This window comes from Vipera ursinii, assembly GCF_947247035.1.
Source record: "Vipera ursinii genome assembly, chromosome: 7".
NCBI lineage: Eukaryota > Metazoa > Chordata > Lepidosauria > Squamata > Viperidae > Vipera > Vipera ursinii.
Window position 1 is genome coordinate 67,810,400 of NC_139521.1, and position 71,630 is coordinate 67,882,029.

The following is a 71,630-nucleotide window of genomic DNA, read 5'->3' on the forward strand; positions in this document are numbered from 1 at the left end:
TCTAGTTCTCTCACTTCTGTATTTTCATTTCAGCAGCCAACTTTAGAAGGAAGAAAAAAGTAAGTTGATAAACAACTGAGTTTATTAAATTTACACCAACTTGTGGTGTTGAAGTCCTCAAGTCTTAAAGTGGCCATGTTTGAGGAGCCCTGGGCTAGAGTCACAAGCCAGTTCCTTTGCCAATATTTCATCACTGCTCTAAATTCAGGAAGCCCCTCAACTTACATTGAGAAAGGAAGTAAATGCGAGTTATCTGAAAAACACATTGTTAATCCATCATATAACCACAGGATGTTGCAAACAGCCACAAATGCAAACTGGTTGTTGCCGAGTGCCCAAAATGAAATCACATGACCGCAGGAGGGTGGGGGTGCGATGGCTGTTTAATCCAAGCCGTAAACTGAGCACTGTCTAAATAATAAGCCTATGGAGATTGTCAGTCATCCACGTCGTGGTTTTTTCAAAAGGCAATTGAACTTTTTCCTCAAAAAAAGGTTTCACTGCTCATCCAAGAAGCTTCTTCAGTTCTAACTGAATGGTGGTGGATGGAAGGATTTATATTTCTTGTAGTGCTGTGGTTGTTAGCACTCTCTCTGAGTCATTGAGGCCACTTGGAGTTTTAGCTGTACCCTCAGGGTCACCTGAAAAGTGCAAATTGGTGTGGAGCCTTCTTGGAACTGCAGAAAGGACTGTGGTGTAAACAGGAGGTAGGTGATGTCATATCCCTCCCTTTGTTGAGGGCTGTTCAATCTTAATGTAGATGGCCTCTTTTACCCTCTTTCAAATCAACGGCCCTCTGTCCACATTCGTCCATATTCTGAACCACTGGTTCCACACCCATTTGCGCTATTCAGGTGACCCCGAGGGCACAAACAAACCTCCAATTTGCCTCAGTGACTCCCAGAGAGAGTACTAACAACTAGATGACTGCAAGGAATATAAATCCCTCCATCCTCCACCATTCAGTCAGTACTGAAGAAGTTTCTTGGATGAGAAGCGAAATGTCTTCAAGGAAAAACAAAGTCCAGTTGCCCTTTGAAAAAGCCCCTTTGGCACTACCTATGTAATATTTCAGCCTACTTGGATAATAGGCATTTGTTAGATAAATGCCAAGACTTACATTTTAATGCTTAACAGTTTTTGACCAGTAATTTAATTTTGGTAAAGACCAATATAAAATGCGGCAAATGAAGTACCCAGATACCGAGTAATGGCTCAATTTCCATCCCATCTTTATTGGAGCGAATGTTATCTAAAGAGAATGGAATTTCAATTTTCACAACACACAAACATTCTCAAAGTTACACGGCAACCAAAATTTTAATATAAAACTTAAAACATCTTCCTCTTTTTAAATTACAGCTTAAAAGAACGTTCAGTCTGTGCCACTATCAAGGCTCTTAACAGCAACAAGCAGAACCCAAAGCCAGAAGTTCAATTTCCTAGGTTTATTTCACATTTTTAGAAAAAAAACAAAAAACCAGAAACAAAGAACCATCCAAAGAGTGGGGGGAGGTGTGTGTGATGAAAGTCTATTGAGCCATTTGAGCTTCCATTGCCTGTGCTGTCCATTCTGGAGCCGTCTGACTGATCTTCTCCAAAAGGTTGTTAACCTGGAAGCAAAGCGATTGGATCTGTTTGTCCCACGTGGGTAAGGCTTCACGAGCTAAAAAACAAGGAAACAAACAACATAAAATCAGAAATTTTCGTTTTGGCTAGCTTTTGTTCTGATAAAACGTAGTTTATTACACATGACGAGCATTAGCAAACCTTCTGGATCTTTTGGAACATGAAATCTACGGCACTTCCAGTGTATATAGACTGCCACCTGAAGGTTAAAGGAAGAATCACCGACGGGTGCTATAGCACAGAAACCCCCAATATAAATATTCAGCCGCAAGTCCTGCTTCTAAGGCAGGGGTGTCAAACTGCCGGCCCGCAAGCCAGACGTGTCACGAGGAAACCGCAACCATCCCACTGCCAGCAATGGGGGGAAAGTTCCAATACGTCGCGCGACGTCGCGGGTTTGACATGTCTGTTCTAAGGGATGAAACAGCACAGCCTAACCAGATCAGCTGTTTATCGCAACAAGGGTGGTGGTATGGACTAGTCATAAAAAGCGGTGTTTTAAAATAATCATTTATGTAAGATTCTTTCATCGTATCCTGAATAACCATCCAGTAATTTGGGTGAATTATGCTTCCGTGGGGGCCACTGAAAATTATTACATTCACACTTCGCTGGAGACTCAAGAAGACAAAACTTCTAATGCTCTTTGAGTATTCCTACTACTTTATTCCCTCCTGAAGTTGTTGTAACTGACACTCTTCAGGGAAGCCTACTTCTATCTTCAGATTAATTCTTGATACGGTGTCATTAGTAGAACCACAATCATGTAGCTAGTTGACATGGCATCTCCAAAGTGGTCTGTCATTTGAATAGTATTACAGAAAGAAGTCTCTACAGCAGAGGTTCCCCCGACTTTTTGGGCACCATGGACCAGTTCCATGGAGAGACGTTTTTCCACGGACGGGAGGGGGCCTGGTTTTGTGTGCTGCCTGCATCCCATGGATGGGGCTTTGCTTGTTTGTGCAGACCAGTTGCTGGCATGCTGTGGCCCAGTGCCAGTCCACGGACCGGGGGTTGGGGACCCCTGCCCTATAGCACAGGAAACTTTATTTTCTACATTGTGGCTTTAAATTAGTGGTCCCTTTTCTCTGCCAGAGACAATGGCACTAGGATTCAGCAAAGAGTTAATGTTTCTTGTCACTAAGCAATAACTATGGGAACATAGAGCACAGTTCAGCAGATGTTAGCTAGGTGAATAGGATTGTGACCACAGTATCTGAAAAACACCTTTTGCCATACATTCCTACTTATGGCATGACATACTGTAATCAACGAGACACTCTGCCTTGGGTGTCCCAGCACATGGCAGAGGGTTGGTCGAGAAAAGATCTGTATTAAGGCAATTATTTAGGAAACAGGCTTTTTCAAGCTTTATTTCCAAAAGAACTTTCACCGGACAAGTTTGTCTCTGCGCCAAGTTATAGCCTTACATAAAATGATGTATAGATGCTTAATGACATAGTCCTCACTTAATAACTGGTTGCTTAGAGACTGTTTGGAGTTATGATGGATCCCCAAAAGGTACTTATGACCCAGATTCCAAGTTCTGACAGTGGCCCCCTCCCCCCCGAAAATCCTGCGGTCTTCTGACTACATTTTCACACTTGGTCCACATTTACACTCCGTTTGCAGTATCCCATGGTCATGTGAATGCAATTTATGACTTCTTTTGCTGGAAACAGGCATTTACTTTCGGTTTCCAACAAAAAAAAGTCCCGTTGCAAATAGTAGGCCTGCCTAACCATCGAGGAATTTGCTTAACAACTGCTGCAAACAAAAGGTCAGAAAATCGGATCAGTCACATGATGACCTGCTTAACAACCAGCATGACTTAGGACTGCAATTCTGGGTTCAGTTAGTCATATGTTGAGGACTACCTGTATCTTAATCACAAAAGTTTAGCAAGCTGGTAAACAATATTGACTCCTTTTGTTTGGTCTGGCACAGAGATTGTTATGTCCCCGCTGTTCCTCCACAAACAACACGGAAATGCACTGAATCATGCGCTTCCCATTTTGGCCACTTGCTCCACTGAAAGCAGAAAAGCTTCTAAGCACACAGGCTGATGGAGCAGAAATGGTTAGCCAATCCTGTCCGGTGGCTCATTTATTCAGCTGGAGGAAACTGTTCTGTACCAGCCTGCTACCGGCCCTGCAGAAAAGGCAGGGACAACCCCTTTTACAAGAAGGCAAGAGGCTGGAATTAAGCCTGCCAAATTTATTAACATAAAAACACAGAGCAAAGAGAGCAAACACGAACCATGAAAGAGGAGCTTTTCAAGCGGTTGCCTTCAGCAAACCAGCCCTCCCACGCATTCCCCTTTTATACAGTTCAGGGCATGGCTTCTCTCTGCCTCCTTCCGAGGTGCCCCTTTGCCTTCCTCTGTTTACTCCTGATTGACTGCCTCCTGCATTGGGCGTCCTTGAACAGGGCCAGCTGTGGGTCATCTTCATCCACGCTGTCAGGCTCACACAGCTGGGTCTCCGTCGTGACCAGGTGGGAGGGGCCTGGCTGAGGGCTTTGTGGAGCCTCAATATTATTCTCAGCAAGCTCTTCAACACCCCCCCTCCTCCTCTGAGTCGTCCGACCCAACTGCCGAACCCACAGGCTGACCCTGAATCACAACAGAAACTTAGCTGGTTGCATTAAACCAGGGGTCTTCAAACGTGGCCCTCTTACGACTTGTGGACTTCAACTCCTAGAATTCCTCAGCCAGGCACACTGGCTGAAGAATTCTGGGAGTTGAAGTCCACAAGTCGTAAAAGGGCCACGTTTGAAGACCCCGGCACTAAAAAGTCACCTGTAGCAAAACTTACTTTCAAAGTGAACTATTCCATCTATTTGATCGATAAAGCCATTCATACGTCCCTCGGTTATCATCTGGGAGGCTATCTTTTCTGCCTGAAAAACAAAACCAAGTGGCCTATCAGTTTCACTTGACCAAAACAAGGCAGTCCTGACATGGTTTTCAGGACACATATATGAAGGCATCCAATTTACTTTTTCATCCTTCCAAAGGATTGGCACTGCAGGGAAGGGGAAGTGGCAGGAGGCAGCTCTGTTTCTCAACCACAGCAACTTTAAGATCTGAGGACTTCAATTCCCAGAATTCCCTAGCCAGTACCTTTAAGCTGCTGAGGTTCTGAATGCTGGTCTTCACCACCTTGAGCTCCTGAATGAAAGGTGGAATAAAGACCCGAAGAAATCAGCAAACAATCCCAAGCACGTCCCGAGATTAATCTCAGGACTTCTGAGTGGGTCTGTGTGAGTCTTACATTACAATGCAGTTTACAGGTTAGAAGAATTACGCAAGCATTTGCTGACAAGTAACAGAGCCAATGGAGGGACGCGGTGGCTCAGTGGGTTAGGACACTGAGCTTGTCGATCAGAAGGTCGGCAGTTTGGCGGGTCGAATCCCGAGTGCCGCGTAACAGAGTGAGCGCCTGTTACTCGTCCCAGCTTCTGCCAACCTAGCAGTTCGAAAGCACGTAAAAATGCAAGTAGAAAAATAGGGACCACTACGGTGGGAAGGTAACAGCGTTCTGTGCGCCTTTGGCGTCTAGTCATGCCGGCCACATGACCACGGAGACGTCCTTGGACAAGCGCTGGCTCTTCAGCTTTGAAACGGAGATGAGCACCAGCCCCTAGAGTTGGAAACGACTAGCATGCATGTGCGGGGGAACCTTTACCTTTACCTAACAGAGCCAATGAATAGGATTGTTAAATTCTAACATTAAAAATGGGAACAAACTAGATTGAAATACCTTTTCCGAAAAATGCATGGAATATATGGGGGGAAAAAACCCATCTCACGCATCATCCCAAATTATAGTAATATAGCAACAAGAATACGACATCATGAATCTTTTTTGTCTTTGCATCTCTTGCAGTATGTCCAAAGATCAGTTCTCCCTCAGTTTGGACAGTTCTTAAAATCAGTTCAATTCAGTGTCCTGATCTTTGCAATTTCTTATATAAAATCAACAATAATGCTATTTCCATCATCTGACTCAAAGATTCGGCATTACAATTTACAGTTTAGCAAAAGAATGAATGAATGACTAAAATATGTAGACCTTGGCTGCAGGTATTTCTAATAAAGCTCCGAGTTCTTCAAAGGTAATATTGTTATATAGTTTGCTTGCAGATAACAAATTATGTTCAATGACAGCTCTGTCCAAAATACTAGAACCTGAGGAGAAAAATATATCACTATATGTTTGGCTACAAAACGGATAAACACAATGCATAATACATACGGCATTATATATGTGTAAGTATGTGTTAATGATGATCCATAAAAGAAATAAATAGAAAGAAACATGTATATATTAGCACAATGAAATTTTCAATTAACAGTTCATTTGGGAGAGGGGGTTCCATTAAATCCAAACGTCTGTTAAATCTGAATATAGAGAATCTGCAACAATTTATGTCATTGGCATAAACGGCATCATTTGCAATGAAACTCTAAGGCAGGGGTCTTCAAACATGGCCCTTTTATGACTTGTGGACTTCAACTCCCAGATTTCCTCAGCCAGCGTGCCTGGCTGAGGAATTCTGGGAGTTGAAGTGCACAAGTCATAAAAGGGCCAAATGTGAAGACCCCTGCTCTAAGGTAATGAACAAGCCATTATGATTACAAACAATGGACATTATTTTATGCTAGACAGCTGAGCTGAAATCCTCTGCTACAGCTAGTCCTCGACTTACAGCAGTTCGTTTAGTGACCATTTGAAGTTACAAAGGCACTAAAAAAGTGACTTATGACCGCTTTTCACACTTAGGACCAATACAGGATCCTCATGGTCATGGGATCAAAATTCCAACAGTTGGCAACTGACTCATCTTTATGAGGGTTGCAGTGTTCTGGGATCATGTGATCACCTTTTGCGACCTTCTGACAAGCAAAGTCAATTGGGAAGCCAGATTCACTTAACAACAATGTTACTAACTTAACGACTGACAAATTCACTTAGCAACCACGGCGAGAAAGGATTTTAGGAAGAATTGGGGAAAGCAGGCTAAGAACTGGTTAGAAGGAGGACGAATTGAAACCAGAGTCAGAAATCAGCCACAAACAGTTCCTCTTGGACCTATTTCAACTACAGCTCTAGCATTCAAGAGAAATAAATCCAGTGAAAGGCACGGAACATTCTGAGCCAGCATTACAGAAGACTCCGTAATCCTTCCAAAGCATGCCAACCAATCATTCCTGTCCCTAGAACTTTCTATTCTACATAACAGACCAGTCAGTCACATAGTTCCATCCTTTATTTATTTATTTAGATTTATATACCGCCCTTTCCCGAAGGACTCAGGGCGGTTTACAGGGCATTTGCCCCGTCTATTCCATTTTTCATATAAGTAAGCAGGTCTTCCCAGTTGCAATGTATGGCTGTGAAAGTTGGACCATAAGAAAGGCTGAGCGCCAAAGAATTGAGGCCTTTGAACTGTGGTGCTGGAGAAGACTCCTGCGAGTCCCTTGGACTGCAAGGCGATCAAACCGGTCAGTCCTAGAGGAGATCAACCCTGACTGCTCTTTAGAAGGCCAGATCCTGAAGCTGAAACTCAAATCCTTTGGCCACCTAATGAGAAGGAAGGAATCACTGGAGAAGAGCCTAATGCTGGGAAAGGTTGAGGGCAAGAGAAGAAGGGGACGACAGAGAATGAGGTGGCTGGATGGAGTCACTGAAGCAGTAGGCGTGAGCTTAAATGCACTCCAGAAGATAGTAGAGGACAGGAAGGCCTAGAGGAACATTGCCCATGGGGTTGTGATGGGTCGGACACAACTTTGCAACTAACAACAACAAAGCAGGAGAACAAAAATACAGATTTTTTTTCCTCTCCAGATACAGATCCTGCAGTTTGGTGGCCTTCATCACCCTGCGGCTTTGTGATATAGGACCGAATCCCGGTTTGTGTCGGAAAACCAGTTGGGGATTCATCTGAATCTAACACGTGTCCCCAATACATCAATGTATAGCATTGCCCAAGTACTGAAGTGAAGAAATGAAAAGAAAAATGTTTTGTGTGCATCCTATTCAATGTTTCAGATACGATGCACCACACTAGGCAAAGATAAAAGTACCATCAGCTGTTGTTGCTTTCTGATGAGGCATGAGCATGGCAGCAAACTCTTGCAACTGGTTTCCCCTTATAATCCGGTCAAGGTACATTTTCTCCAATATCCCGTAGGCTGCAAGCTGCTGGCATCTTTCGTCCTTGAAGAGGGTGGCTAACATTCGGGAGCGCTGCTGTCCTGAAACACAGCAAGAATACAGTGAACTACTCCAGCCCAGATCCAGCATGTAAAAATTTGCAACAGATTTTTTTTCCCCCCACTTGATTTGTTTGCCGATGCCGAATTTCAACCTGTTTGTCCAACTTGATTTCGTGGTTAAGAAAAGATGCCATCGGGTCGAGGTTGACTTCTGTTGATTAGCTGGGCACAATTACGGGTAGTCCTTGTTTAGTGACAGCCTCAAGACAGTAGCTGCTCACAGCTACAAAAGTGATGAACTTCGCGACCGATGCCTTCCTTTACCACCTTCGCAGTGTCTGTCATTCATGTATTCCCCATTGCAATCACTTTTTTATTTTTATCCCCCCCCTTTATTATTTTTATAAATAACTTGTGAAGACAACATAGTGGAAATATTTATTTATTTATTTTAATTCCATTTATATCCCGCCCTTCTCCGAATATGTGCTATTAATCATGGTTTTGCTGCTTCAATCGATTTATTACAGTCAAGACCCAAATAAAAAACAAAATACAAATATTACAAGTCCAATTACACTAAGTAAAACAGTCATAAAAACATCCAGCAGTGATTTACTAGCAGACCAATATTTTATACTTTCCTAATTAATCCACAACTTGTGTCCCTAATCTAACAGTCGCCACCAAAAGAAGTTGGCTGTAGCAACAGGCTGAAGAACAGCTTCTATCCATGGGTTGTCAAGCTCCTGAACGGGAAATAACTCTACGTATGATTGACTTGCAAGGCTGGTGTGTTGTGCAATTAGCTCACATGGTGTAAAGGTGGGTTTGTTGTCATTGTGAGTTGTGGGGGGGGGGCATGAAGGGAGGCTCAGCCAATCTCACTGTATACATGTTGTACTTTGATAATAAAGGTTCATTCATTCAAGAGTCACCGTGGAATTTCTGTCCGGCAACATACTTTTAACACATTCCAAATAAGATCAGCGTGGTAGTTTTTTTATATGGGTCAGGCCAAGTCCCAGAAAACCACAATATAGAAATGATCAATTAGAATATGCTACACCAATTTTGCTTCTTTGTCACAGCAATGGAAATTTTTTATAGAAGGATCCTCGAATCTTCCATTCAGCGAGTGTGAGGGGGAAACATTTAATTTGGTCTTGGTAAAAGAAACCTGGTGTTTGCTATAAATAAATTGCTTTTATTACAGACTTATGGGAAGCCTTCCGTATGGTGTAATTACATTGAACATACCCAGTGAATAATGAACAAACTAATTTAGCTTTAGCTATTAACTTCGGTAGAGAATTATCCCATACTCTCGTTTAGTGAAAAGTAAAATACAATACATCCTTTGAAACAGACTAGCAATAGACTGGATTAGTAATATAATTAAGCAACTGCTAAAACTGTAATTTGAGAGTTGAAGTAGTAACTTATTTGCTCCTTTAAAAATACAGATTTTAAATAATTTCATTGCAAACAGCAGGCTTTAGTTTCAAGAGGGCAGTTTCTGGTTTCAGGAAAGACTATGGCATCTGAACACAACTTGGGACATTCATAACAAGCTTTTAGAAATATTTTGTTTAAACAAATGCATCCATGAGTCACAAATTAAACCCCCGTAACAGAAACCTACCGAAATCAACAAGTTGTACTTTAAATTTCAAGACTCATTTCTGCCCTAGTGCTAGGAAAGCGGGTTTTTACATGCAAATCCCCTCAAAGTACCATTATATCCTGTTATGTTAATGTGATGTAATATGACAGGTAGTCCTTAACTTGCAACAGTACATTTAGTAACTGTCCAGTTACAATGACATGGAGAAAAGTGACTTACGACCATTTTTCACACTTACGACCTTTGCACCATCCCCACGATCATGTGATCAAAATTCAGATGCTTGCCAACTGGTTCATGTTTATGACCGGTTGCTGTGTCCCAAGGTCACGTGATCACCTTTTGCGACCTTCTGACCAGCAAAGTCGGGGGGGGGGGCACACACGACGAGATCCACTTAAACAACAGGGTTACTAACTTATCAACTGCAGCGACTCACTTAACAACTGAGGCAAGAAAGGCCGTGAGCTGGAGCAAAACTCACTTAACAACTGTGTCACTTAACAACAGAAATTTTGGGCTCAGCTTTGGCCGTAAGTTGAGGACTACCTATACATTCCAAAGATCGGCATAAAACAGAGTTAAATCTTCACCTATTGTTTTACCTGCTGAGGCTAAGATAGTGCAATGCAAGGCGTGCTTCAGGGCTTCGAGCCGTTCACTTTCGTGGACTATGCTTTTATAAGAAAGCTCGTTGTATCTTTGGGCGGCTTCAATGAATTTCCTTCTGTAGTCAAGAACACGAGCATAGCATACCTGGAACAAGGAACAATGTGTAACTAGAGATCGTTTTTGCTGCCAAAACAGTCTTTCTAATGTTGCGGAATAGCGTCTCACATGGCAGTCAAATCCACTGGTGCTATTTTCAAAACAAAAATTAAATCAAACAGCTATGATTGCTTGGACTTCATTTGTTCTGTTCGGTTTGGATATTACGAAATATGTCTCTCTGAGGAGGCCACAGCTACATCAGTTCAGAGCAGCATTAAAAAAAAAAGACTGTGGAAATAATATCTGTCAGCAGGGCATTTTGTGAAACCTTTGTCTCTGCATATCAGCTCTATCACCAATTATTATTATTATATTATTATTCTTACTGCTGCTGAGTGAAGGAACATGGATCACTGGACAATTTTAAACCTAGAGGATATTTGTCAATATCCTATTGATACAGCACATGCTCTTATTATATCTACCAGTTAAAAAGTATTTTGTTTAATACAACAGACCACCCTGAGGGCGTATTACACAAGAATAAGTCATAACTAAGCATGCAAGGAGCCTTAAAAGATTAATTAGTTGTGTTACAATCTAGCATTACGTTAGCTACAAAACAAAACCTATTGTAAATATTTACCTTATAATGAATTTGTAACTGCTCATTGGTTGATTCATTCTGAAGAAGAGATGCTCTGTTTATATAAGCCTCGGCCTGAACAGGATCATCATCTTCCAGATAAAGTCGGGCAATTTTCAGATACGTTTCCAATTTATAATCCACATTGTACTGCCTTGAATAGTGAGGGAGAAGACGCAGTTTCAGTCCCATATTTGAACAGTATCACACATTTTTGCAAGCACACTTGAACAGTCTGCAAGATTTCGCAATAAAGCCAGAACTGTACAAATAAAAAAATTGGAGATGGTTGTGTTCAACAATAGACGGCAATTTCACATTCTATCATCACTCAATAGCGGGAACTTTTCAGAGAAGAATGAATAGCGAGGGGTAAAAAAGAAGCTGTTCTTCCAGATCAATGCAATATGCTTAGTCAGAGCCGTTCACAGTCCGTGCTTTTTTCCCCCCCACCATCTGAGAAATATCTATTCAATTAAAAAAAAAGACTGGATTTAATATGCTAATGACAACTTTGTAAAGGAAATGTGAGCCTTGGTGGAGCAGTGGGCTAATGCCTCCTTAAGTAACACCAGCTGCCTGCAATTATTGCAGGTTCGCGTCCCACCAGGCTCAAGGTTGACTCAGCCTTCCATCCTTCCGAGGTAGGTAAAATGAGGACCCAGATAGTTGGGGGCAATAAGCTGACTTTGTAATAATGCCGCTTTGGGGTGGGGTGGGGTGAAAGCCCTAATAAGCAGGCATATACATAGAATGAAGGCTATTGCTAAGCACATTTGATTTGTGCTTAGATTGTAAGCTGCCCTGAGTCTTCGGAGAAGGGCGGGATATAAATGGGATTAAAATAAAATAAAATAAAATAAAAAATGATATTCAAATTATTTTCCATCCAGCCTATCTAAATCTCATTAACTCCCTTTTCAAGACCCTGTAATCCCTTAATTCAGGGTAGAGTTAGGGTGACTAGTTGGAGCTGAGCGTTTATTGGCTGGATCTAAATCACATTCAACCAACTAAATGGCCACAAAGCTTAAACAAAAATCAAGTGTACCAACTACAACAATAAAGCAAAGCACAAAGCCTTCAGAATGTTGTTTCTAACAAGAAGCAAGATGCAGGCTACAAGTTTCAAGAGACAGACCCATAGCTTCAATTAGAGTAGCTTAAGGAAGCAGGGTATTAAAATGCAGCTGGCACAACATTGCATCCTTTTATAATCAGGAATGCAACCCTATCCTATCGCTAAATGGCTCAGTCTGAAGTATTACCTAAAGTAAAAATATCCTCAAGTTAGCTCCTGGCTAGCTTTTTCAGGGAGGCATACACATGCAGTTTGCCTTTTGGGGGGATATTTTCGAGGTCTGGATCCATTTTACTGGGTAAGTATTCACTAGATGTCCTTCCAGATAAGTACTGCAGTAATTAGACCAAACTTACTTCAGCTTCCAAAGATCAGTCACGTGCTGCCACTTTCTGAGATAAGCATTTTAACATAAAAACTTGACGAGAACACAAAGGATCCCAACAAGGATAAGACTTTTAGAAGCTTGCTGAAGAGAGCTCTATGTTTCTGCTTCAAACATAATCGTTGAAAATGATTAGGTTTCTATACCAGGGGTAGACAACCTTGGCTCTTTTATGACTCGTGGACTTCAACTCCCAGAATTCCTGAGCCAGCCATGCTGAGGGGAAAGGGAGAGGTTTCCAAGGTGAGCCACGCTGGCTCAGGAATTCTGGGAGTTGAAGTCCACAAGTCATAAAAGAGCCAAGGTTGCCTACCCCTGTTCTATGCTATATTATGTGAGAGAGAGAGAGAGCAATAACTACACAAACACCTTAGGCTGAAAAAAGGGCAAAGAACATACCAATTTCTGTCTTAAAGAAAAAGGGATAACTGTTCTATTTACTTTTGTCCTGTTTCAAGAGGTATTCCCACCAGCACTTGTGCTGCATTCCGCCAGTCCTCTTCTTTCTCATAAATGGATGCCAGGTGTTGTCTTATAGAAGCAACCTGCATGGAGAAGGGAGGGAGAGTGAAGGCACAGAATAAACTATAACCCACTTACCTCATCTGAAAGATGGTCATTTTCCAGTGGCCTCTGTGCTTCTGTTTCTATTTTTCCCCAACCAACAGACTTTGATAGGATCCTCGTTGACAAAACAAATGTATGGAGGAAACATTTGCAGAACAGGCATTTTCTCCCAATCTCTGAAAATGAACCTGTTAACTAGAATTCAATGTATTTCAGGATGGATGGCCTTGGTAACAATATCTAGGTCAGGGGTAGGCAACCTTGGCCCTTTTATGACTCCTGGACTTCAACTGCCGGCATCCAAGCTCCCTTCGTCCAGTGCGCTCCCACAGGGAGGGTCTTCTCAGGGGGCCGCCGGTAAAAGATTGCCGGCGGATAACACCCAGGGGGAGGGCCTTCTCAGTGGGTGCGCCTGCCCAGTGGAGCTTAGGACTGCCCCCAACCTCCGTTCATTCCGCCAGGACCTGAAGACCTGGCTCTTCGAGCTCTCTGGCCCAGGCTGAGAATTTTAATTTTAATTTTAACCGGGGTTTTTATTTGTTCAGGGATTGATATAATTTTTTAAATTGTTTTTAACTTTTGTATTTTTCGTTTTAATCACCCTGTAAACTGCCCTGAGTCCTTCGGGAAAGGGCGGTATATAAATATAATAAAATAAATAAATAAATAAATAAACTCCCAGAATTCCTGAGCCAGCCATGCTGGGAGTTGAAGTCCGCGAGTCATAAAAGGCCAAGGTTGCCTACCCCTGACCTAGGTAATCAGATAAATGACAACTCTTATTTACACAGGAGTGATTTGTCACTGATCTACAAAATGAAATTCATCAACCAGGTGAATCCCAAGAGAGTTTTGCTATGGTTCTTTTTTTTAATGAATGAATGAGTGAATGAATGAAAATTTATTGCCATCAAAGAACCAAATAACAAGCATAATGACATAGAAAGAAAACAACATACATTTTGTCATTACGTGGGAAGCAAGTAATTCAATACGTATTTTCTTCCCTCAATTCTTTTAAAAACATTTATAAAGGTTTCTTCTTGCATCAAACCAAAGTGTGAACAATTTAAAAGAAAAAAAAATTGTAATACAAAAATGCCTAGCTAGCAGCAAAAGCATGTTGAGGTACATAGCCATGTTTCTCTGGTTATAGTCTAGTTTCAAAGCTGAAACAAACAAGTGGTTAATGAAGTGACTAGTGCAGGGGTAGGCAACTTTGGCTCTTTTATGACTCGTGGACTTCAACTCCCAGAATTCCTGAGCCAGCATGGCTCAGCTTGGAAACCTCTTCCTTTCCCCTCAGCATGGCTGGCTCTGGAATTCTGGGAGTTGAAGTCCACGAGTCATAAAAGAGCCAAGGTTGCCCACCCCTGGCCACTAGTGAAATGCTTCCAATGCAGATATATGCTGAATAATAGTCGAATGTAACAGAAACCCAAATGCTACTGGGGGGGAGGGGGGAAAGGGACTTTTAATTCTTCAGCTACAGTTCTCTCTGCACATAGCACATCCCTCCTTGTGACAACTGCTTCAAAAATCTGTTGAAGATTCAACAATAATCTAAAGCACATTTTAAGGCTGTGCCATAAGTTACAAACTGCTCCCTCCTGTTGGAAGATTGTCAGTAAGTATGGATCTGGGGGTGGGGTGGGGGTGTTGTCCCTGACGTCTTGTCTTACCTGCTCCTCAAATGAAATTACACGAGGTTGGATCTTTTCCAATGTGAAGTGGTAGATTTCTTTGGCTGTACTATCAGGAAGATTTGGAAGATGCGTGCAAAAATCGGTCAGCAACTGGCGTGAAATTACTAAACTGACATTTTCGTTTACCACTGATACAAAAGACACACAAGAGAAAGAATTTCATTTTTGTGTTTTCATTTTAAACAGTACTCTCTGTTAATCACTCATTTTCTTAGTAAGCACTGAACAATTAAATCAGCCGACAGTTTCCAGGGCAAAGTTTCCAGCCTCTGAACCATCTAATGATTGTACGGGACATAAAATTTCTGCACCAGCACACACCAGAGTTCCTATTCCATAGTTTGGCTTTGCTAATAGGCTACTACAATGTCAAATTACATAATCCAGAAGCAGGCAGATAAGAACTTGCTCAATCTGCGACCACAACACAAGCGATTCAGAGCAATAATGAGGTTCAGGTGTTCAAATATTTATGCTAGCAAAGCTATTTTGCAAAGTGATTCCCTTGGACTATGAGAAATATCCAGAAATTTCATTACAGTGTTTCCTACAGTATTTCTAACCTGCCTTGCTTTCTTAAAATTTATTTTTTAACAGTCTGCTCCTAAGTACTTTCCTTGAACAAGAACTTCCAATCTCGTGTCCACAAAAATAACTACTTTTCATAGTTACAAAATATGGCCCAATTACATAGAAATTCTTACCATAAAAAAAAACAATTAAAATATCATTTCTTTTAGCCACCAGAAAGTATTACATGCACAGGAACAAGAAAGTGAAATTACTTGTAAAGAATTCAGATTATTAAAATTTGACTCTTTATAAACCAATAAAAAGGTGCCAGAGCAACTCAGAAAATCAGTTTTTCCACTCATCACAGGTTGTGATCCCAAGCATTCTCAACAGGAATAATTCCTAGGGGGCTTTACTAAAAATATTCAACAAAGAACGTCAGGGTTTATTAAGAACAATGAAATCTCCAAAATTTAGTTATAAATATAAAGCCAGAGATTTTAGTTCAGCTCTCCACTTTGTGTACAGTAAAACTGTTCCCATTAAATGGTCAGTTCTTCTATTATGTCTGTTTTTGTAATATTCCAAAGGCTATGCAAACAAATAGGATGATAAAAAGATGCAAGTCAAGAAATAAATCGCTTCAATTCTATCAAAATGCCCCAGTGTGCATAATTCAATTAATTAATAAAGCAAAACTCTATAAACATCTGGTTAAATATATAACTGTGATACTACTCAATATGCTTTTCCTGATTGCAGTTCAGTATGTACAACATTGTCATGCAACACCAACTGCAGTTTAATAAACTCACTTGCTTCTACAAAAGCTTTTAAAGCTTCCAGTTGTTCCACGCCTGACAGCTGAATGGCTTTCTCCAGTATCTGTCGATACCTGCCAGAAAGTTGTAAAAATAAATGGCAGTTAACTCTACATCCTAAATAGGAACTTTCTATTTCATTTCTTCCATTTTTTAGATAATACTATATAAATAAGCTTGAATACTTTTTCTTAACCTATAAAAGTTATCCTATTCTCCTTTACTTCGGTTCCTTATTTCCTGGAACGTTGTTTATGATGGCAGCAAATCTAAAATTTGGATGACCGTTTTGTTTTCAGAGTAGAGAGGCTAACATTTTTGGTTTTTGAGGAAGGCTGTTGGATATAACCTTATACTTGCCATACTTCTGCAACTTCCACCCAAGTACAGATGCCCTCAACTGCTAACACATTCATGTCTTTTTTTAGCTGAAATATAGAAATGATTTCCTACTGCTGTCTTCCTACATTAGAATTCCCCAATGGGATTTCATGCCAGTCTTGTTGCTTAGTCACTAGGCTGTGTATGACTCTTTGTAACCCCATGGAACGCAGCACACCAGGCCTCCGCTGTCTCCTAGTTTGCCAAATTCATTGAATCGATAACGCTATCTAACCATCACATCCTCTGCCGTCCCCTTCTCCTTTTGCCTTCCATCTTTCCCAACATCAGGTCTTCTCCAATGAGTCCTCTCTTCTCACTTGGTGGCCAAAGTATTTGAGCTTCAACTTCAGTATCTGTCTTTCCAAAGGACAGTCAGAGTTGATTTCCTGTAGGATCGACTGATCTGTTTTCCTTGCTGTCCAAGGGACTCTGAAGGAGTTTCTCTGTTCCAAAGGACAGTCAGAGTTGATTTCCTGTAGGATCGACTGATCTGTTTTCCTTGCTGTCCAAGGGACTCTGAAGGAGTTTCTCTGGCACCACAAATTCGAAAGCATCCATTCTTTGGCGCTCAGCCTTCCTTATGAGCAAACTCCCACAGCTGTACATTACTACTGAGAAAAGCCATAGCTTTGACTATACATGCCAGTATTAGCCAGATCCAATCGTCCTTAAATGATGAGCTGAGGTGTTCAAGAGGTCAGATAGGTTCTGCCAGACCTCATTAGCCCTAAAGAACTGCCTTGATTTGGTTTGCCAGTTTTCAAATTCTTTTACATGTTTGCACTGTCTGTTAAGAGGAGTTGTGGAGAACTGAGAATATGGAACAATTTTTGTATCATTTTGGTTAGCTCTGCTAGTAGTATTCAGACAGCCATTTGTCTGAAATGGTATACCCGTATATACTTGAGTATAAGCCGACTCGAGTATAAGCCGAGACCCCCAATTTCACCCCAAAAAACTGGGAAAAGTTATTGACTCGAGTATAAGCCGATCCGCCGTTCTGCAAGCCTCCGCCGCCGGCGGAGGCTGGATCCGCGCTCTGCAAGCCTCTGCCGCCAGCAGAGGCTCGATCCGCCATTTTGCAAGCCTGAATACACATTCGGGGCCTGCGCGTTCCCCGGGCAAATCGCGGCGCCCAGCAAGCGAGGAAACACGCCCGCTCCAGTCGGGGCGATACCCTTCCCTCAGGAGACGCGAAGCAAGTGACCGCCCGGAGCTTACCGAGGACTTGTGCGCGGCCGAGGCTTCGGTGCTTCCAGGATCGCGCGCACCTCTCCCAAGCCGCCGCCGTCCGGAGACCTGCCGAAGTTTGGGGAGGTTTGGGGAGGTGCGCGCGCACCTCCCCAAACCTCCCCAAACGTCGGCAGGTCTCCGGACCTCCGCGCCCTGCCTGCCTGCTTCTTTCTGCTGCCTGGCTGCCCTACGATGTAACCCGCTTCATGATCGAGTGCGACGCCTGCAAGGACTGGTTTCACGGCAGGAAGGGGATCTCTGCCCTAGAGCGGGAGGGGGGAGGGAAAGGGCGGAGAGGAAAGGCCCGATCGCTTTGTGTTACCTGCCGTGAAACCAGTCCTTGCAGGTGTCGCACTCGATCATGAAGCGGGTTACATCGTAGGGCAGCCAGGCAGCGGAAAGAAGCAGGCAGGCAGGGCGCGGAGGTCTGGAGACCTGCCGACGTTTGGGGAGGTTTGGGGAGGTGCGCGCGCACCTCCCCAAACCTCCCCAAACTTCGGCAGGTCTCCGGACGGCGGCGGCTTGGGAGAGGTGCGTGCGATCCCGGAAGCACCAAAGCCTCGGCCGCGCACAAGTCCTCGGTAAGTTTTTTTGTTGACTGGAGTATAAGCCGAAGTGGAATTTTTCAGCCCAAAAAGTGGGCTGAAAAATTCGGCTTATACTCAAGTATATACGGTAGATTTCCTGCCTGAGCAGGGGGTTGGACCAGATGACCACCAAGATATAGAATATTTTAGTTATGTTAAGCTTATAAGTAGCTATTAATATGTGTATTAAGTTAGAACAGAAATAGGTCATAGTATAGAGGTCATTGTATATAGGTCATTGTATAGAGACATAAAGTGGAACTAAAGTGGAATAAATGCTAAGTCAGCAGTGTGTGAGAGAGACTGAATTGATTCCTACCCCTACATAACTTCTTAGACATGCTTTAATTTCTTCTGAAAGTTTCTGAAAATTCTTGTGACACACACGAGATTACAGGAAAAATTTTTATTGAGAGCAGTTTTCCATTCTACAGATATTTTCAGTCCAAAGAGAAACGTAAACATCTAAATACTTCATGTACTTTTCCTTCTGTAATGGGGGGAAGGGGGAAGTCTTCAACTATTGCAGCAATAGGCAGTCAATTCCTAGAACCTGCGCCAGTTCAGTCAAGTTCATGTTATCTCTTTCCCATTTTCTTAGAAATCACCTGTCTTGTGAACATTTTCTTCTTTAGCAAAGTAGTCTTTAGCATTTAACTTCTCCAGTGGATTTGGGGGTAGAGGATTAGGAAAACTGAGTCAAACAGCAGACACAGTACTGTACTTTGAAACCTGGTGCTTTTGTATATATGTTGGTGCATACAAAGGAGGAGAACTTCAGTGGAATAATCATGAGTACCTCTTTCCTTTTTTGACCCTCCCTTCAAGATACTGAGGTACATACAATATTGTTAATCTCAATTCTGACAGCCCTTGGATGAAATATTCTGACTGTTGGCAAATATTCTGCTGTCTACATATGGAGCTGACTGCAGTGGCAGTCAACGGTACCTGCCAGTATGGAATCCCATTTTCAAATAAGGTCAAGTCTTATCTGAGCCAAACTCAACTCTGGTAACTTAATGTCCATGGTGTTTTCTTGGCCACAATAATGAAATAATTGCCATTGCTGTATTGCAGGATTTTTTTTTAAAAAAAAAAACATTTTCCAGTCTAGCTTACACATTGGCTCTTTTATGGCAGTCTTCTATCCTAGTCAACAAAAGTGCGTATAGTCAAGGCTATGGTCTTCCCAGTTGCAATGTATGGCAGTGAAAGTTGGACCATAAAAAAGGCTGAGAGCCAAAGAATTGAGGCCTTTGAACTGTGGTGCTGGAGAAGACTCCTGCAAGTCCCTTGGACTGCAAGGCGATCAAACCGGTCAGTCCTAGAGGAGATCAACCCGGACTGCTCTTTAGAAGGCCAGATCCTGAAGCTAAAACTCAAATACTTTGGCCACCTAATGAGAAGGAAGGACTCACTGGAGAAGAGCCTAATGCTGGGAAAGACTGAGGGCAAAAGAAGAAGCGGACGGATGGAGTCACTGAAGCAGTAGGCTTGAGCTTAAATGGACTCCAGAAGATGGTAGAGGACAGGAAGGCCTGGAGGAACGTTGTCCATGGGGTCGCGATGGGTCGGACACGACTTTGCAACTAACAACAACAACAACTTCTATCCTATCTGTTTAGCTTTTGGGGATTAACTAGAATACACCTTTGACTCAGATCTCCCACTGTGTTCTTGAACTACAGCCTGACCAATTGTCAGATGAACATAAGGTAAAGGTAAAGGTTCCCCCGCACATGCGTGCTAGTCGTTTCCAACTCTAGGGGCTGGTGCTCATCTCCGTTTCAAAGCTGAAAAGCTAGTGCTTGTCCGAGGACGTCTCCGTGGTCATGTGGCTGGCATGACTAGACGCCAAAGGTGCACGGAACGCTGTTACCTTCCCACCTTAGTGGTCCCTATTTTTCTACTTGCATTTTTACGTGCTTTCGAACTGCTAGGTTGGCAGAAGCTGGGACGAGTAACAGGCGCTTGCTCTGCTACGCGGCACTCAGGATTCGACCCGTCAAACTGCCGACCTGATCGACAAGCTCAGCGTCCTAACCCACTGAGCCACCGCGTCCCAGATGAACATACTTTATGTTTTAAAAAGCGCCTATGTAATCACTTTAAAGCAGATTTTCACCTGTTTACTTTGAATGTACAGAAATTAAGAGAGAGCCAGCTTGGTGTAGTCAATGTGCAGGCGTAAAAATCAGAAGCTTGTGAATTGTAGGCCTGTGTTAGGTATGAAAGCCAGCTCGAGCTATGGATCAATCACTCAGCCTTACCCACCTCACAGGGTTATTGTAAGGAAAATAGAAGGCAGCAGCATTAGGTATGTTTACAGTCTTGAATCAACGCTCTCAAAATCTAATATCACAATTCCTGGATCTTTGTTAATTAGCTGTTTTATATTTATGCTCTAGTAGTTGATTGTGGTGTAGTTGATTGTACTGCTTTTTTTTTAAAATCCCATTTATATCCCTGTCTCCAACCTTCGCTTTCTTGTGAAGGTTGTTGAGAGCGTGGTGGCACGGCAGCTCCCGTTGGTCCTGGAGGAAACTGAGTATCTGGATCCGTACCAATCGGGTTTCAGGCCCGGGTACAGCACGGAGACGGCATTGGTCGCGCTGGTGAATGATCTCTGGCGGGCCCGAGATAGGGGTTATTCCTCTATCCTGGTCCTATTAGATCTCTCAGCGGCTTTTGATACCATCGACCACGGTATCTTGCTGCGTCGACTTGAGGAGTTGGGAGTGGGAGGCACCGTTCTGCAGTGGTTCTCCTCCTACCTCTCCGGCCGTTCGCAGATGGTGTTGGCAGGGGGGCAGAGGTCAACCCCTAGGCCCCTTAGTTGTGGGGTGCCTCAGGGGTCAGTACTCTCACCCCTCCTGTTCAACATCTATATGAAGCTGCTGGGAGAGATCATCCGTGGCTTCGGGGTGAGGTATCATCAATATGCTGATGATACTCAGCTTTTCATCTCCACCCCGAACCAACCCAGTGATGCCCTTGATGTGATGTCCCGTTGCCTGGAAGTGGTACAGATTTGGATGGGAAAGAACAGGCTCCGGCTCAACCCGGCCAAGACTGAGTGGCTTTACGTACCGGCATCTCGTTTAGTCCAAGAGGTTCCATCTTTGGTTATAGGAGGAGATATGTTGCCTCCCGTTGATAGAGCACGCAATCTAGGCGTCCTCCTGGATTCACGACTCAGTTTTGAAGATCATATTGGAGTCGTGGCTAGGGGGGCATTTGCCCAGATTCGCCTGGTACGCCAGTTGCACCCCTTTCTGGACCGAGATGCCCTACGCACAGTCACCCACGCACTCGTTACCTCCCGTATAGATTACTGCAATGCTCTCTACATGGGTCTGCCCTTAAAGACCACCCGGAGGCTTCAGCTGGTGCAGAGTGCGGCTGCACGGGTAGTGATGGGAGCACCCCGATACTCCCATATTACACCCCTCCTGCGTGAGCTGCATTGGTTACCGGTTGCCCTCCGGGTGAGATTTAAGGTGCTGGTACTTACCTTTAAAGCCCTACATGGCTTAGGCCCGGGATACTTGCAGGACCATCTGCTGCCGGGAACAAATTCCCATCGCCCAGTACGCTCACACAGAGAAGGCCTCCTCAGGGTACCGTCGGCTAGACAATGTCGGCTGGCGACCCCCAGGGGGAGGGCCTTCTCTGTGGGAGCGCCAGCCCTATGGAACCAGCTCCCCCCTGAGCTTCGGATGGCCCCAGATCTCCAGTCCTTTCGCCGCGGCCTCAAAACACTCCTTTTCTACCTGGCTGACCTGGACTGACAGGGATTTTAATTATGTTTTTAATTTTTTAACTCTAATTTTTAATTTATTTTAATTTTAATTTATTGTACAGAGGCCTTTAATTTTAATTTTTTATCTTAACTTCTGTATTTATTGTATGTTATTGTTGTTAGCCGCCCTGAGTCCTTCGGGAGATAGGGCAGCATATAAGTCCCAATAATAAATAAATAAATAAATAAATATCCCGCCCTTCTCCGAAGACTCAGGGCGGCTTACAATCTAAAGCACAAACCAATGTGCTTAGCAATTGCTTTACTCTGCGTTTATACTGCACTAAGCTATAAGCATATAATAAAAGTTGGTGCTGAGCTAGAAACGTGGGTTTCAGTCCTCCCTTAAGTATGGAAACTGGCTAGATGACTTTTCTCAGCCTAGCCTACCTCGCAGGGTTGTTGTTATGGGAGCATTACGTACACCACCTTGAGCTTCATAAATTCAATCATAAATACATAAAAAATAAAACACATCCGCTACGACTCGCTACCATTCTTTTCTTATTGATTATATTACGCTGGGTGTGTGTTACCCTGTATCCATAATCCGAAAAGAGGCTGAGAAAGAGTAACTGACCTGAACCTGGGGCTCCAGCTCCGAACCCCAAACTAGTCCCCCGCTCCGGTAGGCCCATCCGTGGCTTCCCTCGGTTAATAACCACACTCCGGCCTTTCCAGAAGCTCAGAATGGAGACTCGCTCCGGCTTCTTTTATCTATTCCCACCCGTTCCCGATCCGCTACCAGCCACCAGGAGGGGAAGAAAAAAAAAAAAACACGGCCGTTGGGGGCCGCTTCACTCACTTCCCCGCCAGGTCCTTGTGGGAGCCGCTGGAGCTCATGAGCTGGGTCAGCTCCTGTCTGACGGAAGCCGCCATCTTGCTCCCCCTTCGCCAGGCTCGCCCGTCCCTCCCGGCTGGGAAGGCGGCACGGGCGGGGAAGCCGCTGAGTAACCACAGAGCGGACCCGCCTAGAGCGGCTGGGCGCTGCGCCTTCTCTCTCTCTCTCTTTCTCTCTCTCTCCCGCTGCCGGAAGCAGCTAGCGACAGGTGGGCGGGAAGAAGGCCGGAAGTCGGGGCCAGCTTTGAGGAGGGAAGGCGGGAGAATGGAGCGCGGGGGCTGAGGCTCCGTAGGGGGGTGGCGCGACGTCGGTTGTCAGGGCGCCGCGGCCGGCTATTATGGGATGCGGCGGCGTCGGAATGGCGCGAGGCGCGTGATTTTGAACCGTGACACGGAACCCGCCGCCGGGCTGGGCTGCTTGTGGCGTGCGAGCCGGCCGCGCGCGGGAGCGAGCCAGCCAGCCCCGGCCAGGTACGCGCCGGCGGGGGCAGACGGAGGGGGAGAAGGGGGGAGAAGCCAGCGCCGCGCCTCCCCTCCCCCGTCCCGGCCCCCCGCGAGGCCGCGGCAGGTGAGTTTGCCGGCGTCGGGCGGGCTTGAACGGCTAACGGCGAAAACGGGGAGAGCGGCCGAACGCCTTGGACAAGACCCGGCCCGCCCTGCCCAAGTGAAGCTGGCGAGGAGGGAGGCTGCCGGACTCTGGCCGCCTCCTCCCCTCTCCCTCCTCGGGGCGGGGACTGCCAGACCCGGGTTGGGAAGCGCCGTGGGAACCGCAGTCGGCGCCCGGAGTGTGTGTGTGGGGAAAGAGAGTTTCCCCGCCGCGGTGCTGAGCTCGGCGTGGCGCCGTCCGGACGTCAGGCGGTTCCAGCTCCGCGTCAGGTTGGCGAAAGGGCGGCCTTGGCTTTCACGGTGGGGAAGTGGGGGGGGCGGGTTTTGGTGTCGCCCTTTGGCGAGGATCGCGGCTGGGCCAGCGTAACTCGACCCTGGTAGGGGGGTTGCTTTGGGGGAAGCAAGCAGGCATTCTCAGCGCTGGGTGGATGGGGAAGAGAAACCAGTAGAACAGGGGTCTTCAAACTTGGCCCTTTTATGACTTGTGGACTTCAACTCCCAGAATTCCTCAGCCAGCTTTGCTGGCTGAGGAATTCTGGGAGTTGAAGTCCACAAGTCATAAAAGGGCCAAGTTTGAAGACCCCTGCAGTAGAATATTTACTTAGCTTCCAAAATAAACCCCCCTAGGCTGGAAACGATAACTTGGTGGGAAAAGTCTTTCCTTATTTTTATGTATATTTTTACTTTCTGTGAAAGAGGAAGGGGGAAAAAGTTAAAATAAATTTTGTTTGCGTACATAGATATCTACCCTGTCGTATCCTTTGTGAGGTGGGGGGGGAGGAGTGTCAGCCACCTTATTCCAGGTGCAGAAAAAAGGAAGTAAAAGAAAGACTTGCTGGATAAGAAAAAGGAACCTAAGCGAATCATCTGGGGCACTGTCATCAGATTTTAGTACCATTTCTATACTTTGCCTGGCTTTGCAGGCTATTCTTGCTGGACCTCGTGTGCTGTCTTATTTTTTATTATCTCTAATCAGGATTCAGAAAACGGGTCTGTTTTGTAAAAAGAAAATGAGAGAGGTTTTATTTGCTATTAAAGGAATCTCAATTTGTTCTTTTCATAAATAGGTGTCTTTTTCTCCTACTTTTGGCAAGAACATTTCAGTTCCATAGAATTAGTAGTATCTTCTGAAACTATGATGATCCATTCCTCAGAAAACAATAGAGAACCCAATGACCAAATAGGCTTATATAAAGCCACTCATTGTGGGTGAGTGGAAGACTATGTAAAATATATTTGAAAACCATTATGAATGTTGTCTTAATAAGTTGCTTTATTACTATGTTGACTGTGAAAATGATATTGGGAAGTTGAGGTAAATCTACAGAGTACTTAGAGCCAAATACTAGTGGCATATTAAGAACCTAATCCCTTAATAAGGCTATGTAATTTTTTCAGTCCAAGGACTGCACTTGGCCTTTCATTGACATGCCAGGGACTAGACATGAAAAAGTAGGTGACACCAAGGTAAAAGTAAAATTTGACTTCCATTCAATGGAGTGGAATGTGGGGACTCTGCAGGCTAAACCCAAACTTTTCAGGGGGTGAATACAACATTGGCCATACATTGTGAGCTTCTGTTCTATAATATAATTATTTTAAATGTAAATTAAACAGATTGAGGTTTGGGGGGTTTTTTGACTCCTTGATGCTCTCTGAGCTTAGTTGTTTGCTTGCAAACTTCATTACTAAACTAAACCGTGAGCAAGTAACATTAGCAAGCAAACAATCAAGGTCAGAGAGCACCAAGAACTCCACAGTTCAACCCAGAGCTACATATATTCTCTTCTGATGGGATCTATTTTGTTCCCTCTGAATTAATGCCAATGTAGGGAATGGAATCAGGCTTTTATCCTATTTTAGCATGAAGGCGATGGTATTCAGATTGTAACTGCTATATTTATAAGACTGATAAACATGTACAGTAAGCTTAGCATATACAGAATTTTCCATGAAATGTTTGTTATGATTGTTGCAGCCAATAGTTTGGCCAGATTATTTATGCTGAGGAGAACCTAGTACACAGAAGGGAAACCAAAATTTGCCCAGATGTTGAATTGTTGTAATTTGGCAACAACTGGGAATCACAGATTTATTGCTAGTGTACAGTGTGGGCCCAGTATTTATGCTTGTGCTCATCTGTGACAGAGCATCGCCTTTACAATTTTTCTCGTGGTTTACAGAATACCTTGAATAGTAGATTCATGGGTTAAACATTTGTCCTACTATAGTGCCATTTTCATTTGACTATTAAGGCGTGTATGTTAACTGCTTATTAGAAGCAGTGCCTGTCAGTCAAAAAATAAATAAATCCAAGGCTCAAATTCTTTGTGCAACTTCATAGCTGTCACCTTTCCTTCTGAGTAAATAATGTATCACCTTAGTTCACTCAAGCTCTGTAATTCTTTGTTGTTTTTGGTTTTGCTTTATAGTGTGCTCTGCTGATTTGGGTTTCATTCTTGAGAATTTTGCAGGTGACCCAAGTAAATAGTTTTTGAGATAAGATAATACAGGGGGGGGGTTGTTTTTGTTTTTGTTTTTTTTTTATAAAAAAAACTGCAACACCTGCACTGTATTTTTTTGCTCTCGCATTTTCTACGCTACCTTTTCAAGATCTTAAAAAGGTCAGTTTCTGTTAACATCAACCGTTTGAGATCCCCGCTCCCCGCCTCTCTTAATTTAATTAAATGACACTTTCCGTCCCGTTTTAAACCGGACCTTGAGCCAAGGACTGCCCCGTCTTAATTCAAGACGAAAGCTCCTGCTCGTAAATCCGCCACTTTTTCAATGGTGCAAACCGCGACGAGCCTCTTAAGGTGCCGCGGGGACTCGAGGCGGCCGAGCCGCCGGGCGGCCTTTCGAGAGCGGGTCCCGGCCTCGCCCACCTCCTCAGCAGCCGCGCCTTCCTCTCGGGGCTCAGCTGCCGGGCTGGCTCCGGTCGCCGCCGGGCGGGGAGGCGGCCGGGGGGGGCTGGAAGGGGCCCATCTCCACGCGGTCCTCCTTTCCTGCCGGTGGGAGGGCTTTCCCTCAGCGGGGCGGGCTCCGGGGCGAGGAGGGAGGCAGGCGGCTGTGGTGACTGCGGAGCTGGGCTGCGAGGGTGATGACGAAGTGAAAATGGCGGATCTTTCGAAATCCTATCCCGGCCCTTGACATTCCAGAGGCAGGAGCTCAGCCGCCTGAAGAGGCTCTGCCCGCCGCCGCCGCCGCCAGCTGCCCCTCGGCCGCTCCCTCAGCTGGGCAGAAGCCTCCAGGCGGGACGCGCGCCCCCTCCTCCTCCTCCTCTCCCTGCCCATCCGGGAGCTGACACCGGCCCGCCCGGCAGGACTCTGGCGGCTGCCTCCCGGACAGGGTGAGAGAGAGAGCCTGGCGAAGCTCCGGCCGCCCAGGCCGACCCGAGTGGGTCCTTGCTTGGCGCCGGCAGGTGTCCGTGCGTCTCTTCCCCGCCCCCCCCCCCCAGCGCCCTGGCTTCGCTGCTGGGAGAGGGATTGGGAGCTCCGGGGGCCTAAGCTCCGGGGGCCTAAGAGCTGTCCAGCTGTGCCGCGGTTACGGTCAGGGTCAGCTGGGAGGCTAGGAGTCCCGGGATGGGGGGGGATGGCGGGAACCCTTTCTTTTTTTTATGGAGGAATGCGGGCTCTAAGGCTTGCTGAGCCCTCTCGGTTACTCGGGAAGCATTCTCCTCCTCCTCCTTCTTCTTCTTCTCCTCCTCCTCCTTCTTCTTCTCCTCCTCCTCCTTCTTCTCCTCCTCCTCCTCCTTCTTCTTCTTCTTCTCCTCCTTCTCCTCCTTCTCCTCCTCCTTCTTCTTCTTCTCCTCCTCCTTCTCCTTCTTCTCCTCCTCCTTCTCCTCCTCCTTCTCCTCCTCCTTCTTCTTCGTTCTTCTTCTCCTTCTCCTTCTTCTCCTTCTTCTCCTCCTCCTCCTCCTCCTTCTTCTTCTTCTCCTTCTTCTTCTCCTTCTCCTCCTCCTCCTCCTCCTCCTCCTTCTCCTCCTCCTCCTTCTTCCTTCTTCTCCTTCTTCTTCTCCTTCTCCTCCTTCTCCTTCTCCTCCTTCTTCTCCTCCTCCTTCTCCTCCTCCTTCTCCTCCTCCTTCTTCTCCTTCTCCTTCTTCCTTCTTCTTCATTATTATTATTATTATTATTATTATTATTATTATTATTATTATTATTTATTTGCTTGCTTGCTTGCTTGCTTGCTGTACAGGGTAGTGAAAAATATGTGTATTTTAAAAGCGCTTGTGGGACACAAGGCAAAGGTGGTAAAAACTGATTTCGTAGCTGCTCTTGCCACCTTCATGGGTGTGTTCCAAAGTCGTCTCTTTTAATTAGCGCTTTCACTGTGGCTGGGGGACAGCAAAGAAAGCTTCCAACCTGTATTTGGCTGTTCATATTTTAAATTTATTTTTATTTTATTTTTATTTTTTTTTTAAAAAAACAAAACACCTCATTAACTTGAAAAAGTGAAGAAAGCTCAGCGCGGCCAGTAAACGAAAAAAGTTTCTCCCCTTTTTTAAATAGGAAGCTGTGGGTACCTAGGGTGATTTTAGGACAGCCCCTTGCTCCTGGCAAAAATGCTATAGAGAGAAATGATAATTATTCCGCCTCTGGAAGGAAAAAAAAATTTTTTTTTCATTTAACAGCTCAATCCTAAGGTGCAACAAATTAATCTCACCGTTGTTGTTTAGCTTACTTCTGGGGTAGAACCATTTTTCTATGACTGTAGCTCTTCCGCTATTTTGAACTTTGGAGCCTTTCTATTTTATAGATCTTATAAGGTGATTAAATGTTATAGGAGTGATTTTGTACCCAAAAATAGAGATTGTACTGTATGTTCAAGTGATATATTAGAAATAAAATACCTGATAATGTAAACAAAGGATTCTTTTATATTTTCTCTTCTACAGTTGTATTTAAAAGGCCTCATACTAAAATAATACATAAAACACAAATATAAGGCACTGCAAATTATTTAAGCATAATATACAGCATAAGGCAGGGGTCTTCAAACTTGGCAGGAATTCTGGGAGTTGAAGTCCACAAGTCATAAAAGGGCCTTGTGGACTTCAATTCCTCAGGGCTGGCTGAGTAATTCTGGAAGCTGAAGTCCACAAGTCTTAAAGTTGCCAAGTTTGAAGATCCTTGGCATAAGGCATTAAACCAGTGTAGAAAAGAACTGTGCTTAGTTTTGAATTCCAGGTGTTTGATGGAGTATTTGTTATCTTTTCTGCTTTTAAATGAACTTTTGCAGAAGTATAGGAGAACTTTTTATGTTTAGATAATTATATAAACTTTATATTGCATGCTGTAAAGTGGAAACCAATATGGTCTGCAGACTACTTGCCTGTTTTTGATATATGTTATATTCTTAAGTAAAATACTTTTACACTTTCAGAAACTATTGTGGGAAGTCAGCCCCCCCCCCAAGGAAATATTAAAAGGGCAGGAAAATATATTTCCTCAAAGGATCTTGAAGAGTCAGGAAAGCATGCCCAGTTTTCTTAATAGCCCCAGGTCTCCCTCCCCCAAGCAGAAACCAGCTCTATAGAGATGCAGATGTAAATCCAGGGAGCTAGGAGATTAAGAAGACAAAGACGTAAAATCTACATACCCCAGCCCCAGGGAAGGAGGATATGACCTTTGGACATAATAGGAGTAACCCATCACCATCAGAATACCAGAAGGGCAAACCCAGACTCAGCTCAGAATACACAACACAGGAAATCACTCCAAATAAAAGGCTCCAGAGGGTATAAAAACCCACTCCCTACATGTGCTCAGTCCTTTTTTTTCTGCCAGACATATTCCTGTCTGGTTCTCCTCTCCAATAAACTACAACCTTCTTCCCAAAGCAATTGCCATGGGAAGCTTGGATGAACCATGATGAAGACCTTCCTTCCAACATTATGCAATCTGTTTTTTTACCTGTAATACACATTGCTAAACTTAAAATCCCAAAACCTATCTCAGTCAGATTAGATTCCCAAGTAGTCCTTTTTAACAACAGTAAGATACGGTTTGTGTAATATTGGGCTAACCTTAAGTAAAATACATCCAAATATCATGTTTACATTTTTTTTTTTAAAAAAACCCCTATATTCTGTGTTAACTGCCCAGACTCACTTAGGTGAAATGGGTGATATAAAAATGTAATAAAATAATAAAATAAACATGGATAAGCCTGAACATGACATCTCAAAACTTATAAAAGTTAGAATAGATTTACGGGTAGTGATTGGGAGAAGCAATATCACAAACAGTACAATTGTAAAGCATGATGTCACCTAAGCGCACCAACCTATGACAGCAGTTGCAGCAGTTCTGGTTGGTGTCATTAAGTGAATCAAGTTATTACGTGCAATGTTGCGTGATTGCTATTTGTTACTTCCTAGCAGCTTGTCAAAAGCCTTCAGTGAAGTTCATAAATGGCAATCATGTGACTGCAGAATACTGTGTCCATTGTAATTGCGAGCCCTTTGCCAAGCTTCTGAATCATGGTCATGTGACTGGGGATGCTCTACAGTAAACCAAAGAAGAAAACGGTGTTATCTATGGTTTATAGGTAAAACTAATTAAATGTATAATTGATTCTCTTGAGCTCATTTTGGATAGTGGCATTTCTTTCTTGTAAGTTGTGGCTGTTAGTATGTACTTGTATGTAGTCAACCAACCAGCCTATAACAAATTATCAGCAACAGTAGAACAAGCCACATTGATACAAACACAGGAACCAAGCTTTGCAGCATACCCAGATTTATATTTGAACTAGCAACACTATCTAAGTCATAATTTTATATGCCCACAAATCGTCAATTTATCGTTTGATTGTATCTTGATATGTCAGCAATCCTTGATATGTCAGCAGTCTATGTAGAGTTAACTTCCTGGTTTAAATACCAAATGGACACTGAATTAAAAAAAAATGTCAACACCCTTAAACAAATAATGAATGCTTTACATTTCTAGGACTTTCTAATGAGTTGAAGAATCTACTCTTAAATCCCCCAAAATGACAAAGAGCAATTTCATTGCCAAATATGTGAGCCACAGCTCATCCAGTGACTTAGTTCTGTCCATGGATTGCACAAAGGGTTCTAAAGCTCCTTGATGTAATATGTTAATTAGTTCACTAGTGAAAAGATGTTTTGTAAATAGTTGCTATCTGCAGATAATTAGGATTTTTGCCCTCTGTTTCACCTTTCTTTACTGTTTCTTCTACCCTTATCTCTGCATGTGTTTTGTGTCAGTATCATAATATTCAAAAAGTGTAAAATAGAATATGTGGAGGCTATTATCAGCTTATTTGTCTTTTTAGATCCCACAAAACTGGCTTTATTTTGTTACTACAAAAAACTAGCATGGGTTATCTCTAGAAAGTGTTAATTCCAGGAGCTCTCCTTTTGTAATGCATTCAGTCTGTTTGATCTATTATCTTATCAGACTAGTTTGTAGAATCTAAGGAGTATCTTTCTTTCCTGTTCCTTTCCTAAAGTAATTTTTGCATATAGCACTTAAGCATAGTATGATTTATTTTGGGCTTATATTAGAAATCATACCACTGTAAATATTGACATGATTCTAAGTAACGCAACACGTCTTCATACATGGGATCTACAGAAGACTAGTAGCACAATAATATATACTTCAAATACTTTGCTAGTTGGCATAAAACTTTCATATGTTATTTAGTAATATAGCTACACAATAGTTGGATTTAACAGATTCTCTTTCATGTTTTCAAGTGTAGTTTTTGAAATAGGTCAGTATGCATTATTGACAGTATGATTGCATTTTTATATTTCCTTGTAAGTGCACACTATGGAAGTAATCCAAAGGTATCTTTGATTGTGCTAATACCTATCTATTTCCTATAAAACATACTTATTTCTTTCTTCTTCAAAAATTGTTCAGGAAATCCATAAATATTAGATGTAGAATTGGAGAATCCAGTTTCTGCACTTAAGGTTTTTTTTACAAAAATTTCTAAGTTCAGTCACTTTACTTACAGTAGTACTACAAGTTTATGTTAAAAAAATATTGGCTGTTGACTAATCCAAAGAAGGATTTATCAGTAAATTCCAATTTTGTCTAAGAACAGTTGGTATAAGTCTAGTGGTACTACTAATTACAAGTAATTCTCATCCAATAATGACAAATGAAAATTTAAATAAAACCTGCCTATAATCTTGGATTTCATGGCTTATAAATCTGAAATCCAAATATTTATTATAACAAAGTTAAATAAGATTCCCATAAATGTAAACCATTAATTAAACATGGAATACCTGGTAAGCTTATCATAGTTAAAACATTTTTAAAAATCCCAAAGTCAAGCACATTGTTTTATGAATGACTAAACCTCTAGTCCTGTAGCCTGTTTTAATTATTAGTCATAAAATAATATGGAGCCATAAATAACCTCTTTAATCAGTGACCAAATTATTAGTATTTCATTAATGTATGAGAATACTTTGTAGATAAGTCTTTAATTATGCATGAGAATTTTATATAAATAGTCTGTTGTAGCCTCTTTGGTATTAACAATTAACTTTGAGGAACTAAATGCAACTATCCATGTACTCTGATATTTAGGGTATTGTTGCCTGTACAGAAAGATTTCTGTATAAAATAATTTTTCTGATGAAATCTAGTTGGGGGAAAAAAATAACATCCTTGTTGATGGATGTTAAATTGGGTAGACGTACAACTGACTATTTTCATATGTACAACGCACATACCCACACGTCTCAATTATACAAGATAGTTGTGTTTCCTCTAAGTCAAAAATTCCTAGTGGGTATTCTAGTACATGATAATATACACTCTCTACAAAAATCAGTGCTTAAAATAAGCACTCTTTAAAAATAAAGATCCATTTGAACCCACCATAGCCAACAATTGAAATGCCTACCTTTTCTCTTGTTAGGATTTTTTCTTCATTTTCCAACTCAGATTCTGAAGTCAGGTTTTGAAAAACAGGAGGGTCTTTCAGAAGATGACTAATTTTTACAGATTTTTTAAAAAAATAAAACAGTAAGCTTCTGAGTGATATATCCAGTTAAAAATGTACATCAGCTTTCAAATTTACGAAAACCAAGGCATTGTAAACAAAACAAGCTGCCACATTTTTCTTCTATGGTTAACAAATTATGCAATAATTTATTTAATATGTAAATATACTATCTGTATGTCTGCATGTAGCCGTTAAAACCCTTCCCTCAGATGATTATTATTTTGTGTGTGTGGTAACTACTGACTGTAGTTACTGTAGTTACTGAACTGAATGGCATGATTTCCTCCATTTTGATATAATAAGTGCTCAGTATAAAAAAGGATTTAAGAATTTTTTAAAAAGAAAATCCTGAAACTCTTTAAGAACTTCAGTTTAAAAAATCATGCCCTACCCATTTTGTATTGTCTGTACTCCTGTTTTTATACCTTGATGCTGAAACATATGTGTAGCCATCAAAAAGTTTCCCATCCCTGCCCTGGTTGATTGTAAACTAATTGACTACTGTGGGCAATAAATTATTATTGGTGCTTGGATAAACTGCTCTTTTAAACTGCTCTCAAATCAGGATCATAATTTTCATTTGGAAAATTATGTTCTTCCCTTTGTTCCTCAATACCTCATTAACCATGTGTATGAAATACATTTCTCAGTGAAAAATGTATTTGAAATACTCTTGCAATAACTAGTGCTGTGATTCACATCTAAAACTGTATTAGTGGCACAATCTTTTAATAATAATTTAATAATTCATGGAACTTGTATGCTTCCCAACTGCCAATAATTCTGAGTGGCATTTTTTTTGGGTGGGGGGGAGATATCTTTGCTTTTTAAAAGTGTTTCAGTAAAAGACTATCACACAACTAATAAAACTCCAGATTTTTATAATGGTTTGCAGAACAATTATTTCTTTATTATTTAATCGCATTTGTATAGCCACCCATCTGACATAGTTACAAGTAGTCCTCGAATTACAACAGTTCATTTAGTGTCCGTTCAAAGTTAAAACGGCAATGAAAAAAAGTGATATGACCATTTTTCACTCTTAACGACCATTGCAGCATCCCCGTGGCCATGTAATCAAAATTCATACACTTGGCAACTAAACTCACATTTATGACAGTTGCAGAGTCCCGGGGATCACGTGATCATCTGACAAACAAAGTCAATGGGGAAGCCAGGTTCACTTAACAGCCACGTTACTAACTTAACAACTGCAACGATTCACTTAACAATTGTGGCAAAGAAAGGTTGTAAAACAGGGCAAAACTCATTTACACCAGTCTTGCTTAGTAACAGAAATTTTGGGCTCAGTTGTGGTCGTAAATCAAGGACTATCTGGATTCTGGTAGTAATAAATAATAATAATAATAATAATAATAATAATAATAATAATAATAATAATAATAATAATAAATATTGATGATGATGATGATGATGATGATGAAATACCGTGACCTGGCCATCGAAACTGCACGATTATGGATGAAACGCATAACAGTGATACCCATTGTCATCAGGGCACTGGGAAGTATGTCCAAAAACTTTGCAAAATACATCAAGAAATTGCAGCTTCCTGCAATAACTCCAGCAAAGCTACAAAAAACTGCGCTACTTGGAACATCTTACATTTTAAGGAGATACCTGGTTGATACCTAGTATGCTGGCAGCAGCCCATGTCAACCATTAGTGCAGTCAATTTGAGTGTTCAGTTGACTGAGTTTCATGTTTCATGAATAAAGGTATAATAATAATAATAATAATAATAATAATAATAATAATAATAATAATAATAATAATAATAATATAATAATAATAATAATAATAATAATAATAATAATAATAATAATAATAATAATAACAACAACAGAAGAAGAAGAAACCCATTAAAAGTATTTAAACTATTTTTTTTAAAGATAGAAACAAAACAACAAAATGGTGGTAAAACATACACAGAGTACTTTCTATTAACTCATAACATACTCTACTCTTATTATGATTTCCCCAGCCAGCACATTGAATTGGACCCAAAGCAAACTGGAAACCAGTTCAGCTATGGATCAGAGGCATAGCGTGTGCTGTCCTAGGGCACGCACACATCACTGCCAGCGTCTAAAAAATGCTTTTTCCAAAAGGCAACTGGACTTTTTTCCTCTTCTTTTTTCCTTTGAAAAATCTTTCGTTTCTCATCCAAGAAGCTTCTTCAGTTCTAACTAAACTGCTTCTGTCTTCTAATTTTAAGAAGCTTCGTGGGTGAGAAGCAAAATGTTTTCAAAGAAAAAAAAATGACAGTCCACTTGCCTTTTGGGACAACCATGACCTGGATGATTGAGAATTTCCATAAACAATTCTCTGCATTTTGCACCAGATGAATTTCCTGGATGCACTTGAAGGGCAGCCCCACATAGAGCACAATTCAGTAGTTCTTTGGGAAATGGGCACATCAGGTGATAACACTAAGCTGCAAAACGGGAACGGTTGCTGGAATTGGGTATGGGTAGTTTAATGAAGAGAAGGGTGAGGGGTGACATGATAGTGTTCCAATAGGGGCTGCCCCAAAGAAGAGGGAGTCAAGCTATTCTCCAAAGCACCTGAAAGCAGGACAAGAAGCAACGGATGGAAACTAGTCAAGGAGAGAAGCAATCTAGAACTAAGGAGAAACTTCCTGACAGTTAGAACAATTAACCAGTGGAACAACCTGCCTCCAGAAGCGGTGAATGCTCCAACACTGGAAGTTTTTAAGAAGAGACTGGACAGCCACTTGTCTGAAATAGTATAGGGTTTCCTGCCTGAGCAGGGGGGCGTTGGACTAGATGACCTCCAAGGTCCCTTCCAACATCATCATCATCATCATCATCATCATCATCATTATTATTATTATTATTATTATTATTATTAAAACGACCCTCCTAAGCATGACTGGAACCCGCTTCTTGAGCAGGAGTTGTGAGTCCAGAAGGACCCCCCAGATTGCACTTTGCTTAGGGCAATGCAGCCGCACTGAGAGCACCAAAGATCCAAATCCAGAAGACCCTACAACCTAAAGCCCCTCAGTCTTGCCAGGATCATCTGAAGCCTGTTGTTCAGGCCCCTTCTGCCTTCAGGCACTGTGAGAGGATATCAACGTGGTGTATATGGAATTGGCCTTGACAAAAAAAATATATCGAAAGTTGAAGGAAAATATTCTGACAACGTAGCATGGGTTTGAAAGTAACAAACGTTGTTGTCTTTTGCAGCTTCAGCAGATGGTGCTGCACAATGATGCTTTTGGAGGTGCACTGATGTGAAGCAGGATTTAAAAGAAATTCAGGTAATTAGAACTATTTCTCTTGCAGAATCACTGTCACTATTGCATTGCACCAATGTCCGATCTAGACATATGTCAACATGTCAAGCATTTTGCATCCTCCCTGCTTTTCATCAAAATATTGAATTTAAATATGAATTCCCAACATTCTTTATAATACTTTGCTTCTGTAAAGCTGAATAACAATACCACTATAATACGTGTTATAGAAATAAAGTTATACCGTAGTGTCTCTTTGGCTAGCCACACGGTCCCCTTCTTGCCCCAACCCAAGTCTCTTCATGTAGGATTGGTGCCACTGGAAGATTTTGACTAAATCTATACATACAGGGAGTGCAGAATTATTAGGCAAGTTGTATTTTTGAGGATTAATTTTACTATTGAACAACAACCATGTTCTCAATGAACCCAAAAAACTCATTAATATCAAAGCTGAATATTTTTGGAAGTAGTTTTTAGTTTGTTTTTAGTTATAGCTATTTTAGGGGGATATCTGTGTGTGCAGGTGACTATTACCGTGCATAATTATTAGGCAACTTAACAAAAAACAAATATATACCCATTTCAATTATTTATTTTTACCAGTGAAACCAATATAACATCTCAACATTCACAAATATACATTTCTGACATTCAAAAACATAACAAAAACAAATCAGTGACCAATATAGCCACCTTTCTTTGCAAGGACACTCAAAAGCCTGCCATCCATGGATTCTGTCAGTGTTTTGATCTGTTCACCATCAACATTGCGTGCAGCAGCAACCACAGCCTCCCAGACACTGTTCAGAGAGGTGTACTGTTTTCCCTCCTTGTAAATCTCACATTTGATGATGGACCACAGGTTCTCAATGGGGTTCAGATCAGGTGAACAAGGAGGCCATGTCATTAGATTTCCTTCTTTTATACCTTTTCTTGCCAGCCACGCTGTGGAGTACTTGGACGCGTGTGATGGAGCATTGTCCTGCATGAAAATCATGTTTTTCTTGAAGGATGCAGACTTCTTCCTGTACCACTGCTTGAAGAAGGTGTCTTCCAGAAACTGGCAGTAGGACTGGGAGTTGAGCTTGACTCCATCCTCAACCCGAAAAGGCCCCACAAGCTCATCTTTGATGATTCCAGCCCAAACCAGTACTCCACCTCCACCTTGCTGGCGTCTGAGTCGGACTGGAGCTCTCTGCCCTTTACCAATCCAGCCACGGGCCCATCCATCTGGCCCATCAAGACTCACTCTCATTTCATCAGTCCATAAAACCTTAGAAAAATCAGTCTTGAGATATTTCTTGGCCCAGTCTTGACGTTTCAGCTTGTGTGTCTTGTTCAGTGGTGGTTGTCTTTCAGCCTTTCTTACCTTGGCCATGTCTCTGAGTATTGCACACCTTGTGCTTTTGGGCACTCCAGTGATGTTGCAGCTCTGAAATATGGCCAAACTGGTGGCAAGTGGCATCTTGGCAGCTGCACGCTTGACTTTTCTCAGTTCATGGGCAGTTATTTTGCGCCTTGGTTTCTCCACACGCTTCTTGCGACCCTGTTGACTATTTTGAATGAAACGCTTGATTGTTCGATGATCACGCTTCAGAAGCTTTGCAATTTTAAGAGTGCTGCATCCCTCTGCAAGATATCTCACTATTTTTGACTTTTCTGAGCCTGTCAAGTCCTTCTTTTGACCCATTTTGCCAAAGGAAAGGAAGTTGCCTAATAATTATGCACACCTGATACAGGGTGTTGATGTCATTAGACCACACCCCTTCTCATTACAGAGATGCACATCACCTAATATGCTTAATTGGTAGTAGGCTTTCGAGCCTATACAGCTTGGAGTAAGACAACATGCATAAAGAGGATGATGTGGTCAACATACTCATTTGCCTAATAATTCTGCACTCCCTGTATTGTATACAGGGGTCACTTTCAGAGAGTTTGCTGTTGAAGGAGGATGGGCTAATCTGTCCCTACATACTGTCATTTCCAGCAAAAATCCTGCCAGCCCAGTGATTTGGTATAATGAAAGCTTATGTTGTTAACAAAGGAGGTTACTTGAAAACAATTGAATTGCCATTTGGCTATCTATGGTTTATATTTGGTGAGTAATGGGTTAACCATCCCCTCCCTGTGTAACATGAAATCAGAGTATCTTTCGTTCACAAATATGTGTCATGCGCTTGCGGATGGGAATTTTTCTGCATTAAAACACAAACATCATGCTGGAAGGGAGGAAAACACACGCACACACACCCCGATTGGCTGAAGCTGAAAGAGATCTTGTTGTTGATTATTCAATATATTTACGGCTAATATGTGATTAGAACAGGGAATGTCCTGATTTGCAGCTCAAGCTCCTGCCTTCTAAGCTATCTCCCTTTCAATACAATTGCTAAATATTCGTATTAGCTAACAGATTAATGACAGCTAATGTGGGAGGGGAATGCTAGTGGTGTATTTATCCACAGCTGCTAATATATCACTTCCACAGTTATACACTGTGCAGCTTTGGCCCAGCTGATGTTTCAAGTTATAGTTTTGCGGGAACAATTTTTTTTAAATGTCGCTGCAGTGGCTTCTGTTGAACCCACCATCAACATCTGCAAAATGGAGGTTGTGTCAGCTGAAGTGAACAGCTTGCTCCCCGAGGAGATCATGGACACAGGTATAACATTGGAGGAAGATGAGAGCATCGAAGCTGTAATTGTGGGTGACCCTATTCCTATGGAAACAGAACTGGAGGGAATAGCAGATGTAAGCTCTGCTGATGATCCTACTACTAGCAGTACGTCGTCAGTCACTACGGAATCTGTCACATTGCCCAGCAATTGTGTTAGCCACGTTACCGGCAATTCTGCCTTCATAAAATCTGATGCCAGTGTGACCGCACAACCTTCTTTTCAAAGCGGCCTCCAAAAACTAGGCACCCAGACTCCAGTCTCTCTGTCAGCCAGTCAAATCATTCTTAACAAAGCAACGGACTTGAAAATTAGTAAACAGGCCATAAAGCAGGAAGGTCAAAAACTCATAGTAACAACTCTGGGCAAGCCCGGGCAGCCGATTGTCTTAGCGCTACCCCACAGCCAGCTGTCACAGTCTCAGAAGACCACATCACAAGTACAAGCTAGTGACTCCAAAGTTCCAGCACAGCAATTCAAGGTGGTCACAATTGGAGGAAGGTCAGAGGTGAAACCCGTCATTGGTGTGTCGACCTTGACTCCAGGGTGCCAGCTGGTAAACACCACAAACCTGTCGTCCGTACTGCAGACCCAGCAGCTAAAAGCAGTGCAGGTAAGGAAAGGTTTCTAACAATTATTCCCTTTGCAATAAAATTGACGTACAATTGAGAATTCCCTTTGGTGGCCAGCAGTAGGTGTGGAGGACAGCTGGCCAGGTAAAAGAATCCCAATAAATCTATAACAAGCACGTTTTGGAGCAAGGATGTTAAAAAGCAGTGGAGATGAGAAATTTTAAACAATAAACTAACTGTCCATTGAGGTGGGTTTTTTAAAAAAAAAATCCATTTATATCCCGCCCTTCTCCGAAGACTCAGGGCGGCTTACAAGCTTAGCAATAGCCTTCATTCTATGTATATGCCTGCTTATTAGGGCTTTCACACACACACACACACACACCCCCAAGCGGCATTATTACAAAGTCAGCTTATTGCCCCCAACAATCTGGGTCCTCATTTTACCTACCTCGGAAGGATGAAAGGCTGAGTCAACCTTGAGCCTGGTGGGATGCGAACCTGCACTAATTGCAGGCAGCTGGTGTTACTTAAGGAGGCATTAGCCCACTGCTCCACCAAGGCTCTTGTAGCAGCACATATCAGAAAGTGCTTCCCCCAGATTATCAAACTTTGGAAAATTGACTTTTTCCTCAGGACTTGATTTTGATGAGGTGGTGAGCCTCTTTCAGGATTTACCTGTTCCTTTGAATGTTTCCCTCTGGGACATGTCCTATTCTCTTCTTATTATTTTGGTTTTCATAGTTTTTAACCTTGCATGCGATTCAGAGTCTTACTGTGTCGATCAGTGCCCTAAAGTGAGTCAATTGATCAATCGGATGATTACTAAAAGTGGAAGTTGGCAGTTTGTAGACCAGCCTTAAGACTGGTCTTGTTCAGGTGCGCTGAAGAATGAAAGTACACACTGTGAAAAAAAAATGTGGAAAGGAATGGCAATGAGGTGTGCAAGCATATAAACATATGCAAAAATTTTAAACCTCAGTTTAGCAGTGATTCATGAGGGTAACTATAAACTCAAGAACTGTAAACCTTCATGTCCATCTCTGAAAAATATTTCTTTGGTTCTGGCTTATTATGAAAAAGCAAAAAAAAAAAAAAAGTGGTTAGACTATATTTACAATTACCTTTTTTTTAACTTTTTCATAACAGGCCCAAACCAAAGGAATATTTCTTCAGGCATAGTAGGCATGAGGACTTGCAGTTCTTGAGCGTATAGTTACGCCCATGAATAACTGCTAAACTGAGGTTTAAATTTTTGCGTATGTGTTTGTACATACAGTTTTCATTCCTTTTCACATTTCTTCACCCAGTGTGTACTTTCAGCTTTTTTTTTTGCTTTTAATCCAGTTTGGGAAGATTCTTATTCATAATAAAAGTACATAAATATAATAATCAAACCAGTGTATGAATCTGTTAACTCATTTTTTTTTTATTTGCCTCCCATCCCTCTATTACACTTCTAATCCACCCCAACCCACCCCCATCTGCATGTTCTGGCAGTCCTCGACTTAAAACAGTTCATTTACTGGCCGTTCAAAGTTACAACGGCACTGAAAAAAAGTGACTGATGACCATTTTTCACATTTATGACCTTTGGGGCATCCCCGTGAGCGTGTGATCAAAATTCAGACGCTTGGCAACTGGTTCATACTTACGACCGTTGCTGTGTCCTAAGGTCACGTGATCCACCTTTTGCGGGTCTCTTCACAAGCTAAGTCAGTGGGGGGGAAGCCAGATTCACTTAACAACCGTGTTACCAACTTATCAACTGCAGCAATTCACATAACAACTGTGGCAAAAAGGTCATAAAATGGGGCAAAATTCACTTCGCAAGAGAAATGTTAGCCTCAGTTGTGGTTGTAAATCAAGGACTATCTGTACTTGTCCTACCCATGTAGCTTTCATGTGATAGGATTGAACTGTTGTTTTACTTTTGGGGTGAGGGTTTCATTGGAGTTGGGTCAGGGGTGGTTCTCCCTTGCTTCTAAGTCAGACATGTCAAACACAAGGCCCAGGGGCCGGATTCGGCCCGCGAAGTGGTCTCATGCGGCCTGCAAAGCCATCCTGGAAACAGGAAGGGAACAGCCCCCACTGCCTTGGCCCTGGCCCAGAGACCCTCCTCCTGCCAGAGACCCCCAGATCTGTCCCACTCCTGCCCAGGCCCCCATAGGCACCCTTGATGCAAACGATGTAGAGCTGGCCACGCCCACCCGGTAGGCCATACGCACTCTAGCCACGCCCACCCAGCAGGCCACACCCACCCGTCTCCCTGAGGGCAACCGCAATGCTGATGCGGCCCTCCATGCAATTGAGTTTGACACCCCTGTTCTAAGTAGTTTGGGTTCATTTCTTCAGAAATGATGGGTTATTGGATTTCTCACTGTTTTTCAGATTGCTAAGAAAGCCAGGACACCAACTTCATCCCCAATGATAACGAAACTCATCATCACCAAACCAATCAATAGCAAAGCAGTTACAGGGCAGACAACTCAAGTATCACCAGTCATCGCAGGTTCATATCTGAATATATTCATTAATGGCTTGTTTTATGTTGTGGTATTTACCCAGTGCATTACAGGTAAATGAAGCATAAAGTGACGCTTAATGGATTTTGATTTCACGGTGGATTTTCTGTCCTTTTTTCACTCCCGTTTTCTTGAAATTTGTTGAAACAATATTACCTGAAAGCATTGGGAGAGCATTAGGTTATGGAAAGCCCCGGAATGGCTTTCTTCAGCCTAGATTCTTTCCAGATATTTAAACTTTGACTCTGCAGAATATACCTGATGGGGGAAGTTTGGGAGTTGGTCCCTGCCTTTGGAGGGCATCCAGATTGGGGGGAAATTACACTAGACGAAATGCTGTTCAGATATATTAGGATGCTGGCTGGGAATTCAGGGATTTGTTGTCCAAACACCTGGATGGTGTTACTCTGAGGAAAGTTGCTCTAGACTGCAGAGCAGGCTGTTCCTCGGCCTTGAGGACTTCAAGATAGGTGAACTTCAACTCCCAGAATTCCCCAGCCGCTAAGATGAGTTGAGGTCCACTCATCTTAAAGTCCCCAAAGCTGAGGAACCTTGCTCTAGAGCAGAGGTCCCCAACCTTTTGGGCACCAGGGACCGGTTCCTTGGAGAGAGGGTTTTTTTCCTTGTACCAGAGGGTGCGTGATTTTGTGTGTGACTGCATTTCGCAAATGGGGCTTTGCTTGTCTGTGCGGACCAGTTGCTGGCATGCCCTAGAGCAGAGGTAGGCAACCTCAGCTTTTTTTATGACTCGTGGACTTCAACTCCCAGAATTCCTGAGTGAGCATAGCTGGCTCAGGAATTCTGGGAGTTGAAGTCCACGAGTCTTAAAAGAGCCAAGGTTGCCTACCCCTGCCCTAGAGCATTTCTCAGTGTAAAAGGGAGTCAGACTTGTAATGTCTTGGTTTCTTTTATGATTTAAAGAAACATTTTTTTTCTAAGCACAGGTGCTTTGAGTTCCAGCTATAAAAAGGGTTGTTCTCCAGCCAAGTAGGAAGTATATAAAAGTTTAGTATCTTATCCTTAACAGTTCAGATCTTGGACTGTTGTATGTGGGAATCCAGGCAATCATCTTAACAAGTTCTAAATATAGAAAGCTTGCTAGTTTTATGAATATGTGATAAAGTGCAGGGATGCATTCTTGGTTGGCTTTGAATTATGCTGTCATTCCATCTGGAATTATTTTGCAGTTAAGAAATCAGTATATTGACTGCACATGTTATTTGAAGCATTACTGCCACATTTCAGCATATTTCAGCATACTTATTTTTGCATTAGATCAAAAGATCAATCTTTTCTTAGGAAATTTTCAGTGCAGCAATGTTTGGAATTAACTTACTTTTTTCTTTTGTCATACACTCACTCTTACAATCAAGGTTAATTGTTTCTCTTTCTTACCATTGAGGAAATACAGGGCAAACATTTGCAGATTCAATTACGAAATGTACATAGGAGAGGTGGGCTGCAGAGGAAAGGGAATGAAATTCTGATATAAATTTATCTTGAATATTTTATTTATTAAATTTGTATACCACCCTCTCACTGTTTGGGGTGACTGGGCAACATTTGATCAGATTAATACAAATCTCATTTGTCTTTTACAATGTTTAACAAATTCTTAAGATCATAATCAGAATTGTATCAGCATTTGGGATTATACTAAGATGCATTACTGTAAAATTTGTACTTGTTCAAAAGAGAATAGTGGGTTTGGGGTTTTTTTCACAATGTGGCTGCTTATTTAGGCGAAAAAGTGTTTTGTTTTTAACTGCTGTTTGGGATGTCTGCTTACTTGGTAGCTTTTTAGGTGAAGACCATTTTGTTTTTGATTGCCAAAGTATTGTTTTTTGTTTAAATAAAGTACGTAGGTAGGCTATTCAAGAAAGAGAGATAATTCCGTGAAGTATATAATAGGTTTTATAGTGCCACAAAATGATGATTGCAGCAGTTTAAATTTAAATTGTATGTTTATTTTTTTTAAATTTTTAAAGTTAAGTGGTCTGCCTTCAAAACCGATTCCTGTAGTGCCTGGAAAGGGTTAATGCCTTTATCAGAAAATCTTGTGATCAGCTGAAAAGGTAAGGATGAGTAAGATTATAACTCTCTGTTTTTCTACAGGTAGAGTTCTTACACAGACTGCTCCAGGGACACCTCCCAAAACTGTAACTATATCAGAAAGTGGAGTTATTGGGACAACTTTAAGTTCCACAATACAGGAGGCCTCAAATAAGATAGCAATCTCTCCTTTGAAATCACCAAACAAGGTAAGCTTATATTTCAATTGCTTCTATTATTGCAGTGAATTGGTATTTTCCATTTAAACTTAAGTCAGTCTGATTTTGAAATGGACTTTCTAAAGGGCTCTGACTGATTTCAGCTATTTTAGAATCATCTGCTCTCTGGCATCGTTCTGCCATGGGAATATGGTGCTAGAGGGAAATATGAGCCTTGGTGGCGCAGTGGGCTAATGCCTCCTTAAGTAACACCAGCTGCTTGCAATTAGTGCAGGTTCGCATCCCACCAGGCTCAAGGTTGACTCAGCCTTCCATCCTTCCGAGGTAGGTAAAATGAGGACCCAGATTGTTGGAGGCAATTAAGCTGACTTTGTAATAATGCCGCTTGGGGTGTGTGTGTGAAAGCCCTAATAAGTAGGCATATACATAGAATGAAGGCTATTGCTAAGCACATTGGTTTGTGCTTAAATTGTAAGCCGCCCTGAGTCTTCGGAGAAGGGCGGGATATAAATGGGATTAAAAAATAAAATAAAATTCACAGCTCCTCCAAATAAAATTGAACATGACAGAAAATAGTATTTGTGTCAGTGAAGGAACATAGATACAGGTGGTCCTTGACTTAAAATAATTCATTTAGGGACCACTCGAAGTTACAACAGCACTGTAAAAAGTGACTTGTGACTGTTTTCCACACTTAACGACCGTTGCAGCATTCCCCCATGGTCACGTGATCGAAATTCAGGCGCTTGACCACGTACTCAGATTTATGACGGTTGCAGCGCCTCAGGATCTTGTGGTCCCCTTTTGCGACCTTCTGACAAGCAAGGTCAGTGGGGAAGCCAGATTCACTTAACAGCTGTGTTACAAACTCAACAAGTGCAGTGATTCACTTAACAACTGTGGCAAGAAAGACTGTAAAATGGAGCAAAGCTCACTGAACAACTGTCTCGCTTAACATCGGAAATGTTGGGCTCAACTGTGGTTGTAAGTTGAGGTCTTACCTGTACATTAATACAGCAATGCAAACTCTGGACTGAACGGACTTGCAGTTGCCACTACCCCGACCCCTCCCACTCTCTCCTTTCTTCTCTTCCCCTCTCCCTTCCCCCCCCCCGTTGATTATAGGTTTACTTTTTTTCCAAAATAGAGTAAAACAGCCCCACTGCATTTTGAGCTCCCTTGCTCATTTTGCCTCCAGATCCTATCCGTATTGTGGAAAGTCTTGACCTCTTAACGCATTTGCAGCGTTAACACATTTTGAAGTTGGGACTCTGTGCTTTTCTGATCCTGTTCAGCAGCTAACGGTGGTGTCAGTCGCCTCGCAGCCTCCAAGCTCCCCGCAGAAAGCAGTTGGTGTTCCTCTAAACGTAGCCCTGGGACAGCAGATTCTCACAGTGCAGCATTCAACGCCTTCTTCCCCGGGAAAAGCTGTATCTAACAATACAACTGCTCAGGTACACACTAATTTGAGTCCGGTTCTGAGAGCCTGTTCTTCAGATTGTGATTTGCAGCATTGCATAGCTTTAGGCATGACTCTTTCTTTCTTTCTTTCTTTCTTTCTTTCTTTCTTTCTTTCTTTCTTTCTTTCTTTCTTTCTTTCCTTCCTTCCTTCCTTCCTTCCTTTCTTTCTTTCTTTCTTTCTTTCTTTCTTTCTTTCTTTCTTTCTTTCTTTCTTTCTTCTTCTTTCTTTCTTTCTTTCTTTCTTTCTTTCTTTCTTTCTTTCTTTCTTTCTTTCTTTCTTTCTTTCTTTCTTTCATTAAAGCACTATTGACTAGCTTAAAGCCAACCCAGAATCATGCAACTATACTATACTCCGCAAATAGCTTCTGGCCTAATAATGAACAGTATGTTAGCAGTGTTTTATTTGTATGTTAGGCTCACACCTGAGGGAAATTGTGCCAACTCTCGTTAGAAACGAAGAATTGGTTTGCCAGCAATCTTAAAAAATAAATTATATTGTTTCAACAGGCTGTGAAATCTGCAGTGCAGACCCTCACCGTTGGGGGAGTAGGCACTTCTCAGTTTAAAACGATAATTCCCTTGGCAACGGCACCCAACGTTCAGCAAATTCAGGTACCTGGAAGCAAATTCCATTATGTCCGGCTTGTAACTGCCACAACTGCCAATAGTACAGCACAACCAGCCAATCAGAATCCCAGCACCAGCACTGCAAATCTCCAGCAAGGTTAGAAGACTTTTTATTTAAATATATGTTATGATAATTGGAAGGTGCTTAAGAAAAATGCAAGTAGGAAACTACAAAAGAATTTTGATGAGAATGGCAAACTGGAACACATGCTTTATGAAAGTTGAAAGCTTAGCTGGAATTGGTTTTCTATTTTTTTTAATAGATTTAGGATTGAAACATGATTATTTGTTATTGATCGTTGCTTAGTTGGAGAATGCCATAAGGAAATGCCACTTGATTAAGATTTAATTATGACCATAGTTTGCTCGTCTTACTCACATGATCAGCTTTGCTTCAGAATTCTCGGGAGGTGTTTCAGAATTACAATAATGCTTGTTGCATTATTTTTCATAGCTTGTGTAGTGTATTAACCAACCATGTAATAAAGATTTGATATTTATGTTCACTTTTATTTAAAGTTCTGAAAGATTTTCTTTTAAAGGTAGACCATTTGGCAACGTGGGTGTAAAGCTCTATGGATTAATTTCAAACAGTAATTTGAACCATTAATCAATTTTCAGTTAATATGTTTGCAACTGGGATTTGCATCAAAACGTTGCAGTGGGCACTGATATCCCTCCTCCTTGCTTCATTTCTCTTCCCCCCCCCCCACACACACACTTTTTTCATTCTTCCCATCACACTGACCACTTCATAGCTACTGGACACATTTTTACCTTCATTAGAATTGGGGGGTTGAGGGTGGAGGTTCCCTACTCAAGTTGTATCTGAAATCTCAATGTTTTTGTATGCCTTGGAATTCTCTTAAGCCTGCTTGTGAATTGTTAGCGGGCTTCATAAGAAAAACCTTGCAATGTGGAGTGCTTCCAAGCATTCCTGTGGACCAGTAGTCTCCATCCTTGGCAACTTTAAGACTTGTGGACTCCCAGAATATCTCATCCACCCAGGCTGGCTGGGAAATTGTGGGAATTGAAGTCCGCAAATCTTAAAAAGTTGCCAAGTTTGGAGACTCCTGTTATACACCCCTGCAACACAATTTCCCACGTTTTCTTGCTGAACTTTTCCCTTTCTTGGGCATGTCTGTCATTTATTGTGTTTGAACGTCTTCCTCTAGGATGTTCTGTAATTATTATTATTATTATTATTATTATTATTATTATTATTATTATTATTATTGCCATTTGCAACCTTTGGTCCACCAAGTCTGCTAATATTATCATAGCAACATAAGTAACAATTCTTGGGAAACAAAATTGGAATTAAAATGTACAACCCTGAAAACAGCTCTGCGTTGCTTTGACTTATTTTTGACATTAAAGTTACCCAAATATACTGAACATATACACTACTGTGGAAATTGTGTTGCTGCATTCAAAATGCTCGTATGGGCCATGTTCTTATTTTGTTTCCCCGACATTTAGCTTCTAAACAAAATTGTATCTGGTTTTTTAATAACAAACTTTTTTTCAATTCATGACATTTTTCTGTAGCTATTTATATATGGGCCGGAGGGTAGGACTTGCTGGTTAGCGTATCTTGCTGAACATGACATAGCTCAAGATAGACCTACCAGCTTATGTTCTAATAGATGAGAATGAGGGAGGACTGGATATTTAAGGAAGCTTTTTCTTAATGTCTTAGAAAGTTGTGTATTGTATCTCATTCAATTTCTTTTGAACAGCAAAACCAGTGGTGGTGAATGCAACCCCTGTGCGGATGTCTGTGCCTATTATTCCAGCAACACAGACAGTCAAACAAGTAAGTTCCTCGTACCCCAGCTTCCTATGAATTCCTAGCTTTTCACAGAAACTTTCAGTTAATTTAACTCTGACTATCCTTATAAAGTTATTTGTTGCAAAAGATTATAGTGCGATATACAAGAGAGATGTCCTGAATATTTCCTTCCTTGCAGGTAGCCCCCAAACCAATGAACACAACTTCACAGATAGTTACCACAAGCCAGCCACAACAAAGACTTATTATGCCTGCCACGCCACTGCCACAAATCCAGCCCAACCTCACCAATCTTCCCCCTGGCACTGTCCTGGCCCCTGCTCATGGCACAGGAAACGTGGGATATGCATTTCTCCCAGCTCAGTACGTCACACAGGTATGATATTATGGGAAGGAGTTTACAAAAATAATAGTGTTTATAACTAATACCCTTGGAGAAGAGACTAGAGAATTTGTATATTTGGTAGCTGGAGGCAGTTTCTCACCTTCCAAATCTTTTCAGCATGCTGGCTAGAAAATTCTGGGAATTGAAACCCACGCATCTTAAGGTTACTGAGGTGAGAAGGGCTGGTTTAAGGGATGCTGTGAGAAAGAGCTCATTAGTAAGGTTAAATCTTAGAAATAATCTGAGATGTTTTCTTCATTTTGAAAGTTGAGATTAAACATTGCAGAGTATATGAAGCAGTTACCTGCTTAACATAGTCTAGAATTTGTCAGTTGCTCTTCGAGAAGAGGGAATGTTCTTTATTCCCTAAAAATCCAGGGGGAAAAAAAATTGGGACAAGACTGTAAGAAATGAAGTGTGACATAATGTAATTTAGGTGGCTAAGCAGAATGTATTTCTGCAATATCACATTTAGAGAAACTCAGCTTGGCAATATTTAAAGGGCAACTGCAGGCAAGAAAGAACAGCTGTTCTTCAACATTGTCTTCCGTAGCCTGTGCATTCTTCACATGTGTGGATGTCACCACCCAGAATTCCCCAGCCAAGCTTCTAAGAGTTCTGAGTGTTGAAATCCATAATTTGGAGGGTAGCCAGCTTGTGTAAAAGATGCAAAAAAAAAGTTAATGACAGCAAAATACTTTTATGGGAAGCATAAAATATGAATAGGGAAAATCAGGTTCACAAGCTTGATTTGGGTTACACTTTTCCCTTCAGCTCTAATTTTTTTCAGGTATTACACATTCTGAATAAATCCTGGATCAGTTTTTATTTTGCTTTTAAGATGCTCATCCATTCTGACGTTATCTAGCCTTAAATGTATTGAGGGGGGGAAATGGGTTATCATAAAATGAGTTTCAGAAAATCTGTAAAGAAATGTTTTGTAGAAATCCACTAAAGCAGGGGTCCTCAACCTTGGCAACTTCAAGACTTGTGGACTTCAACTCCCAGAATTCCTCAGCCAGCAAAGCAAAGCTGGCTGAGGAATTCTGGGAATTGAAGTCCACAAGTCTTAAAGTTGCCAAGGTTGAGGACCCCTGCACTAAAGGCAATAAGAGCCCAAAGCAAATACTGGAACTGCAGAGAATTATAACATTATTGTAAAAAAAACAGCGGTGGGAACAGGATGTACCATGCTTAGCAGAAGATTCCTGATAGTTTTCTGCAGTTTTGACTCCTGAAGCTAGCGTGCTTCGACAGCACCAACTGAAAATCAACGTAGCATGTTTTATGTATGTGCAGTCAAGCAGGCTGTTATTTTAAGTGACGTGGTAAATTTGCCTATCTCTTTCTTCACTTTAAGCCTTTATTCACAATCAACATTGCAACTACAGTACAAGAGATTAGACCAGGGGCCTTCCAACGTGGCCCTTTTATGACTTGTGGACTTCAACTCCCAGAATTCCTCAGCCAGGCACGCCTGGCTGAGGAATTCTGGGAGTTGAAGTCCACAAGCCATAAAAGGACCACGTTGGAAGACCCCTGGATTAGACTATCCTTGTAGGTATACTAGATTGGAAGATATCATCCAAGACCAAGTTTCTAGAAAGCCTTATTGCCTAAAAATACCAGTGACCATCTTATGACTTCCAAGAATGGAAAAAGAAAGGGGTGTGATTAATGCAGCTATTTGTGAAAATCCTCATCTACAAACAGCATGTCATGCCTTAACTGTGTGTGTGTGTGTTTTTTAAGCTACAGCAGCCATCTTGTGTCTCCATAGCGAGCAGTACTAATCTTAGTGGGACATCAAGTATCCAGACCCAAGCCCGGCTTCCATTCAATGGGTGGGTATTGTCTATATAAATTACGCAACATGCATATTACATGGAAGGAAATGAGATTGGAAAAAGTATTTACTGTAATGTTCAGCTGCTCAAAAAAAACAGCTGCTGCAATCATACCGTCTTGTCTATGTACACTTGATATTGAAGATTTTTCCTTCTTTGTTTTGCATAACTTGGCTACCTGATCAGGTTGTCGTGTTATTGATTTGGTTATTTGATCCCAGAGTCTCAAGACAGAAAACAATTTGAAAACAGGCCGTTAAAAAGAGATAAACATAGAGAGAGGATCTTTCAAATATTAGAATATGACCTTGCAGCCATCTGTTAGGCTTAGCCTTTATATAGAAGAATCCAATAAAAGAAGAGCCAGTCCATCCATCTAGCTTATTTTTACATCATATTTTCCTGGTAACACAGAGTCAAAAGTCAGATTTGAGGAAGATGGCCTACCTGGAATTGCCTTTCCGTTTCTTAGAAAAAAAGGGATGTTTTTGTAGTTGCCACCTGGATAGGTTTCTTTTTAGAGTATGTATGTGCGTATGATTTCCAAAAGAGCTCACCTATGAATTTTGGATTGTTGCTAACGTGGGCGTACTTGCAAAGAGGAGTTTAACGAAGTTTAAACTGTCTAGTTTAATGAAGAGAAGGGCGAGGGGGGACATGATAGCAGTGTTCCAATATCTCAGGGGCTGCCCCAAAGAAGAGGGAGTCAAGCTATTCTCCAAATTACCTGAAGGCAGGACAAGAAGCAATGGATGGAAACTAGTCAAGGAGAGAAGCAACCTAGAACTAAGGAGAAATTTCCTGACAGTTAGAACAATTAATCAGTGGAACCACTTGCATCCAGAAGTTGTGAATGCTCCAACACTGGAAGGTTTTAAGAAGAGACTGGACAGCCATTCGCCTGAAATGGTATAAGGTTTCCTGCCTGAGCAGGGGGTTGGACTAGATGACCTCCAAGGTCCCTTCCAACTTATTATTACCATCCAAAAACAGTGATTTGTGTGGAAATTTAGGCACTGTTGTCAAATGACAGCTTCTTCCTCATTGGAATGAATGAATGGCCACTTGCCACCTGATTCTCATCTAAAGTTGTGCCTTACTGGAAAGAGCCCAGGGGGAAAGCCACAGCAGATAGGCTGTGCTTCACTTGGTGTCTTAAACAATTTGTCTTCTCATAACGTATCAACCTTGTTCTTTTGAAACGCTGATCTGTAGGAGCGCTTTGCTCAATGCCTCTGAGTCACGCTTCTGTCCTCTGATTGTGGAACACGTTGAGTTGAGTTGAGTAGGCTAAGTTGTGAAGGGATGTTATGTTGTTTAAATGGGAAAATATCAGAAATGTCATATTCTTCTTTAGAAAACAAAATGGGGCTTCACCCCATCACATCAGCTGGTCTCGCTTATTCAGGCAAGGAAGGTATGCTACGGACCCCGTCAGTCAAGGAATTTTGTCTGGCAGGGTCTATAGGGGTAGGCAACCTCGGCTCTTTTATGACGCATGGACTTCAACTCCCAGAATTCCTGTCAGCTATGCTGACTCAGTAATACTGGGAGTTGAAGTCCATGCGTCATAAAAGAGCCGAGGTTGCCTACCCCTGGTCTAGGAAGAGAGCCTTCTCTGCTGAATTTATGGAATGTCCTGCCCCCAGATGTGAGGAAGGCCCACACACTCTTAGTCTTCTGCAAAGGGATCAAAAATTGCTTGTGCGGCCTTGTGGGGGGGGAACATTGGGCTAGCCCTATGAGAGCCCCCTCCTTGCCTGTAGTAACCATCATTAAATCCCCCTCTTGGGATTTTTATCCTTCAGAAGTTCATAGTGTCATTATTTTGTCATTTATTTTTTTAATCCTAAATTAATGTTAATGTTAATTTTTTCTAGATTTCATTTATCAATTGTATTATATTGTACACCCCTCCAGAGCCCTGTTTGAGGCAGATGGGCGATTTAGAAATAAGAAATATAAATAAAAGTCATACTGAAATCTTGTTTTCTAGGGTAATCTCGTCTGAATCTGCAAATCGTCCAAGAAAGCCCTGCAACTGTACAAAATCACTGTGTCTTAAGCTGTGAGTATTATGCACATAATAAATACACATAATAAATCTCCTCTTCGGAGATTTAAAAATCCACTGTGCTGTATGTTAGAAAAAAAATGCTGGAAGAACAAAAGCCACATTTTCCCCAGAGATTCCACTAAAAAATTATTCTCTAAAATCTTCTGAAATGATACTGTCCATTTGCAGGATTAGAATAGGTCTCTGTGCATTGAACTGTAGCTGAATGATTCAGACCTAAAGGCAGACCAACAGTAAACCTGGTTCGCAGAATAAGGGGTGCAAGCCACATTTCTTTTTCTGATATCCACGGGTTATTCCCAGGATGAATTCATGGCTGCTAACCTGAAGGAAACCTACCTTTTCCTTTAGGAGCAGTCCATTCTAGTTTATTTCCTTTATTTTTGCATTGATTTAATCAATTTTTCTATGGATGACCACTCACCTAAGTGACTCTGGGTAGCTACCAAAATGTTATAACAACAATAAGATGATAATATTATATCATCTCCCAAAATGGGCACATCTAACATTCCAGCCTGAATGCCTGTGAAAAACTCAGCTTTTTAATGCCTTACAAAAGCCCAGCGAGGTTGGAACCAATTGAATTAGGAGGAAGGGGACAGGAGGGGGATCAGTCCAACTCCATGTAAGGTGAATGTCAAAAGCCTTTTCTTTAGAGGCAGCCTTTGTTTCTGGTCTTTAATTTATTTGTTCCTTTGAAGGGTCTGGACAATTTTTTATGACTCATGACATGTTAAGAGTTCCTGTTAAGCCCAAGGTTAACGTGCTTACACTCATGAATAAAGGAACCAGGGTGTACACACATGCGCACGCACACGCACACACACTCATCTATCTTTAGGTTAGGTCAGGGGTAGGCAACCTTGGCTCTTTTATGACTTGTGGACTTCAACTCTCAGAATTTCTGAGCCAGCATGGCTCAGCTTGGAGACCTCCCTTTCCCCTCAGCATGGCTGGCTCAGGAATTCTGGGAGTTGAAGTCCACGAGTCATAAAGCGGCCTAGGCCAGGGGTAGGCAACTTTGGCTCTTTTATGACTCATGGACTTCAACTCCCAGAATTCCTGAGCCAGCATGGCTCAGCTTGGAAACCTCTCCCTTTCCCCTCAGCATGGCTGGCTCAGGAATTCTGGGAGTTGAAGTCCACGAGTCATAAAAGAGCCAAGGTTGCCTACCCCTGGGTTAGGTTATAGGTTTGGATAAAGTGCAGCAGATTGCCACCCTCCATGTCCAGAGGTTTCTCCCAACACACTTCTGTGTGGTTGGATGCAGAAGAGGATAAGAGGAAACTCAGCACTGAGTTGGTTAATCATCATTAGAGATTTTTTTTTATCTTTTAACAGATACTGCGATTGCTTTGCAAACGGGGAGTTCTGTAACAATTGCAACTGTACAAATTGCTATAACAACCTGGTCCATGAAAATGATAGGCAAAAAGCAATCAAGGTAAGGGTTTGTTTTTTAAAAAAAATTAACAATTTTGTGTCATAAGCAGGGAATTCTTGGGGAAATACATTTCCCAAGTTCATGGTACCCATGGATTCCTTCCTGAATAATGGGTGGGAACCACAGTTGTTGTCTTTACTACATTAGTAGTGCAGTTTTTCCTGCACAGGACTCTTAACATTTTGTTTTCTCTCTTTCTTCTCTCCGTTCTCTCTTTATAACTACCTTGTTAGGCCTGCCTGGACAGAAATCCTGAAGCCTTTAAACCTAAAATAGGGAAGGGAAAGGAAGGCGAGTCGGACAGGCGACACAGCAAAGGTTGTAATTGCAAAAGGTCTGGATGCCTCAAAAATTATTGCGAGTGCTATGAGGTAAAAAGGAGCTTTTTTGGTGGTGCTTTTTTGTTTTTACTCTTATGAAATCTAATATTTTAAAAATCTAACCATTTAGTTGTAAAATTTACGTGGAATACTAATATTTTACACCTCTTAAATACTCAGAGTTAAGTAGGTGTTCAGTCACCAAAAACCTAGTTAATAAAAAATATCTTCAGTTCTTCTGAAAAAATTCCTAATGTCGATTGATCTTCTTAATGGAGACAATCCCAATGTCTCACTTCTATAAAGGCCTTCCACCATTCTCTCCCTATTTAGTAATCTTTCTGTGTATTTGATGGTGACTGTTTTTCAGGGTTTTCCAGCTTCTATTTTGATAACTTTTTTGTGAAATTGCTTTAATGAGTATCATTTCTACAAAAGAAGCTTCATAATTGTAGCTGTTTGATAGAAGTAAAACTGTACCCCTATTTAAAAATGATCCTATAGATGGAAAAAAATTTTATAGAAGGATGGGGTGATATTTCAGAGTAGTAGGCTTTTCAGGAACAATAAAATTGATTTATTTCAATTTTACTTCCTCCTGTCCATACCAAGTTAGTAAGTTTTTTAATTACTCTACTAGTATTAACTTTCTACACTATTTGTCAAAATGCTTTTGCTATAAATTTAAAAAAATGCTAGCGACATCTTTAATTATAAAAAAAGGTTCAAGAACAATCAAGCAAGCCATCCTGAGAGGATTTGCTACTTCAAGATCATTTAGTTTCAGAAGTTCATTAAGGGTAAATGCGTTTCCCTGCCAGAAATGAGACAGAAATTGAAAATCTGTATTATTTTTGAGGTGGCAATCAGATATTATTTATCTTACAGCATATTTATAGCCTCGCTCACCTTAATTTGGGCTTCAGAAGAATGCACAACTTAGGGTGTTTTATAATAACCATAGGGGGGGAGGGGGGGTTTTAAAGAAAAATTGTATGTTAAAACTTTTCAATAAAAAAAAACTTTTCAATAAAAAAAATAACCATAGGGACGCAGTGGCTCAGTGGGTTAGGACGCTGAGCTTGTCGATCAGATGGTCGGCAGTTTGGCGGGTCGAATCCCGAGTGCCGCGTAACAGAGTGAGCGCCTGTTACTTGTCCCAGCTTCTGCCAACCTAGCAGTTCGAAAGCACGTAAAAAATGCAAGTAGAAAAATAGGGACCACTACGGTGGGAAGGTAACAGCGTTCCGTGCGCCTCTAGTGTCTAGTCATGCCGGCCACATGACCACAGAGACGTCCTCGGACAAGCGCTGGCTCTTCGGCTTTGAAACGGAGATGAGCACCGGCCCCTAGAGTCGGAAACGACAAGCACGCATGTGCGGGGGAACTTTGACCTTTACCTTTATAATAACCATCAAAACTAAATAAGAGGAATAGCAGACTAAAATAATATCTAAATGGAGAAATTGTCTTCAGTTAGGGAGAACGTGATGTAGATGCCATGTAGAGCTATGGTTAGAAAATCTACTTTATACTTGCATAAACAATCCCCGGCACAAGAACATTTCCGTGTACAGAGCTGGAATGAAAGAAAGGTCATTGTGGCAATCCTTGAATTATCATGGATTTGCCAGTAACTTTCTCGCGGAGGTTACACTGAAAGGTGAGGCTCCGAATGTAACCGACTTTGTACCTAGCAGCACTTTTCTTCTGTACATTCCATGCAGTTCTCTTAAGCCGCCATGAAAGTGCATCCGGTTGACGTTTGATTTCTCCCCGTTGCAGGCAAAGATCATGTGCTCTTCAATTTGCAAATGTATTGGCTGCAAGAATTTTGAAGAAAGCCCAGAACGGAAAACGCTGATGCACTTAGCAGATGCCGCTGAAGTGCGAGTCCAGCAGCAAACAGCTGCGAAGACAAAGTTGTCTTCGCAGATTTCAGATCTTTTAACCAGGCCGGCTCCAGTGCTGACCAGTGGAGGGGGAAGGTGTGTTCATTTCTGGTTTGTCAGCTTTGCACCATTTCTCGCATGCAAATTAGATTTTTGAGAGGAGGACTGCCCTTCCACATCTCCTAAGGCAGGGGTCTTCAAACTCGGCCCTTTTATGACTCATGGACTTCAACTCCCAGAATTCCTCAGCCAGGCATGCCTGGCTGAGGAATTCTGAGAGTTGAAGTCCATGAGTCATAAAAGGGCCGAGTTTGAAGACCCCTGTCCTAAGGGCTTTCTTCCTCTCTTCCCTTGGCTAGCTGCTACGCTCTTTTATTTTCCCTCGTTGCTTCTGCTTCTGAGACTGATGGTGAGAGTGGGGTACATTGCATAGATCAGGGGTCTTCCCACTTGGCCCTTCTATGACTTGTGGACTTCAGCTCCCAGAATTCCTCAGCCAGACCCCTGGTGTAGAGACTTCTTTCTGTAAGATGACAAGACCACTTTGGAGATGCCATGTCAACTAGCTACATGACTGTGGTTCTACCAATGACACCGTATCAAGAATTAATCTGAAGATAGAAGTAGGCTTTCCTGAAGAGTGTCAATTATAACAACTACAGGAGGGAATAACGTAGTAGGAATACTCAAAGAGCATTAGAAGTTTTGTCTTCTTGAGTCTCCAGCGAAGTGTGAATGTAATAATTTTCAGTGGCCCCCACGGAAGCATAATTCACCCAAATTACTGGATGGCCAGCGTGCCTGGCTGAGGAATTCTGGGAGTTGAGGTCCACAAGCCATAAAAGGGCCAAGTTGGAAGACCCCTGGTTTAATAGATCCACAGTCTGACTAACTAGCTTCTGACTTCAAAAACAAATTGCCTCAGGATACACCAAATACTTTCGTTGTATTTTTTGGGCTCAATTGTGGTTGTAAATCAGGGCTCTTCCAACGTGGCCCTTTTATGACTTGTGGACTTCAACTCCCAGAATTCCTCAGCTAGCATGCTTGGCTGAGGAATTCTGGGAGTTGAAGTCCACAAGTCATAAAAGGGCCAAGTTGGAAGACCCCTGGCATAGATGAATGGGTGCTGATTTATGATTTTTCCCTGTTGTAGGTGTGAAGGTCCAGCACCTTTAAACCCAAAGACAGAGCTGTCAGACTAATTAATTGCAATCTATAGAAGGCTGAATGTGTAAGTCTTAAGAGGAAAGGAAGCGAAATACAGTTCAAATATATTAGCACTGCTAAGAACCTAAACCTTCCTCTTGTTGCTTGTGAATAGCTCGGAATAGCAGTTGAACTCAAAAGTGTGGTTGTTCCAAGTGCATTGCATGAAAACAGCTCATGCTTTTTTCTCCCACACCCCCATCCCCTCTTTCCAGGTTGCCCTTTACGTTTGTAACGAAGGAGGTTGCTGATGCGACATGTGACTGTTTACTTGCACAGGCCGAACAGACCGAGAAAGCAGGAAAATCAAAAGCTGTAGCAGAACGGATGATCCTAGAGGAGTTTGGACGTTGTCTAATGAGAATCATTAACTCGGCAGGAAAATCCAAAAGTGATCCTTGTGCCATGAACTGCTGATTCTTGAAAATGGGCTTTGCTCGAAACTGGGACACTAAAAAGGCACACAGACACTTTCTCTGGTTCAAAGCAGCCTTCTTCGTTTGTTAACTGGTGCTGTGACGTTTCCATTGGTGTGTGTGTTAACGTAGGAACTTTGTAATGACGCTTACCTTTTTTTAGCTTAACTTTTCTTTTACTTCACAGATACAGGATGCATTTTATTCCCAACCTCTAAACATCCTGGGACAGTGCAAAGATTAGATGGTTTCCTTCCCTTTGTTCTCAAAAGGGTACTCTAGAAGCAATTCTTTCAGTCAGGGGTCTTCAAACTTGGCCACTTTAAGACTTGTGAACTTCAACTCCCAGAATTCCACATCCAGCCCTTGAGGGCTGGCTGGATGTGGAATTCTGGGAGTTGAAGTTCACAAGTTCACAAGTCTTAAAAGTGGCCAAGTTTGAAGACCCCTGCCTTAAATTATTATTTGCAATTGATACAGTTGACTTTTGTATTTAGGAGAAGAAGAAAGGAACTAGTCAGTCTATCAGGAGCAACGTTTGTGCAAAACTAATTGAAATGCCTGGATATTCTTATAAGAACAATATCGGTACACTGGATAGATTTTTCCAGCCCGTTCATTCAGCATCATAGCACAGATTATATTTGCAAAAAAAAATATAGGCAGTGGTACACCTGTGGATGAGATAATGCTGACTGGAAATTATTAAAAATAAATATTTGCTGGAAAACAGCTTAAAAAAATGCAAATTTAGAAGTTGACTTGTTGACCACAATCTAACTCGGTGACAGTGCCTTGTCTGTTGATCTTAAACTATTGACACCATAGCAGTGGTAGCTACAAATATATATAGCATTGATTTAAAAAAAATCAGGGTCCTAATTGATATCTTAATTATTTTGGTATGTTTTTAAAAATACATCACTGTAAAATATATATTCCAAATTTTAATAATTAGACATTTTAATGTCTAGCTTTCAAGGGGATTGATATTTTATTTGAAAAACGTCAGTGTAATTAGATTTTTAACATTTCTGCTAAATGCCCTACGACAAAATGAGGACAAATCTGTCTCTTGTTTGTTTAGAATCTAACTATTGTTATCCAGTCAACTGTTGAGTTTCCCAATTTCTCCTCCAAATACTTCCGTAGACAAATAAAAAAAATCTTAAATTAATTTAACCTTAATTTATATTTGTAGTGTGTAAGCTTTACTCCCATGGCAGGAATATGTGGAAGTAAATTGACGATCATACCCATATTTGTTAGTAGAAGCAATACTGGGGATATTTGTAAACTAAGGAACACTTGGTAATATTTCCTCTTTAATGCTAAAAGGATGACAAGATGATCCTTAGTTTAGCCTTCCCTATATTTGTTTCTTCCCAAAATCTGGCATTCAATTCACAAAATTCCACATCCCTGAAGATTCCAAAAACCCATTGTACCTGGAGATGCTAGAATGAGAGGCAATCTTCAGTTGTGTAAAATGGTGGGTGTTCTTACTATACTCTGTGAGATTCCAGTAGAAGCAAACTTTCGCCATTCTTTTGGGCCTCTTAATGTTTCTCAAATCTTTTTGCCTCCATTCCAGATTATACATGGTGAAATTGTTTTTGAAAAGAGATTTTTAAATGGAAAGGGAAGAAGTCAGTACAGTTTCCTAATATAGTTTTCATCCATTGTCAGCGAATTACTTAGACGTAGCTCATTTATTGCCTTCATAACTTACTGTGTGAGTTTTGTTTTAAAGTGTGCATGGCGCAGTGTGGAGAGTGCATCTTTTGAAGGCTGAGGTGTCTTTTTTTAAAAATACAACAGCTGTGTAATTGTCACTAACAGGCTTCAGTAGGAGGAACAGTGGCCACTCTGCAATAACGATAAACTTTGTACTCACTTATGTCCACCATGACCTTTCACGTGTCTTCAGTCTGTTGGGCTATGGCTGAAGTGGATAAGACAGTGGAAACTTGTAGAGCTATATCTTCCTGTGCAGTACATGAAAATATTTCGATTGGAGAAGGAGGGGAAAGTATTAGTGAGGTGGTGAATCTTTTTTTTTCTTCAGCCATAAACAAGCATTAGTCCCAGTAAGTATTCAGCTGAGATGTTCTTTTAGCAGTGTTCAAACCAATTTCAAGCTGTGCGCGTTCTTTTTGTTATTGAATTGGCTTAGTTTATATTTTAAAAGTGTATTTTTGAAGCATAGTCTTAGGACAAAAAACGTAAGAGATTTCCTTGGGAAAGAGAGAAGAGTGGAATATCATGATTTGGATGGAACTGCTTAGGCGAGAGAACCTTTGTAATAAAAACTTATTAAAATGCAAAACACAACTGCATGGTTTTGTAGTGAAGAAATCGTTAAATGAGTTTATGAATGTCAAAGTTCCATGTTTGAATTAGCAAGCACCTGCTAGATAATGTAGCCTGCTCTGTAATTATAGTGCTGCAATTTTTTTTCCTCAAAATGGATGTTATCTCCATAGAATTGTGGGTGTGTATAGATTATATGTACACACGTAAACACATGTTCTATTGTATTACAATATGTATGTACATAGCAGACTTACTTAAATTACATACAACCCTGAAAGGGAAGCTCTTTATTTCAATATAATTCTTTTACATATAGAATTATTTTTGGGTGAGCGAGAGTTTGTTAATTTTCTGAGTAGATGAAGACTTGCCTTTTTACTACTTTCATAAATGTCCATACAACAAGATTTGTATAAATGTAAACTAGTGTAAGTGGGTAAAGTAAAAATTGATCAAGTTATTTTTCAAACATGCATTGTTTTGTCTAGAATTACATTTGTTTTATGTTGTACATATTCTGTGTCTTATTTTAACTTGCACCTTTTTTGTGATGTGTATTTATAAGTGTGCAGAAAACCTGTGAAGTTTGGATTCTGGTTGTAGATTATGTATAATGGAATTGTGTGTAAAAGATTTGAAGAAGGTGCAATCAAAGAAAGCTAGTTTTTTGTTTCATAAAACAAGCTGTCTCTTCTACATAGCTTGGATCTTCTCCCCTTTGAGTTTTTCTTGGTTGTTTGCATGAAAGTGCTCACAGGTTAGTAAAATATATCAAGATCTTGACAGCAGCTTATCAAATTATGCCTGCATTGTGATCCTCTCTGTCAGCTGAGATTCTGCAGTGTTTCTTTCAAAGCCCCTGTAATAATAATTAGGAGCTGCTTAGCCAGAATGCTTTTATATTGCATCCCCTTATTAGCAGATTTTGAGATGGGGGAGGGTATTTGGGAAAATTTTCTAGTTATGGTTTACATCCAAAAATAGATACAATTTATATTACTAGACCTATTAAAAGAATACACTTTTCTATATTGTAAAAACAAAATGTCAGATAAAGAAAAAAAATAAAATGTTTATACTATTATGTACAAATTGACAAAGGTGTTTTTCTTTGCTAAAGTCAGTAATATGAAGAAATTAAAGTGGTACCTTGGTACTTGTATTTACTTTGTTCTGGGAAGCACGGCGAGTACTAAAAAGGATGAGTAGCAAACAAACTGTAACTTACTACATGACCCTTTGTTTTATGGGAAGGACTTCCAATCTCCCTTTTCCTATGTCAGCGACCTTCCCAGCATGGCTGACTTCCTGTCCACCCTCTGCGACTGTCCCCCAATTCCTTTTGCAGTGTGTCGAGTACCAAACAAAGACAAGTACCAGGACAATTTCACTTCAAAATGTGTCAAGTACCAAATACAACGAGTTTTGAAGCAGTCAAGTACCAAGGTACCACTGTACTAGATTTCATTAGTGTAACCACCAAAACCTGACAGTTCGCTTGTCACTAATTTTTAAAATGTGTCATCTGAAACTTTTTTCAAAATTAAAACTTCTTATTTTTGCTTTAAAGTTTCCTTATATAATTTGTTATGGCATTATTGATGCTGATGTTGACATGTAGACTTTGCTTTCTCTCTTTTTTGTCCTCTTAAGTTTCCTCTGTTAAAACACTGCTTCTCCTCTAAAATGTTGCGAAAGTAAGGCATTTACTGGCTGTCCTTTTCCATAATTGTTGGATAGTTAACAAAACCTCAGCAGGTTAGTGCTGGTTAGTAAAAGCACACTTAATTATAAAAGTCTAGATTATTATATTACAAGTCAAGACATTTTTAAAGTTCATGTCTATAAATATTCAGCCCCAAATCCTGCTTATAAGGAATGAAACGGCACAACCTAACCAGATCACCTGTTTATCACAACAAGGGCTGTGGAATTGAAGGATAAAGGTTATTCTTTTATAAATTGTATAAAATGTAACACCAATGAATTGTAAGACCAATGTGTGAGGTTATCTGTTTCCTGCCCAGGCAAAGTGACTCACAAAAGGTGAAAATTACAAGTAAAAATCTTCTAGGTATATGAAACAACTTCAAAGAATAACTTAAGCTTCTTTGGGGTGGCGGCCTGTATCGTGAAAGAGTATAAAATGCCTGGTTTGAAACTTGCTCAGGGCGCTCTTAGAACCCAATCCAATTTGGGAAGGGTCTAAGAGGCCACGTTTGCAAACGCTTTTCTTTTTTTATTTTCAATTTTCTTTTCAATAAATCTTTGTTTTTGTTAACCAGACTTCTCTTTGAGTTATGAGTATCAAATTTTGGGTTTTTAAATCTCACAATCTTGGCGCCCAACGTGGGGCTCGAGGGCCTCTAGAAGGAGCTGTTCTCAGTAAAGTCCAGGGGCGGCGCGCCTGTTGATTTCAACTGCCTGGAGTTATCTGAGATCCAGCTTCCCATTGCAGGCTCCAAGCCAAACTAAATTAACAATTCTGGTCTACAAAATCAAAGAATAGGAAAAAGGAAGAGAGTCAACAACTGAGGCCTAGGACCAGGTAACCCAGTGCACTGGCCCAGGTAAGAAACTTTTGCCCTGAAGGAGGGAAACACGCAATTGTACCTAGGTGGTCAGGAGAGCGATTGTGGGAGGTTTCTGTGATAATGGCTGTATGTGTGTTGGACTGTGTTCTGGGAACACTGGTGAGTCCAGAGTGAGTGCAGATCTGAAAGGTTGCATTTCCTTAACTCCTGTGAGAGGGAAGGCCAGCCCGAAGGGAAACAAACTGGTGTTGGGAATTTTGAGTGGCCGTTAAATCAAGAACCTCCGGGAACCATAATCAGGGAAACTCAAAGAAGATGGGCAATTGTTGTAGTTGTTGTAAACCTAAAGAAAAGAGAATTCAAAGAACTGAAAGCAAGTTTTTCTTCTTTTTCTTCTTCTATATATATATAGAATATATATATATATATATATATATATATATATATATATATATATATATATATATATATATATATATATAGAGAGAGAGAGAGAGAGAGAGAGAGAGAGAGAGAGAGAGAGATCGCTTGGACTTAGGATGGTGAGAAAAATAGATGGTTAAAGGGCCCTAGAGAAACCATGTTTGGTTGGAATCACCTCATGATTTTTCTCGCTTCTTGCAGGACAAGCCATATGTCTAAAGAAATGTTGTTTTAATAGTATCTGTGTATATATGTCTGTGTTTTTCTGTGTAAGACTTGGAAGAGGGTCAAAATCCTCTCTGATAACACCAAACAAAAAGGCCTTATTTAAAAATGTATGGTTTGCCTGGAGAAAGTATGAAATGAAATTTTTGTATGTGAAATTGTTTATGCAAGCAGTTATAATGGAAGTGAATGAGTTAATTTGCTTATATGTAAGTGTGTGTGTGTTAGCCCTCAAACCCCACACACCCCCACCCCGTCCCAGGCTGTGAAAGGAACAGTAAATTGCGGATTTTATTGTTGTAAAAAGTAAATGGAAAAGCAATAGTAAGTGTTTGCATGAGAAGAGTTTCATGGAGGATGTGTGAGAGAATTTATGGAAAATGCGTGTAAATGAGAGCAAACATTTTTTGTGGTGAGATTTTTGTAAAATTTCTTTTACTTTTTTTTTCTCCTGTCTCTTTCTGTCCCCCGCCCCTGTTACTTTATGAGTGAGAGAGAGAGAAGAGGGGTGGGGACTGGTCATTTTAACTTTTTTTCCCTCTGCTTAGAATTCTGGTCTGAGGAAGGGGGGTGGATGTGAAATTTGATGCCCACTCTTGCAGTTTCAGCTTGCAATTTTTTATTTTTGGAAAGAGGATACAGTAATTGTTGGCCTTTTTTGGAAATGTTTGAGCTTTAGTTACACCTATATATATATCATCACCCAAAAGAAATTACTCTGAATAGTTTTGCTTAGATTTGTAGATGTTTTGGCCTACTTGATGGAAAGTTTGTTTCCATCTGAATGGAATCTGGTTAAATTGGAATTTGACTAACTTTATATTAAAAGCAATACCAGACTTTGATATAAAACTGTTTCAGTGACTCAGAATGTCTCATTGGGTTTATTTTTGTGGAGTTTTTTTATTATTTATTTATTTATTTTTATTTTTTATTTTTATTATTATTATTTTGTTTCTGTGTCTGTGTGCAGGATACATTGATGGAAGGTGATATCTGGGAGAATTGGGGGAATTGTGGTTCTGTCCTTGTTTGGAACAGGGAAGGAATTGAGAAGATTTTTAGGATTGTGAATGGCTATGTTGTTTTGACTAAAGGTTTGTATGCAAAACTGTTAGGAAATGAGGCAGCCAGTGACATTTTTGAAGTCTTGGTGTTAAGTGTGGGTAATTTTTAATCAGAAAGCCGAAAGGAGGTATCCACTTGCTCATAGCAAAGTAGTTGGGAAGACAAAAAGACAAAGACACAATGAAGATGCGATAGTAAATGGGAAGAAAAAAATGTGAGTGGAAGCTGGGAGAATTTCCCTCCCTTAATTAGCACTAAACTGTGGATTTTATCCCTTACTGAATACTCTAAGGTTGTTAATAAGGGAGAAAAGGGAGCATATACGCTGACTCCAAAAACGCCGATGGAGTCTTCAGTACTTTTGGAGAAGAGAAATGAAGAGAATTGATTACTAGTAAAGGGAAGGAGTTGGCTCGTGTAAAGTTGATAGAAGATGGAGAAAAGAAAGAAGTTAGGCCAGAGTGGCAGAAGGGAAATGAAGGAATGGATAATAGAAGGAAGAAACAGGGAAGTTGCTTTTAAGTTGGTTTGCACAGACTTGTGAATTACATGCATTAAAATTGTTGGAAGCAGGGAGACTGCAATTAACGGGGTCAGCTCAAACGTATGAATTGTATGCCTTAACACAAGCTTTAGAATGTTGAAGGAACAAGAATGTACTATAGAAATATGGAAAGAGAGAAACATGAGAAGTAGAAGAAAGTGAGAGGTGGATGTTGCATGATGGGAGACGGATGTTGAAAAGAAAGAAAAGAAATAAAGAAAGAGAAAGAAAAAGAAAAAGCAATAGCTAGAACACAGAAGCAGCACTAAAAGGGGGTCGCAAGGGATAAATGCTGATGATGCTATGCAATGAACACTCAATACCTCATACTGTAGGACAGGGGTGTCAAACTCAATTTCATTGAGGGCTGCATCAGCATTGTGGTTGCCCTCAAGGGGCCGGGTGGGTATGGCCAGGGTGGGCGTGGCCTACTGGGGGGGCGTGGCTAGAGTGCATATGGCCTACTGGGTGGGCATCAAGGGTGCCTATGGGGGCTTGGGCCGGAGTGGGACAGATCTGAGGGTCTCTGGCAGAAGGAGGGTCTCTGGGCCAGGGCCAAGGCAGTGGGGGCCGTTCCCTCACTGTTTCCAGGATGGCTTCGCGGGCCACATGAAACCACTTCGCGGGCCAGATCCGGCCCCTGGGCCTTGTGTTTGACATGTCTGCTGTAGGATGTGTAATAAATGGAAGATTGGTTTGCTTTACCAAAAATTTCTGGGAATTTTGCCATGAAGAATGTGAATTTCAAATTGTGTTGAAAAAGTGGAAATATCTGTATGATATTTGTCATTCCATTCTTCGTTCACAGTTTCTTTCATTCTTACAATAGAAACTGTGACGCAACTATTAAATCTTTGTTTTTATTCATTTATTCACAGATGGAAAAAAGGGGGTACGGTTGTATTTATATGTTAGCTAAACAAATCTGTGATAAATACAAGCAGATAAAAAGCTTTACAAAATTTGGCGTTGCGGCCATTTCAATATAGGCCTCAATTGGAAAGCTGTCTTTGTCCCTTTCAAAGGATGTGTGGGAGGCTTTTTTACTTTCAAGAATGTCAGTGAGGAAGAGTAGAAAATTACTCAATATTTAATCTGGCGCAGGTTTTGTCTTCTCTCTCAGTACAGGCCCAGGCTGCCCTACCACCTGTCTCTGCCCATTGTTCCTGGAGAGTGGGTTCAGGTGAAAAGAACAATCACTTAGAAATACCACTCCTGAGTGGTCTCAACCCTGCCAAGCCCTCCTGATTTAAGGAATCAAGGCGTGAGTCCATGGAAAGTCCCATCATTCCCTCTCCAGTGATAAGCTCCGCAGCTGGACGGCCTGAAAATGAAATTTCAACCTGCCTCACCTGTTGAACTGTTTCCATCTAAGTACGAGAAAACCTCACTGGATTGGACTACCCTGGAAATTGTGTTCCTGGTAACCTGGACTATGTATTGCAATATTTTTCTTCTGCTATTGTTGTTTCCCTCATACCTTCTTTGGTAGAAGGACGGACCATGGGCAAAAGGGAATTGTGTTTATAACAAGATTACGTATTCCACTTGCAAAGGGGCAATAGGGTCACTTGTTATGCTCCTGTCAATACAGTGCAGCTTTACCAACAACTTTAAATCTGGACATATGGAGGAACATACAGACATTACCTTTTGGGGAATAATAAGACCAGACTTATGGACAAGTCCCAGAAACTTTTTTTGATGCATGTAAAGCTATTGACTATAATCAAACTAAATGGACTAAGTGTGGAGACAGGCCTACTCATTAAATGCCAAATATGTTTGCACAGCCTACCCAACCTGGCATTATCAAAGGATTCCTGCAAGCCAGTGTGCTTCAGGATAACCAGACCAATGGATTTTTCAGCATCATTTGAGCTTGCTATCAATTGAACCAGATACAAATAAGGGTTCAAGTTGATCTTCCTGAACTGGAAACCACATTTGAGATTCCCTCAGTATCAAAGACATTTTTTAATTGATCTGGCCCAAAACAATTGTTTCATTTTTAAATGTGAAGCTTGAGAGAACATCACTTCTTATTTTAATTTGACTTGGAAAGAAAAGGACTGTCCAACCAAATGGGTTCTCTATTTCGTCACTGTGGCCCTAAACTGTATTATTAGACCCCAGTCCGACATTACATATAAGGAATATGTCAGAAGTCACTGACAGAATGCGAAAGTTTGTAATCATTATATATGTATCTTTGTTTATGTGCAAGCAGCTTTGCAGGTGCTTTATACTGGGAAATTAGTTATATAAAAGCAAATGTTTCATGCTTTCGGTACAGGTGATTGCTTACATGAAAAGAGTGTGACTTTAATAACAACAAAAGAGTGGGAACAAAGAAACAATATTAATAATGAAGGTAGGAAAACAAGGGTTGGGGAAAGAGGATTTAGAATATAACAATTTGCTTCCACAGGGACCTAAAGAAAATTGTAAGGAATTATGAATTCTTAAAAGTGTAAAAGAATAATTCAGGTAGAAGAGAAAAAGGGTGGAATTGAAGGATAAAGGTTATTCTTTTATAAATTGTATAAAATGTAACACCAATGAATTGTAAGACCAATGTGTGGGGTTATCTGTTTCCTGCCCAGGCAAAGTGACTCACAATAGGTGAAAATTACAAGTAAAGATCTTCTAGGGATGTGAAAATGACTCAAGCTTCTTAGGGGTGGCCTGTATCGTGAAAGAGTATAAAATGCCTGGTTTGAAACTTGCTCAGGATGGTCTTTGAACCCAATCCAATTTGGAAAGGGTCTAAGAGGCCACGTTTGCAAACGCTTTTCTTTTTTCCCAATTTTCTTTTCAATAAATCTTTGTTTTTGTTAACCAGACTTGTCTTCAAGTTGTCAGTATCAAATTTTGGGTTTTTAAATCTCACAGTATGGACTGGTGGTAAAAAAAAGCAGTGTTTTAAAATGATCATTACGTAAGATTCTTTCATCGTATCCTGAATAACCATCCAGTAATTTGGGTGAATTATGCTTCCGTTGAGGCCACTGGAAATTATTACATTCACACTTCACTAGAGACTCAGAAGACAAAACTTCTAATGCTCTTGGGTATTCCTACTACGTTATTCCCTCCTGAAGTTGTTATAATTGACACTCTTCAGGAAAGCCTACTTCTATCTTCAGATTAATTCTTGATACGGTGTCATTAGCAAAACCACAGTCATGTAGCTAGTTGACATGGCATCTCCAAAGTGGTCTTGTCATCTGAATAGTATTACAGAAAGAAGTCTCTACACCAGGGGTCTGGCTGAGGAATTCTGGGAGTTGAAGTCCACAAGTCATAAAAGGGCCAAGTGTGAAGACCCCTGCTCTACACTGTTACCTCCCCATAATAGATGGGACCCCCTGAGGGACCCGGACTTTAATTTTTGTCCCTGATTTCTCTAGGAAACAAGGGAAACTATTGATAAAAGGGATGCGGTGACTCAGTGGGTTAGGACGCTGAGCTTGTTGATTAGAAGGTCGGCAGTTTAGCGGGTCGAATCCCAAGTGCCGCGTAACAGAGTGAGCGCCTGTTACTCATCCCAGCTTCTGTCAACCTAGCAGTTCGAAAGCACGTAAAAATGCAAGTAGAAAAATAGGGACCACTAAGGTGGGAAGGTAACAGCGTTCCGTGCGCCTTTGGCGTCTAGTCATGCCGGCCACATGACCACGGAGACGTCCTCGGACAAACGCTGGCTCTTTGGCTTTAAAACGGAGATGAGCACCGGCCCCTAGAGTTGGAAACGACTAGCACGCATGTGCGGGGGAACCTTTACCTTATTGATAAAAGCAGGACACCCCCTCCTCACCACCCCCAAAATACCTTGGCAAATACAGGAAGAACCCAATACAAACTAGTCTATTTCTTAGCCTTTGCCAATTGAAAATGTCTAGCCCTCAACTCCCAGAATTCCCTAGCCAGCCATGCTGAATATTACCATATTGAATTATTACACAGAAATCACCAAGAACATGGTGTGTCATGAAAACTCCAGAAACGAAAAAGCTTCTATCATGCAACCTGGCCCATTTATTTGCACCTTCATCATAACTTCGGGAACTTGTGTCATTCCAGCCCCTTATTCCTACACATAATACCTGGTGCTTAGAAACTGCACTACAGTATGAACCATTCGGGTGTTTGAATTTCCATCACAATCTTGCAGCTTCGGACTGATTTTTGAATGCCCTTCAATGCTCTTCCCCTCCCCTCCCCTCCCCCCACTTTTTTTTTGCCAAATAGAACTCTACAGATTCTGCACTCTACTACAACTTAAAACATTTTTAAAAATGGTATAAAGGTATAAAATTTTACTGAATTGGTTGGAGATAACGTTTATTCAACAAGGGATTAATAGCACGTCTCTCCTGCTAGACTTTATGACAGTGATGGAGAAATGTTTAGAGACCGAGTGCCCAAAGTGCAACTCAAACCCCACTTATTTTTATTTTTTATTTTATTTTAATTCCATTTATATCCCGCCCTTCTCCGAAGACTCAGGGCGGCTTACAAGCTTAGCAGTAGCCTTCATTCTATGTATATGCCTGCTTATTAGGGCTTTCATACACCCCCCAAGCGGCATTATTACAAAGTCAGCTTAATTGCCCCCAACAATCTGGGTCCTCATTTTACCTACCTCGGAAGGATGGAAGGCTGAGTCAACCTTGAGCCTGGTGGGACTTGAACCTGCACTAATTGCAGGCAGCTGGTGTTACTTAAGGAGGCATTAGCCCACTGCTCCACCAAGGCTTTATTGCTGGGTGGGCGTGGCCCACTGGGTGGGTATGACTGGTGGTCATGGCAGATTGGGTGGGTGCGGCCAAGGTGGGTGTGGTCACCTCAATGTTGCTCGTGGGGAAGGATGCCTGTGGGCGGTGGGCAGGGTTGGGGGAGATCCAGGGGGTCTGTGGCAGGTGGGGCGGTATGCAGGAGGCTCCTCCTGTGGGGTGAGGTGAGGCAGGGTGGGGATGCCATTGCCATGGGGCAAGGCAAGGGCTGGGGCGGCTGCTGCCTGACACCGTCGGCCCTCGCACACAGAGGCCAGCGAGCGCATGGGGGCCGACGGTGTCTGCCAGCAGCCACAGCCTGCTGGCCCCTCGACCGGCGCACTCTGGGACTCCTCAGCCCACTGCCAGCAGTTCAAAGAAGCCGCCTCTGAACTGGATGGACGGCCGACAGCTGAGGAGGCGATGCAGTGGGTCGTGCCTGAGAAAAGGAGAGCATGTGAGGCTAGGAGGGATGGGACGGGGGGACGGGGGGGGAGGAAAATCAGTCATGCCGGGATGCATCCGGCCACTTGGGACCTCGGTGAGTTAGCAGGCGGTTGTTTGAAGAGGGACGGTTGCCATCTCCGGGGCATGGCGCGGGTGCCCACAGAGAGGGCTCCGAGTGCCGCCTCTGGCACGCGTGCCATAGGTTCGCCACCACTGCTTTATGGGATAGAAACAATTGGGGAGAGGCAGTCCTGCAAATAACTCAGCCCCCTCCTTGCTAAGAAGAGTTTTAGAGAAGACAACCATCCCCCTGCATTTTACCTGGAAACACACTTGCAGATAAGGGCAGAAATGTGACATGGCTATACTGAAGGATGTAAACATTTGAGGATGCCTGTGAGGATTACAGCTTTCCACATTCAGGTTCAGAAACAAACCTGTGACTGTTACAACCTGTGGAAAAGCAGGCTGCTGAGAAAATTGCAGACACCTGGGCTGCTTTCCGCCCTTCCTATCCCAGCCTTCTCCCCATGGCTGAATTACCTGTAAAAAACAGCAATTTTGAAACAAACGGGGGAGGGGATGTGTATTTTAGAAGCCGGGCAGACTGCAGCAAACAAATCAGCCAAGCGAAAAGTGTTTTCCTTCACAGAGACTGACTAGTCCAGAGGAAGAAGAAGAAATGCAGCAAAAAAAACAAACCACAACACAATGGAAAGTGTAAGTGGTTTACATGCTGCTTGTTAGTAAAGAAGAAGAAAAAATTCCCAGTACGAGAGGAATTAAAAGACAAATTAATGTCTGTAAAGAAAAGCATTGCTTTAGGCTACCGATAGTGATAGTACAGAAGTAGTAAAATACAGTATAAAAAATTATAATTAGAAATAGAAGTGATGACATGTTTATTTCACTTCTGTATCTTCTTCAAAACAAAACATCTCCCCAACTTTTATACAGACATGCAAAAATTCAACTGTCCATCACTTTTAGGGATCTTTATGTCTGGATCAATCAAGTTGGGTAGTTTGAAAAAGAACCCATGACACAACCACATTGTATTACCATAACACACCAAAAACCTCCAAAATACCTTAAGTAAACCAAAAGAGCCAGTAGCCCAAGAAATAGGAGTTGTAGTTGTAGTTGTATGCCTACAACATACGGTTGAAAACTATAATAGCTGCTATGGAGGACAGACAGACTAGCAGAGTGCATCCAGGAAACCAATGAGCAGTCTGAAGACATGAGGAAAACTCGATCTCACAACACAGACTCAACCAAAGTTTCAACCAGGAAACTGAGCATCCTAGCCCAAGCTAAATCCAAAAACCTAAGAGAATTCCTGGAAGCTTGGCATTCAGAAAAATCAGCCACCAAGAGACACACAGAAATAAGTCATATTTACACACCATTCAAGGGAGCTTAAAAAAGCTAGGAAACAAAAAAGAACACATCTTCTCTGGCAGCCAAAATAAGCAGAGATCAACACCAGACTTTAAGCAGAAAACCCTAATCAAGGAACTACCAAGTAAACAACCACCTCCACCAAACTGGCAAGACAACTATTTATTTATTTATTTATTCAATTTATATACCGCCCTTCTCCCGTAGGACTCAGTGCGGTTCACAAGGTTTTTTAAAAAAACAGATACAACAATTACAAAACTTAAAATCAATTAAAAAGAATTATATAGACCTTGCAATAAAACCCCAGTTAAAAACAGTTAAAATCCCAATTAATATGCTCAGACCAGGCCAGAGAGCTCAAAGAGCCAGGTCTTCAGGTCCCGGCGGAATGAGCGAAGGTCAGGGGCAGTCCTAAGCTCTACAGGCAGCTGGTTCCAGAGGGCAGGCGCACCCACTGAGAAGGCCCTCCCCCTGGGTATTGTCCGCTGGCAATCTTTTACCGGCGGCACCCTGAGAAGACCCTCCCTGTGGGAGCGCACAGGACGAAGGGAGCTTGATGCCGGCAGCAGGTGTTCTCTCAGATATCCCGGACCCAAGCCATTTAGGGCTTTATAGGTCATCACCAGCACCTTGAATCTCACCCGGAGGGCAACCAGAAGCCAATGCAGTTCGCGGAGCAGAGGTGTTAAGTGGGAGTATTGGGAAACCCCCATCACAACCCGTGCGGCTGCATTCTGCACCAGCTGAAGCCTCCGGGTG

The 71,630-nt window shown here is 41.7% G+C and overlaps 2 protein-coding genes across 6 annotated transcripts; one reads left to right on the plus strand and one right to left on the minus strand.

The window, feature by feature from the left end:
- Positions 1-1,433: 1,433 nt before the first annotated feature.
- Positions 1,434-22,909, minus strand: COPS4 (COP9 signalosome subunit 4). Of its 3 annotated transcripts, none has more exons than XM_083367177.1 (11): positions 22,724-22,909; positions 15,904-15,983; positions 14,552-14,703; positions 12,744-12,847; positions 10,837-10,990; positions 10,085-10,235; positions 7,721-7,891; positions 5,706-5,821; positions 4,754-4,801; positions 4,446-4,530; positions 1,434-1,666 (listed from the first exon to the last, which is right to left on the minus strand). In XM_083367177.1, the coding sequence occupies exons 1-11, from the start codon at positions 22,795-22,797 to the stop codon at positions 1,533-1,535; spliced, it is 1,269 nt and encodes a 422-aa protein (XP_083223303.1). In that variant the 5' UTR covers positions 22,798-22,909; the 3' UTR covers positions 1,434-1,532. The 3 variants fall into 3 exon arrangements, with proteins under 3 accessions (XP_083223303.1, XP_083223305.1, XP_083223304.1); XM_083367179.1 differs by lacking the exon at positions 22,724-22,909 and adding an exon at positions 22,499-22,599; XM_083367178.1 differs by lacking the exon at positions 4,754-4,801.
- A 122-nt stretch (positions 22,910-23,031) lies between these two features.
- Positions 23,032-60,540, plus strand: LIN54 (lin-54 DREAM MuvB core complex component). 3 transcript variants are annotated; one of them, XM_083366863.1, is made up of 15 exons: positions 23,032-23,229; positions 35,598-35,671; positions 38,223-38,941; positions 41,292-41,412; positions 43,541-43,686; positions 44,952-45,110; positions 45,625-45,841; positions 47,487-47,563; positions 47,718-47,915; positions 49,677-49,768; positions 51,768-51,839; positions 53,193-53,295; positions 53,529-53,666; positions 55,401-55,603; positions 56,932-60,540. In XM_083366863.1, exons 3-15 carry the CDS (start codon positions 38,258-38,260, stop codon positions 57,131-57,133), a joined length of 2,412 nt encoding a protein of 803 aa, XP_083222989.1. In that variant the 5' UTR covers positions 23,032-23,229; positions 35,598-35,671; positions 38,223-38,257; the 3' UTR covers positions 57,134-60,540. The 3 variants fall into 3 exon arrangements, with proteins under 3 accessions (XP_083222989.1, XP_083222988.1, XP_083222987.1); XM_083366862.1 differs by having other exon boundaries at positions 23,145-23,326; XM_083366861.1 differs by lacking the exon at positions 23,032-23,229 and adding an exon at positions 26,449-26,713.
- Positions 60,541-71,630: the final 11,090 nt, after the last annotated feature.

Bases quoted from the DNA above. Each gene is read 5' to 3' on its own strand.
- COPS4 (XM_083367177.1), bottom strand. From the start codon at position 22,797: ATGGCGGCTTCCGTCAGACAGGAGCTGACCCAGCTCATGAGCTCCAGC. The intron at 5,822-7,720 runs GTACTTTTATCT...TTTTCTCCTCAG, and splicing joins GAAAGCAACAACAGCTGATG to GTTCTAGTATTTTGGACAGA. The intron at 4,802-5,705 runs GTCTACATATTT...CCTTTCATTCAG, and splicing joins TAGAAATACCTGCAGCCAAG to GAGCTCAAGGTGGTGAAGAC.
- LIN54 (XM_083366863.1), top strand. From the start codon at position 38,258: ATGGAGGTTGTGTCAGCTGAAGTGAACAGCTTGCTCCCCGAGGAGATC. The intron at 43,687-44,951 runs GTAAGCTTATAT...GATCCTGTTCAG, and splicing joins CTTTGAAATCACCAAACAAG to CAGCTAACGGTGGTGTCAGT. The intron at 45,842-47,486 runs GTTAGAAGACTT...TCTTTTGAACAG, and splicing joins CACTGCAAATCTCCAGCAAG to CAAAACCAGTGGTGGTGAAT.